Raw genomic sequence first — 72089 nt, 5'->3', positions numbered from 1 at the left:
AAATTTGAATTTAAGAAGCGTATAGATTCAGTATCGACAGTCAGACTGACGTGAAGACAAGGGGTTTTGTGGAGTTGATTGTGCTCGTAGTTTGAGACAAAAATAAAGGTCACTCTGGGGTTTGTTTATCAGTTTGTTTCATCCTTAGATATTGGTTTTAAAGATAGTTGACGAAAACATAGAGTTTACTGATGGAAATTGCAGCAGTTGTTTCAATCCTTTCATAATTTAACTAACTAGAATGCTATTCATAATAAATATAGTTTATAGTGTTAATGTTCAGATAGACTTACCAGGAACACCAACAATAGCGAGGGCGGGATAGTATCCAGCTTGAATCAACCAAAGTGCAGCTCGTATCCGCAATTCTAACCGGAGCCAGTCTTGTGAAAGCCAGTGAAGACCCAAGGATAAACTCCGGCCATTTGTTATTTCTTTCAAGTCCATTTTTCTCAGTTTCCGACGTCTGCTCTCCTTTACTCTGGAGATGTTGATCCCTGCGAGTGTCGAAAGTAATGGCCCCGCTATCAGTATGGAATAACACATTGAAATGACTCCCTTATTAATACAAGAGAGAAACTCTCCAGTGGCACGGTTAGAAAATGAGATTAATTAAAGTCATTGAGTAAGCAGCTCCAGTTAACCCCTCTCAGTCTAACACCTATTCGATTACAGTCAAACACAATATTTACCCAGTTTGAATAGAATGCACTGCGGTCACTGAAGGAAGCATTTATGGATATGCTATCCTTGGTCATTATGGACCATCATCAAATTGATTTAGGAATTTTCAGAGAACAACATCGAGAAAAATATGTTGTTGCTCAGAAAACATAGGGGTTTTTTTGCGGAATGTAAAGCAAAATCGACAGAGAAACAGAAAAGCATATCTTTTGAATTCCAGTCAATCCTTTGACGCAGGGAGCTGAAGTGCCTTTTTTTTGAGTTGGATGTGTTTATAACTGTAGGTACATCAGAAGAAAAAGTGATCGATTGTAATTTAATTGTATTTGTTTACGAAGCAGAATGCCATTGACTAGATGGGAGTGAGAATCTGAACAAGGTATTGACAGAGAAAAAAACAGAAAAGGGTGGAGTAAAGGAACATGGCTGTTCCAATAGCATTCTCCAATCGGAACATTGGCAGGATGTAGATCTGGGCTAAGAAGCGGCAGATGTATTTCAATGTGGAAAGGTGTACAGTACTTAATTTTGCAAGGGCGAATTTGATTTATTATTACAGAGGTAAAGGCAGTATTCTTGGCAGTGTGAAGGAAAAGAGAGATCTTGGAATGCATGTCCATAGTTCTCTCAAAGTTGCTATCTGAGTTGACATGGTTGTTAAGAAGGTGTATGTTGCATTGGCTTGAATTAACAGGGGAATTGATTTTAGAGCTGCGCTTTGATGTTGCAGCTGCACAGAGCCGTGGTTACATCAAGTTTGGAATGTTGTGTTGAGTTCTGTTTGCCTCATTATTGGAAGGATTACAGATGGTTGAGAAGAGATTACTGGGAAGTAGTCTAGACTGGAGGGCATGTCTTGTGAAGAAAAGTTGAGGGAGCTAGGGTGTTTTCTTATTGGAGTGAAGAAGGGTGAGTGGTGACTTGTTGAAGATGTACAAGATGATGAGCGGCACAGATAGAGTGGATAGACCGAGAGGTTTTTCCTATGGTGGAAATGGCTATCATGAGGGGATATAATTTTTAATTGTTTGGTGGAAGACTTAGGGAAGGTGTCAGAGGTGGGTAATTTACACAGAGAATGGTGATTGCGTGGAATGCACTGCGAGTTGTGGAACTAGAATCAGAAACTTTTGGGAAACGTAAGCGAATTTTGGATAGGCACAGGGACAATAGTACAATGAAAGTTATGGAAGTTAGCTTGATCTTTGAGTAGGATAAATTATCGGCACAAAATCGAGGTTCGAATGTACTCTACTGTGTTGTATTTTTCGAAGTTCTTTAAACACAGCAATATTCTACTGCATTGTAGAGGGTACTTGTGAGACTACATCAGATGGACTGTGTGCAGTTTCATCTACTTAAGTGAAACACAAAGAAATAATGGCTTTAGAAGCTGCACAGAGTAAATTATATGCACTCATTCCTGTGATAAAGTGCTTATCTTATCACAGATTAGTTCACTTGGCCTGAAAATGAAACGTGATCTTATTGAACCATACTGACCTTGAGGAGACTGGATAGTCAGAATGATTAGTTTTTTTTCTTGTAAAGGGGCCCAAACACAGAGAAAATAGCATTTTAATGCAGCTATTACAAAACTTCAATCATGTAAAAACTTCTTGACCCACATACAATTAAGTAGCACTTCCATAATGGGGATATATATTGAACTGGGAACTTTTCGAGGCCGTTCATCTGATTTAGGTTGGGGTTGTGGAACAATTCTTACACGTTGGAACGAAGAGAGGGAGAATTATTGCCCTGCCTGAGAAGCAACAGCTCATTTCCCTCTCTCTTTCTTTGCAGCCACATGGATAAGCAGAGAAACCCAAAGTCATCTTTAACACTCTTGACGCATTTCTGCGGACAACGCTTTAACATCAAGCCACCACCTATAGCAGAAGTATTTCAGCCAAGTAGAACTGCTCATTGATGAGCATGCAGCACCTACATCTTGTGTGAGAAGATATGCATCGTACCATCATCTGGTACAATCTGTTGCCTAGTCTTTGTCATGATTGAAACTTTCCCTCGTCGAACTGTTCCCATGTTAACAAGAAAGTGCTTTTGCTGTTCAAAAGCAAAAACGATAGGCATATGGGAACAGCATTTGATGAAGTTGAATTTTTAGATTGTCTATAAATATGAAGGGGTTGGCTTGTCATAAACTGCTAAACACATGAAGCCTACATTCTTGACAGTTCTGCTTAATGGATACCTGGACTGTCAATTTATTGGTAAATTGTTGCCTTCATTCAACATTCCATCTGTAGAGCATTTCGTATATCTTTGGTTATGGAGGCTTGGCTAGGTAATAGTCTTGCTGTTATGAATAAGTATGTAAGCATAGCAGACTTATTAGCGCTGAACCAGATAAGTCTGAGACCTATAATTTTGCCAAAGTCACCAACCTGGGTATGTTTAAAATTGGGGTGACTGACAGTGTAGTGGCACACGAAATGAATCAGTGACCCCTCTTCGAATTGAATACAGAATCATCGAGACAAGGTGGAAACATCCAGAACCTAATCATTTTGAACTTGCTCCACTATTCAATATGATCATTGGTGATGCTTTCTGACAACATCATATTCCTGCTTTCTTTCGATTACCGTTGATCAATGCAAGTACTTCCAAAAAGCCATTTCGTTATTGAAAACATTTAATATCTTGGCCTTTTTTTTCTCAGTGATAAAATCCTTTACCATCTTTCATAATATTAAAAACTGTTTCTGGACCGCACAAACATAGAAAGCATTCCCTTTGCATCCAATTCTGCAAAATGTGATCCATTTCCCACAGCGTTTTCCAACTGTTCTGCAAATCACACCTTCGATAGTAAACCCTCACAGTTTTCTCTGTGTTTATGTAAATTGGTCTGTCCTTCAGTCTTTATTTACCTCTCCTTTTCATGCCAAATAGTGAAATGACATTTACGAGACTCCAATCTGCAGGAAGGGCTTCACAGATGGATTGTTGAATGAAGGCAACAATTTACCTTGTATTTCCAGGTATTCATTCACCTGAACTATCAATAATGTAGGCCTAATAAGTTCAGAAGTTTCTGACAAGCCAACCCTTCATATTAATAGACAGTCCTGTAAATCAACGTAGTCACATGCTGTTCCCACATTCCTATCTGTTTTGTTTTGAACAGCAACAAAGATAACGACCTGCGCTATGCTTTGTGAATCTCATTTTAAATATCGCCAGTCTTTTGGTTTTTGATATGAACGCACTCACATTATTTTACAATTTTTGCTACCTTGCTGAATCGGTGCATTTCTTGTTTCATCAGTCTGATGTTATCAACCTAATTGTTCTCCCGTGTATCAGGTCCTACCCTGTATCATTTCGCCAAATTTTCAAGCATTCAGTTATTTTTCAAAATTATCTCGTTACCAGTACTAACGTATCCTTTGACAAGCTTCCACACAGGAGGCTGTGAAATAAGATAAGATCTCTTGGACACTGGGGCTAGGTACCAGCATGGATGGAGCATTGGCTGACTGGCAGAATACAGACAGCAGGGACAAAGAGGATTTTTTTCAAGGAAGGCAGATGGTGATTAGTGGCTTTCCACTGGAGTCAGTGTTGGGACCACAACTATTCACGGAAAATAATAACAGTATGGATAATTGAACTGATGACATTTTTGCAGATATGGCAATTGACAGAAAGATAGGTGTACAGACAGTTCGTGATGAGGAAGCAGGAAGGCTGCAGAAAGACTGGCATTTTGAGGAGGTGTTACCGATAGAAGATGCAGATTGAATGCAGTGTGGGAAAGTGCGAGGTAGCAACTTTAGTATGAAGAATGTAGATGCAGATGATTTTAAAAATGGGAAAGCTTTGGTAATGTGAAGTGCGAATGGACTTGGCAATTCGAACTGAGATTCGCTTATCGTTATCAACTAGAAGTTCGGAAGATAAAACCAACTTTCGCTTCAACATGGCAAAAATACAAGAGCAGGGATATACTGCTCAGGCCGCATAAGTCCATACTGAGACTGCAGATGGAATACCGTGAAACAATTTGCTCCCCATGCCTGAGAAAAGATGTGCTGGGTTTGCAGGACCGCCAGAGGGGATTTATAAGAATCATGGAAGTCTTGGATTTCAGGAACGATTGAAAAATCTGGGTTTGTACTTTATGGATTTTGGAAGAATGGGAAGATCTGTTTGAAATATACGTAATACTGAGAGACCTTGATACAGCCACTGTAGGGAGGATGTTTTCACCATTGGAAGAGACTAGATGCAAGCAAACTCTCAGAGGGAAGGGACAATCTATTAGAAATGAAAGCTGAGTGAAATTCTGCAGCCTGTGGGTGGAAAGCCTGTGGAACTAATTGTCACAGAAGGCTGTGGAGGCAAAGTACTCTAATTAATTCCTAACTCGAGTATCGAGAAAGGGCACACATACAGACAGGACACTCAATTACAACAGTAAGCATCCCAAAGACGACAAACAAAACTGAGATAACCCGACGTGTAAACGAGCTTTAAGACACTGCGACGCCCAAGACCTCCACAAAACAGAAGAGGAACTACAACGTAGAGCAAATAACATAGCACGTAGAACATTATAGCGATGTACAGGACCTTCGGCCTCCGACTTTGCGCCGATCTGTGACACCAATCTGAACCCCATCTAACATATTCTATTCCATTATCCTCCATATGTGTAACCAATAACCATTTAAATGCCCTTAATTTTGGCGGGTCTACGACTGCTGCAGGCAGAGTGTTCCTCACCCTTAAGATAGTCTGAGTAAAGAAAGCAAATCTGACATCTGTCCTATATCTGACACCCCTCAATATAAAGCTGTGCCCCCTCCTGCTAGCCACCACTACCTGAGGGAAAAGGCTGTCTCCGCCCATAGGATCTAATCCTCCGATCATCTTTTATTTCTCTATTATGTAATCTTTTAACCTTCTCTTTAATGCAAACAGCCTCGATCCCTCAGCCTTTCCTCATAAGCTTTCCATTCATAACAGACAAAATCCTATCCAATCTCCTCTGCCCAATTTCCAATGCTTCCACTTCGTTCCTATAATGCCGTGACCAGAAATGTACACGATACTCCAAGTACGGCAGCACCAGCGTTTTGTACAGTTGCAACATGACCTCCTGACTCCGACACTGAATCCCTCTAACAATAAAAGCTAATCACATCATGCGTTCTTCAGAACACTTCAACCTGGTGGCAACTTTCAGGAATCTATATGCATGCATATCAACACTACTAAGAATCTACTTGCAAACTGAACCACCTCACAGTTTTCTTCTTTAAACGCCATTTGCCACTTCTCAGCCCAGCTCTAAGTCTTAACTATTTCCCTCGGTAACCTCCAACCTCCTAAGTAATGTCCACAACTAAACCGACCTTAGTGTCATCCGCACATTTACCAATGCATCCTGTATGCCCTCATGCAGGTCATAATCAAATTGGCAAGCAGCAGTAGCCCCTAAACACCCCTTGCCGTACATGACTTGTAATTGAATTGAAGGATGAACATTTTCCATCAACCACCAAAATGTGTCTTCTTTCAGTGAGCCACTTTTTGATCCAAGCAGCTAAATCACCCTCAGTGTCATGCCTCTGTGTTTTCTGAAATAATCTACGATAGGGAACCTTATAAAACGCCTTACTAAAGTCCATATACACCACATCCACCGTTTTACCCTCATGCACTGTTTGATCACCTTCTCACAGAACTCAATAAGTTTTGTGAGGCACGACCTACACATCACAAAACCGTGTTAATAACCCCGAATCAAATTATTCATTTCCAAATGTTTATGTATCGTATCCCTAATAACCCTTTCCAACAGTTTACCCATAACCAAAGAAACGCTCACTGGTCTATAATTACCAATGTTATCTCGAGCCACTTATTGAAGAGGGGAATAACATTTGATTTCTACAGTCTTCTGGCACTATTCCGGCAGACTTTCAAACATAAAGATCCAGCCAAAGTTCTGCAATCTCCCCCCTCTCTTCCCTGACAATCCGATGAGAAATCTCGTCCGGTGAGGGGAACTCATCTATTTTTACGCTTTCCAGAATTGGTAACAAATCCTTCTAACGAACCTCAATCCAGTTTCCCGAATAGCCTCTATCTCGGTATTCTCTTCGACAACATTATTATTTTAGATTGTGAATTCCTACAAAGAAAATGCGCCTCTTCTAACTCCTGGGACTGCACACAAAGCTTCCCAATACTGTCCTTGACAGGCCCTAGTCTTAGGAGGATGTGAGGACTGCAGATGCTGGAGTGCCAGAGTGGAAATTGTCGTGCTGAAAAAACACAGCAGGCCAGGCAGCATCCGAGAAGAAAGGAGAATCGACGTTTCGTGCATAAACGTCGATTCTCCTGATCCTCGGATGCTGCCTGGCCTGCTGTGTTATTCAAGCATACCATTTTTCAACTCTGGGACTCCAGCATCTGCAGTCCTCAATTTCTCCTAGTTGATCTTAACCGACAGCGAATCCTCTTGCAAGGATGCCTACCTTGAAGAAGCTCTCCTCCTCCGTCTACAAGGATCTCAGTGAATCCCTATCTCAGTGCACCCCCACATCATCTCCTCTGCCCTGAAGCTCTTCAGCCATGGCTCATTCTCGAAGAAGTGCTTATGCCCGAAGCGTCGATTCTCCTGCTTCTCGGATGCTGCCTGGCCTGCTGTGTTTTTCCAGCACACCATTTTTCAACTCTGGTCCTAATCTTAATATAGTCATTCCTTTATTGCTGACATACCAATAGAAAGCTACAGGGGTTTCCTTCATCCAATCTGCCAAAGACTTCTCGTGTCCCCTCCTTGCTCTGTTTGGCACTCTCTTTACGTCCTTTCTGGCTAATTTTAACTCTCAATCGTCCTAACTGAGCCATCACGTCTCATCTTTACATATGCTTCCTTCTCCTTCTTCACACGAGATTCAAGAACGTTAGTAAACCACAGATCCCTCACTTGACCATCTCCTCCCTACTTTACAGGACTTGCAGTATGTGTTGCTTGAACAAGATCCACATTTCAATTGTGCCCATCCCCTGCAATTTCTCTCCCCATTCTATTCATCCTTAATCTTGCCTAATCGCAGCATAGTTGACTTTTCTTCAGCTCTAACTGTTATCCTGTGGTATATACCTGTCCCGTTCTATCGCGATAGTAAACATAACTGTATTGTGGTCACTATCACCTAAGTGCTCACCTGACTCCAAATATAACACTTGGCCAGATTCATGGTCCAGCACCTAACTCAATGTATCCTCGCCCTTTGTTGGCTGTCCACGTACCGTGTCAGAAACACGTATGGGCATATTGGACGAAGCAAATGACCCATTTGATGTACTCGATCTATCGTGATTCTAGTCAGTATTTGGAAAGTTACAGTCCACAACCACAACTACACTGCTACCTTCACTCTTTTCCAGAATCATCTTCGCTATCCTTCTTTCTACATTGATGGAAATGCTTCCTTTCCTGGTTCTAACGTCAGCCCATACAAACTCAGTGGAAGAGTCCTCAAACGTCCTTTCTGCAGCCGCATTATTGTCCTTGACGAGCAATGTCACAAACTTCTCTCTTTTCCCAACTTCCCTGTTCGGACTGAAACACCTAAACGCTGGAAGGTTCAACAATCTTTCCTGTCCGTGCTCTATGCACCTCTCAAATACTAAAAACTTCGATGTCCCAGGTAAAAGCCCATGCTGCAAGTTCGCAAACCTGATTCTGGAAACACCTATTGTTGAAGAGGACACACTTAAAACCAAATTCCTGCATTCAAATGCACTTTTGCACCCTTGAGGACATACTTATGACAACACGATTCTCAACATTGTGGACGCTGGAGCTCCAATTTAGGTTCCCATAGCCCTGGTGAAATAGTTTAAACCCTCCCGAAGAGCAAAGCTAAATTTCCCAAAATATATTGGCACTCTACTTTTTCAGGTGTACACCACCCTATTTGTTAAGGTCCCACCTCCCACAGAATGAGCCCCTATTAACCAGATATCCAACTCCATGCACCCTGCACTATCCCTGTAGCCATGTCTTCAACTCTTCTCTTTCCGTGTTCCTCTCCTTGCGAGCATGCTGAATTGATAATAAACCAGGAAAAAAAAACTCTGTTTTTAGTGTGTCACGAAGGTTCCACCGAGCTCCTTGAATTTCTGACTTACATCCCATCCCTTTACCTACCTAAGTCGTAGCAATCCATGTGGTCAACGATTTGGGGCTTCATTCCTTTCCTTAAGGAGCCCGAAAAGACGGTCCCAGACATCACAAACCATATGTAAGGCAACATTGCAACCGTGAGTCACTCTCGTTCCCACAGACTCTTCTACCTATCTGGCTAACTATGGAGTCCCCAATTTCTAATGCTCTGCTCCTCTACTCCTTCCCTTCTGATCAACAGGACAGACTCTTTGCCAGAGACCTGTACCCCATGACCTTCCCATGGTAATTACACCGCCTCCCAAAACAATATTCAAAAACGGCAACTTTGTTATTGAGGGAAACATCACCGGATTTCCCCGCACAGACTTCCACATTCTTTCTATCGTCTGACTACAACCCATCGCCCTTTTACTTGGACCTGAGTTGTCAAAACCTCCCAGTAATTGCTCTCAATTATGCGTCAGCGTCCCAATTTTCCGTAGTTCATCCAGTTCCAGTTCCAATTCCTTCACACGCTTTTCAAGGAGATGGAGTTGGGTGCAATTCCCGCAGAAGAATATCGTTGGGACACGAGTTGTGACCCTCATGAATGACAAAGCACAACTGATCGAACCTCCATTCTCACTGTTCTGAATTTCCATTGACAATATTAAAAATAAAACTAACAATCTTACAAATCCAGCTCACAGACCCTTTTTTTGGTTACAGGAGGATGATAGGTGGGAAACACAATACATAGTATTTGCGAATAATGAACACCCGAACAGCTTCATCCAAATCAAGAAGTCACTGTGCACCAGAAACCGACATGAGAAATGTCTCAGGACTGACATCAAGACTCTTACGTGCACTGGGAATAATAACAGCCCACAAATCAACAGCCAAACTTTGCCAAATAATATCTGAGACAAACGACACGACATGTGTTGTACACAATTTCATGCAGCGACAGCGAAAACAAAATGACGTTGAAAAAAACAGGCAGGACATTTACCACCAGAATAGATAAACATCGCCTTCTTGGCAAAACGGCATGACTCGCTATCCCTCATCAATTTACACTGATAATGAAGAACACCAGTTAAACTGGGGCAATGTTAAAAGACTGGGACATGCTAAACATAGGCAAAAGTCGGCGCTCCGTGTGGCCTGGTTTTCCTCCACTGATTCAAAGAACTTAAAACGTCACAACACTGGAATTGTCCATTTAGCACTGCAAGACTGCAGGGATCCATATCCTCTATCTAAGTCTGCCATCTCCGTTTGAAGGATCTGTATTCCTTTGTTCTGTGCCCATTCACGTATCTGTCTTGACAAAGGTTCAATTATGATATCGTTCCTAACCTTACCACCTCCGCTGGCAGCGCATTCCAGGAACAACCTACTCTCTGCATGAAGAAATGTCCATGCATATCTCCCCTAAACATTTCCCCCTTCGTTTGACATTGCGACGCCTGAGGTTTGAGTCCTTCAGGCTGGGAGAAAACGTGTCTTGCTATTCACCCTTACTACACCTGTCATGATTTTGTGGGACTCAATCTGGTCTCCCCTCAACCGCCTAATTTCCAATGAAAATACTCCTAATCTCCTCAACCTCTCCTCATAACTGGCACCCTCCATACCAGGCATAAACGTGGTGCACATCTCTACACCCTCTCCAAAGTATCCACGTCCTTTTGGTAATGTAGCAAGAAGAACTAGGTGCAGTATTCCAAATGTGGTCGAACAAAAGTCTTATACAATGGTAACATGACCTGCTAAATCCTGTACTCAATTCCCCATCCGATGAAGGAGAGCATGCCGTATCCTTCTTGATGTCTCTACAGACATGCACTGAACTCCATCTGCAATTTCACTCCAATCTATCTATATTCTTCTGTATTCTCTAACATTCCCTTTCATTGTCTGCTACTCCAACAATCGTAGTATCATCTGCAAACTTACTAATCAGGCAACTGACACTTTCCTACACTCAGTCCTTTCATGTAATAAACTGCTTTGGGGTTTTTCTTATCCCTGTTCGCAAAGGAAATCTCATGACCTCTTTTAGCCCTCTTAATTCCTCATTTCAGATTGGTCCTACGTTCGCAATATACATCCATACTCGGATCCCTGTGGGACAACTCTAGTCACAGGTCTACAGTTTGAGCAGCTACCTTCCACTCCTACTCTATTCCTTCTGTTGCACAACCAGATCTCTATCAGTCCAGCTAGAATACCCTGGACTCCATGAGACGTAGCCTTCTTCATCAATCTACTAAAGGGAAACTTGTCAAATGCCCGACTAAAGCCCATGTATATGACATCGACATCCCTTCCCTCATCAATCAAATTTGCCACAGCCTCAAAGAATTATATATATATATACATATATATATATATATATATATAGAGAGAGAGAGAGAGAGAGAGAGAGAGAGAGATTATATATGTACATATCACCATTGGTATTATCTCCAGACGCTTCCCTAAACCTGACATCATGCTCATAGTTCTGTACTTATCTGGATTATCCCCGCTACCTGTATTAAACAAAGGAACAACATTAGTAAATTTGCTTTCCTTTGAGACCTCCCCCGTTTTCACTGATGCGCAAAAGATTTCTGTCATAGCATTAGTTATTTACTCTCGCAATTCCCTCATTAACCCGGGATAGATCCCATTCGGTCCTGTTCACTAGTTCACCTTAATGTCTTTCAGAAAACACAATACATCCTCCTTCCTTATGCCGTCTTGACGGAGATAAATCAAAAGTCTATCGCTAACCTCAACATCCAGCATGTTCCTCTCCTTGGTGAATACCAATGAAAAGTACTAAATAAGAACCCCACCCACTTTCTCCGACTGCATGCATATCTTTCTTCCTTTGTACTTGAAAGGACCAACTTTTTCCCTCGTCACCCACTCGGTCCTTATATGTGAATAAACTGTTTTGGGGTTTTTCTTAACGATGTTCGCAACTGAAATCTCATCACTTCTTTTCGCCCTCTTCAGTCCTCACTTCAGATTGGTTCAACCTTCCCAATATACATCCAAAGCATCTTCCGACTTCAGCCGCTTAGACCTTGTGCATTCATCATTTTTCCTCTGGGCCAGTCTGACAATTTCGCCTGTCACAAGTGGCTCCCTAACCTTGCCATTGCTATCTCTCATTTTTGCAAGAACATACCTCACCTGAACTCTAATCAACCCCGCGTCAAAAGCCTCCCACATATTGAATGTGTACTTCTCTTCAAATAGCTGCTCCCACTCTACATTTCCCAGCACCTGCCGAATTTTGCTGTAGTTGTCCTTCCCCCAATTTAGCACTCTTCATTTAGGACCACTCTTTTCTTTGTCCATGAGTATCCTAAAACATATGGAATTTTGATCACTCTCCCAAAGTAATTCCCCATTGAAGTGTCAACCACCTGGCCGGTTCCATTTCCTACACTAGGTCCAGCATGGCCCCTTGACGAGTTGGACCAGTTCCATACTGCCCTAAAATACAATGCTGATTGCTCCTTACAAATTATACACCATCTAATCCTCTAACACAAATTGAATCCCACTCAATGTTTGGAAAATTAAAATCTCTGTTCACCACGACTCTGATGCTCCTACATCTTTCCATAATCCGATTACACCTTTGTACCGTCATCTCATGCTCGCTGTGGGGGAGCCTGTAGTACAGCACCAAGATTGTAGCCGCACCCTTCCTATTTCACAGTTCTGCCAATATTGTCTCATGTTCGAATCCTCCATATTGCCCTTCTTCAGCACATCCTTCTTATCTGCTTTGACCAGAAATGCGACTTCTCCATCCCTTTTGTCTCCCTCTCGAACCTGCCTGTAGCATCGATATCATGGGTCACTTAGTTGCCAATCATGCCCTTTCCTCAACAAAGTCACAGTAATATCATTAATATCTTACTCCCAAGCATTAACCTAAACCCTGAGTTCATCTGCCTTATCTTCTACACTTATATGCATCAAAACAAATGCACAACAGACCATCAGTCACTCTGCGTTCATTGATCGCTTTCTGCATACACTTTCCCTTGGACACGCTGACTTCATTTTCCTGTGCCTTACGGGCTTTAATTACTACCTTCTTACTGTCCAGTAACCTATACATTTAGTCCCCATCCCGCTGCCACATTAATTTAAAACCTTCCCAACAGCATTAGCAAAAGTACCCCAAGGGCATTAGTTCCAGTCCGGCCCAGCTGTCGAACATCCAATTTGCAATAGCCCCACATCCCACAGAACCGTTCATATTGTCCAAAAAATCTGAACGCCACCCTCTTGCGCCACCTCTCAAATCACACATTCATCCTGAATATTCGATTATTCCTACACTGATTCATACGGAGTACTGGTTTTCAAACCTGAGATTACTACCTCTGAGGTCCGACTTCTTATCTTGGCTCCAAATTCCATAAATTCTTCGTGTAGGTTCTCATCCCCCTTATTACCTATATCGTTGGGGTCTACATGCGCCACGACATCTGGATTTTCACACTTCCTTTTGAAACATTTCTGCAGTCGATCCAAAACAATCCTGAGGCTCTCACCTGTGAGTCGACATGCCATTCAGAAGCCTAGATTTTGACGTCAGAAAAATGTATCCTGCTCCCTGACAATTGCATCGCCTCTGACTATAGCCTTTCCATTTTTTTCCCAACCTTCTGTATAGCAGACAGCCAAGATGCCATGAATTTGGCTAATGCTACCTTCCCCTCGTAAGTCATTTCCCCAACAGTGTCCAAACGGTTTCCCTGTTTGAAAGGGAGATGACCGCAGGAGACATCCATACTGACGTTCTATTCTCTCTCTGCCTTTTGATCATCAGTTTCCTTTCTCACTCAGTAATCCTAGTCTGCTATTCCTGACCACGACACCATTGTGTATTCTTCAAAGTCAGTCCATCCACAGCTCCACAGCCATCATGCAGTTCATCAAGAGCTACAACTGAACACAGCTATATCCCTGAGCTCCAACATTGAGCTAGAGGAGCACAATACGGCTCTGACATCTCTTGCCATTTCTCATCTTAAACTTTGTTGAAATTGAGAGAAAGGTAACGAAAAAGGATTTTTTAAATACAATTTACCATAAATTGCCAAAATCCCTGCCTCATCCCAGAGTCTCGTTTTTTGATTGGAGGAGGAGGACGGGTGAGAACACTGCACAGGTGGTGTATCGAGTTCAGCCGCTGACCGAGTGTATCAGCCTTTAAAACACTTTGAATACCTTCCCAACAGCGCCCGGTCTTTGTTCTGTCTTCCCTCACTGAAATTAAAGTGCAGGCCGCAGACTCCGGACAAAGATTTTTAAACACTCTGTTTCCCTGCCATAAACAAAAACATTAGTCTGATCTGCAGACCACAACAGTACAAAACTGGAAATACAACCACTGGCCATGGCAGACAGAACTGTATCAATTCAGGGCATATTACTACAATAATGCTTCATCCAGCAGCGACACCGCAATGCAGGTGCAATTGGGAGATGAAACGTTTGCAAAATAACCAGTCAGATCCGTGAAACGACCAACAATTTCAAACACAAGCCGAGCCTTAGATCTTCGCAGAAACGTTATGGTAGGACCTGCCCGTGTGGTTCCAGATAGTAAGTGTCAGGCTGCAGCATCAGTCTGCCGGGTTCAGGATCATAGGCCTCAGTCAGTAGTTCAGTCTATGTAGTTCCAATTTGTAGGCTTCAGGCAGTAAGACCAGTGTGTGGTGTTCCCGTTATGAGGTCGAAGGCAGAAGCACCAGTCCATTGAGTTTCCAGATTTTAGGGCTCCGGCAACAGCATCAGTCTGTGGACCGCCAGAAAGTAGGCGTCATTCATGAGGACCAGCCCGGTTTCATGTCTAAAGGCCATGGCTCTTTTAATGTATGTGGTGTTTCGACCTGACATATATGACACGTCTGTACAAATTGAACTGCATCTTTGTACAGACCAGGCCAATAGAAGTGCTTTTGTATCATAGGCTATGCTTACCTCACTTCTAGATGACTTCCTAATATTAATTCCTGTGCTCCAATAATACTTTCTATCTGCATGTTACCGGCATGACAATCTCGTGTTCTTCCATCGTTTCCTATTCTGCCCTAAGCTGCCGTTGTCACCACTTTCAATTTCGGATTCTATCTGAGACATTATAACACTTTGTAACACATTCAGTTTCCTTTTCAAAATTGGGTTTATTATACAAATCTTGCAATGGCTCATCTTTACCTTGTAATTCCTGTACTCGTTCAGAGCTAAACACCACTGCATTGCCCTCTCCTTGTTCAGGCTCTTACCTTATCATTTCATTTAACAACATGTCAGCGAACTGCATCTCAACTCCTCCTCCTCGACTGGTGGAGCTTAGATTGGCCTCAGATTAGTTCGTCAGGTCGGCGCAAAATCGAAGACGGTAAGGCCTCTTCTGTGCTGTAATGTTCTATGTTTAAGTTCTGGGTCTCACGTGAGTTTTCCTTATTGCCTGAAGTTCTGGCTCTGGGGTCTTCTGACCACACTGTCCGAAAACAAACCACGCTACCTTTTTTCTAATTCGCCATTTCCCTGATTTTCCTTTGGCTTCTCCACTATACGGAGTTTCTCATAGTTTTTCTTTTCCCAAAAACAAACTGTATTCCTGGAATAGACAATCTTTCAATATTTATCACTGTCTCTTCCTCACCCTGAGTAGAAATTCCAACCTGATCTTGCAAAGTGGGAATGTTAAGTCTCTTTCAATCTATCCCATAGATAACCACTTTCTCTGGTAACCTATTAAAAATAGTTTTAATTCATCCATCACTTACTATTATAGCTTCATGAGATCTTGTGTCTCTCACTATTTTGATTTATTTCACTTCTCCCCCTATTCTTCCTGAGTAAACTTTATGTATCAGGCAAGAACTCAATACCTAACCCATGCCTCGGCTGTCGACTCTCACCCACCTATTTGACTTCCTTTGAGATTTCCTTCATTACCTTTACTAATCTCTTTGGATTATGTTCGTCTTCCACATCATTTTTCACAGGTGCCTTTCTTCAACGACGAACACTGTGACTTTGTTTGTCCCACATTATTTCAGGAAAAAAACACCCGAGTCTTCCACCTCCTTTTTACCTTCTTAGGTTTATATTTTTCACCTTGGGTAAACTATTCCCATTGTGATCTAATCTTTGTTTTTCTCAGAAGCATCTCCGTCTTTCAAAATCTCTATACCCACGGACTGAAATTCCTGTTGGAAGCGAATTATGATTTACTAAGGGTGTAGGTTTGCTCACTGAGCTGTAGATTTGATATCCAGATATTTCATTACCTGGTTAGGTAACATCATCAGTGACGACCTCCAAGTGATTTAATAACTCATGCATATTGACCAGGCATCTTTGCAGCTGTTCTCAATGTTTTAATTTCCCATTCTTTTATGCGAGCTCTTGACATTTCTGGAAGTAAATCTTTAACCCCACCAGCAAAATAATCTCTTTACCAGACTCGTATGTCTTTTCTATCTTTAATGCCTTCAACTATTTATCGAAGTTGTTACATTTAATCATTTCAAACTCAACATGAATCAAACTTAGTTCCTCCTTCCCATTTCTGAACCCTTGTCTATATACTTCTGGTACCGACTCGTAGCGTCTCATCATAATCTGCTTGACATCTTCTGAACTTCTTGACACATCATCTGACAGCGCAGCAAGCCACTCAGTGGCATGCCGACCAACTTGGTGTGAATTAACATGGCCCACACAGTCTCTGGTCTGTCCATCTGCCTCGCGAATTTCTCAAAAGATATGGGGAAAATAAGCCTTTGACATCTTTTTCAACGGATTTTGGGACTGTTTTGAAATATTTGTAACTCTCCCTATCCCACTCTTGGCTATCAGAGATTTGCTTTTTACTACTTTCCTCACTGAAACTTTCTGTTGCCATCATCTCTACTCGTTTCAGTTCGGTTTTGTGTTCAATCTGCAACTTAGGATGTTCAAGCTCTCTACCGTTGTCCCTCTCTTTCCTCCCTTTTGCCTTTTACACGGCATTAAATTAGTATTTCTCTTCCTTTATCTTCCAGCTCCAGTTGCCTCATTTGCAATTTCGCTTTTTTTTAACTCCACCGCCCTTGCGTGTCTTCCTGATGAACAGATGTGCTTGACCAACTCTGTAAAATTTCAATTTTCTTATTATTCTGATTAAATTGCACACAGTGTCCATGCATGTGCAGGTCAGGCCATTACCTATGGAAAATGCAGGATACAGGGGGTTCAGCATGGGATAATCTTCAGAGGGTTGTTGTGGACTCCTTGGATGAATAACATGTTTCTGCACGCAAGGGATTCTATTTTATTGTCATGAAGAAGAATGTACTTGTCTTCATGTGTTGAGCATCTGTGCAATTCACTATTCAAAACGTGGTGAATTCCAGGACAATGGGAGTGCTAAGAAGAGCCAGGAGTGGACATGAGAATTTGTTGGTGGATAGGATCAAGGAAAGTGTAAGGGCCTTCGATAGGTACCTTAGGAATAAACGAATGGCTTGAATAAGGTAAGGGCTCATCAAAGATTGTCGTGGGAAGTTGTGCTTGACATCTGAGGACTTCGAGGAAATGCGAAATGAATATCTTTCATCAGCATTCAAAATGGAAAAGGGCAAATTTAGTGTCAATAAGGAGACAAATGTTACAATATTAGTTGAGATTGAGGTTGACAAAGAAGAGTTTTTTAGCAATTTTGGCGCATCTGAAAATAAATAAGACCCCTGAGCCGAACGGGATTTATCATCAATTTCTCTCGGAGGCAGGGATGTGATCGCAGAGACTTTGGCTTTTTTCTTTATGTCATCATGGTCAACAGGATTGTTATAAAACGTCGTGAGGATAGCAAATGTTGTTGCCATGTTGTAGAAGGGGAGTACGGCGATTATCGTGCAGTGAAACTTACTTCACCTGTGGGTACTGTGTTGGAAATGGTTATAAAAGATCATATTTATAATTATCTGGAAAGGAGTATAATTTGATTAGGGATAGTCAACATGGCCTTGCAAAGTGTAGGTCGTGCCTCATTAAGCTAATTGGGTTCTTCGAGAAGGCGACAATCAGATTGATAAAGGTAAAGTGGTTGATGTGACGGATACGAACTTCAGCAAGGCGTTTGATAAGCTTCCACACGGTAGGCTGTTGCACAAATTACGGAGTTTCGGGATTGAAGGTTATTGATGGGTTCAGATCAGAAATTGGCAAGCTGAAAGCAAGCACAACGTTGGTGGTTGATGGGAAATGTTCATCCTTAATAACCCTTCCAGTGGTGTGTAATAAGGATCTGTTTTGGGGTCACTGCTTTTTTTTTAGAAATGAGCTGAATATGGGCTTAGAATGAGAGTTTAGTAAATATCCGGCTGACACTAACGTAGGCAGTGTTATGGACAGTGCCAAAGGATGTTCAGGGTTATAGAAGGTCAGAGGTAAAATGGGATGAGAGATAGCAAATAAAATTTAATCCAGAAAAGTGTGACGTGGTTCCCTTCAGAAATAGTAATAGGGATGCAAAGTATTCTGTTAATGGTAAAATTCTTGTCAATACAGATGAACATATAGATCAGAGATTGCCTGGTGCATAAATCTCTGAACGTTGGCACCTAGGTTAATTGGGATGCTAAAAGGTCATGTGGTGTGTTGGCGTTGTTAAATTGTCCACTGTGTTCGGTGCATTTGTCAGAGTGGTATGGGTTACTCTTCAGAGGGTCGGTATGTACTTGATGGGCCAAATTACCTGTTTCCAACACTATAGGGAATCTAATCCATTTCAATTACTCGGAAGAGCTAAGAACAACTGCATAATTCCTGGAAAGTAGAGTTTCAGGGAGATCAGGTATTGAAGAAGGCATTTGGCATATTTGCATTTAATGGTCAATGCAGTAAACAAGAAACGGATCTGGGTTATATCTCAGTTATTGCGGAGTTTGCATATCTCCCCTTTGTCTGCGTAGGTTTCGTTTGGGTGCTCTGAATTCCTCCCATATTCAAAAGACGTGCAGGTCGGTTGGATTAGCTGTGGGAAATATAAGGTTACAGAAATTGGATGGGATTCTGTTAAGATTGTTGGTGTGGGGCGAACATGCAGAGTGTGGTAGGTACGTGGACTGCGGTAGTAGTAGAGTCAGAGATATTAGGGACATTTAAGTGACTGATGGACAAGCGCATGGATGGCAGTAAATTTTAGGGCGTGTCTGTTAGGTTGTTCTTAGATGAAGAGAAATACTCGGTGCAACGTCCTGGATTGAAGGCTGTACTGTGCTGTGTTCTATATAGGGGTTGGGAGGTCACGTTGGGGCTGTACAAGACCTTGGTGAGGTCAACTCTCGTCTCACTAATTTAGGAAAGACGTTTCCAAGGTAGGACCCATCCTCATAATGGTAAGTACCTGAGAAGGGTTGCTGAGCAAATAGATTATAAAATGTGGGATCATAGTCCCTCGAAAGTGCTTTTGCAGATGGGCTGTTCAGTGAAAGTGGCGTTTAGCACAGTAGCTGTTACTGGTCAGTGCATTGAGTGTAGGAGTTCGGAGTCCATGTTTCCGTTGTACAGAACATTGGTTTGACCAGGTATGAAAAGCCCATACTGCCTTCAGTTCTGGTCTCTCTGCTATAGGAAAGATACTGGAAAATTTGCAAGTGTTCAGAGAACACTTACAAGGGGAGCATTTGAATCATATTTTGTGGCTTAATAGGCCGAGGCAATTTTCCTGGAGCACTGAAGGCAATGGGGTGACCTTGTAGGAGTTTGTATATTCATGAGGAGTAATGGATAGGGTGAAGAGATAAGGTTTTCTATTCCCCAGGTTTGGGGAATCCAAAACAAAAAGGACATTATTTTAACATGAGAGGGGAAAGACTTGAAGGGGTCTGAAGGGAAACATCCCTTATGCAGATGGTGGTGTGTGTCCAGAATAATCTGGTCACATGATCACATTCGACCGAAGAGTCTGTTTCCGTTCTGTACATCTCTGTGATCGTGTTGCCATACGTGAAAGACTTCAGAAAATATCTAAAGAATTAATGCTCAGTTTGTAGAGCTTAGTTAATGGGAGTGAATGAACAGGCTGGGGATTTTTCCCTGGATTGTCAGAGACTGATGGGGTTTTCTTATAGAGGAGAACAGAAAATTTGGATGATTAGGGCCTTTTATTCCTCACACACCCATCGTGTGGGGAGTTCGAAATTACAGCGCATCTGTTTAAAGGTGAGAGTGGAAAGATTTAAACGTGACCTGAGGGCAACCTTTTCACTCAGAGGCTGATGTGTGTATGGAATGAGCTGACAGATGACTGATGAATGCAAGTAAAATTGCAACATTTAAAAGGCATCTGACTGAGTACTTCAATCGAAAGCGTTCAGAGTCATATATGCTAACTGCTCAGAACGGGCGCTCTGCAGGTTTGGAGGATGCTATAAATGCATGAATGTTTGTAGAGATTATCGAATGTACAGAGGTAGGAAGGGTTATCGAACGTAAAAACATATCATATAGATTGGCAATTTGAAGGCACAGAGGGAAGAATCTGAATATCACCTTTTGGCTGTCAGTTTCAAGAAAAATGCTAAAGAGCTACAAATGCGCAGACACATTGTCTTTCTCCCATGACCTTAATTCATATGTTATGTCGAGGAGAATAATGCAAACACTTATAACAATTAATACATGAAATAGACATTCATTGAAATAGTGAATACTGAGTAACATGCATTGTCTATGCAAACAGCGAGAGAGCGTGTAAACTGGACTTAACCTGCGGAAGAGTTCACCCACAACCTCTGCATTTGTAATCAGACACGTATCCATTTCATCACGAGTACATGAAACAGTCCCGAAGAGTTGTCATGTTAACAAGTGTATGCATGGTATTTTCGTACGTCATAGGATGATGAATCTTTTGAATTTTCCAGCCCAGACATGCGTACATCAGATCCTCACGCAGGGCTCCTGCCAGAAACGTCAATTTTCCTGTTCCTCGGATGTTACCTGATCTGCTGTGCTTTTTCAGCGCCACTCTAATCTTTACTCTAATCTCCAGCATCTGCAGTCCTCACTTTTGCCATGCGTGCATCCTTGCTGAATAAGAAAGTCTGAGACAGAGATATTTCGGATTGTAAATGAATGGAAGTCCAATGTTATTGGGAGGGAAACATTTATTGAGATTTCCATTTCGGTATGACCTAATGATGGCAAATCTGATTCGAGAGGTATGAACTTCTCACCTTCCATACCATTGACGTGGCAATAACTGTCAATTAGAGGGCGCCCCAGTGATACCATGGTCGAGCGGGGGTTTTCGCTTTTGTCTCTTTGAAGGGCAGGTTTTTTTTTGTTTCCGATTCATGTCATTCTGTGTGTCTTGCAGTGAGCAAGTGCAGTTTCATTGAATGTGGGTTTCTGCCTTATTCCATCTGATCAGAATAACAATGAGCACCAATGTCCCTCAATAGAGGTAACGTGTTCATTTTTATTTAACGAAGCTGGCACGTACCTATTTACGCAATGTTTTATGTGCAGCCGAAATGAATATCGTTTGCACATGTTTCTAATTCACTGTGGAGATTTAATGTGTCAGCAATGTACTTAGCACCCAGTGAAATTGTTCGCAGCATGTCCCAATCCTCCTTGTCTCTCCTCCCCTTCTTTGTTCAGGAAGTGCAGTAGAGTCAACTATGGAAGTTATAGACCTGTGAGTCTTACTTCAGTTGCGGGTAAAGTGTTGGACAGCGTTATGAGAATCAGGATTTACAGTAATCTAAAAAAGTAATGCGTTGATTAGGTACAGTCAGCACGATATCGCAAACCTTTCTGTGTTCTTTGAGAAAGTGGCCAAAGAGGTGGATTAGGATAAAGTGGTTGATGTGGTGCAAATGAATTTAAGTCAGACGTTTGATAAGGTTCCCCGCGGTAGTCCACAGCACAAAATGCGGAGGCATGTTATTGAGGATGATTTATTAGTCTGTTTCAGAAATTAACTCTCTGAAAGTAAACAACGGATGGTGTTTTATGGCAATATTCAAATTGGAGTTCAGTTACTACTGGGTGACTGTAGGGATCTGTTTTGGGTCCACTGTCGTTTAGCACTTTTACAAATGACACGGATGGCGGCACAGGAGGATGGTTTAGTAAATTTGGGGATGACACTGAGGTCGGTAGAGGAGTAGTTATTGATGAAGAATGATGTAAGTTACAGCGACATATAGATAAGCTGCAGAGCTGCGCTGAGAGTTGGCAAATGGAGTTTAATGCTGAAAAACGTTCGGTGACTCACTTTGAAATGACGAACAAGAATAGAAAGTATTGGTCTAATGGCAAGATACTTGGTAGGATGGATGAGTAGGGAGATCTCGGTGTCCAGCTTCATAAATTTTTGAAAGTTGCCACATCGGTTGAGAGGGTTATTGAGAAGGTGCGTTAGATTTTATTGATAGCAGGATTGAGCTTCGGAACCATGAGATCATCCTGCAGCTGTACAAACTCTGGTGCGGCCACATTTGGAGAATTGCGTGTAGTTTTTGTCACTGCATTAGAGGAAGAATTCGGAATGTTTGGAAAGGATTTAGAGGAAATTTACTGGGATGTTACCTTGAATGGAGGGAAGGTATTATGAGGAAAGGCTGAGGGACTTGAGGCTGCTTTCACTCGGGTAAAATAGGTTGAGACGTGACTCAGCTGAAACATATAAGTTAAACAGGGGTTTGGATAGATTGGACATTAAAAGTGTCTCTCCTCGGATGGCGATGGATAGCACGAGGGGACATTGCTTGAAATTGTGGTGTTATATATCTACACACATACACACATACATGCATACACAAGAACAGTGAGAAGCCTCGATTATCCAAACGAGCTGGGCGAGCACTATGATGTTTGGATAATTAATAATTGATTTCATTGATTCAATGTGTCTCCCCAGTGGCTCGGAGTTGTCTGTAAAGCCTGTCCACCATTCAGGAGACTGGGCAATAGCAAACCCCGGGCAAAACCCGCACCCCTGACTAGACCAAAAACGCCCCTCCTGCCCACCCCCAAATCCGTTCCAACACCAACCCCGCTCGCTCTGAAACTCCTCCAACACCGCCACTTGCCCACCCCCAACACCACCCCCAAGCCTACCCACAATATCGCCCCCTGTCCGTCCCCCAAACCGATTCAACGCCGCCTTCTGACCGCCTCTAGCACCGCCCACTACCCGTCCATCAAACCCTTTCAACACCGCCCATTGACCGCCCACCAAATCGGTCGAAGATTGCACCCCGTGCCCAACATCGACCCCCATCCTACCCTCAGCCCGTTCTCCAATCCTGTCAAACACCGTTGCATTCGCACCCCTAACACCTCACCTCGCCAGCCCCAAATCACATCCAAAGCCCCCCTCCATCCACCCCAGCACCACCTTACACCCGCCCCACAAACCCGTGTAACACTACCCACTGCTCACCAACAACACCGCCCACGAACGCCCCCAAAGGGCCCCAAAGACACTGCCTAACGCCCGTCCAACACCGCCCAGCACCTGCCCCCAAACCCGTCCAACACCGCCCAGCGCCTGCCCTCGCCCGCCCCCAACACTTACCACACCCGCCCTCAAACCTGTCCAACACCGCCCACTGCCCACTTTTAAAATGTTCCACCTCTGCCCTTTGCAGGACAATGTTCGAGAGAATATCTGGGGCAGGAGGGTTGAACGTTCTGCCCTGGGTTCTCCCCTATGTAGAACTCCAGTAAAATTGTAGGTAGAGGGAGAGATGGTGGAAGGTCATTCATTTTAAAATGGTGCCCGCGCTCAATGTCCAAGACTGTTCTTGGCAGCATTTCGGTTAAGCTGAGACTGTACTTAATTCGTGCAAGCAAAAGACGTGATCAGGTTGAAACAGCTCTTTGATGTAACGTTTCTATCCGGACCTCGATATCTCCTTTGGAGAATCTGATATTTCGACAATCATTGTCTCTGCGGATATGTGTGTGCGTGCGAGCGCGCATTGGATAGTTGTTCGAGTTCGTTTCTGTAGTCAGTGAGTATTGGGGGTGTGGAGCACATTGCCTGTAGTAGTAGTCTACTCGACAACTTCAGGGCACTTAAATGATGATTGGATAAGGAAAGGGACGAGAAAAGATTAGAGTCGTTCAGATGGGCTTCAAATTGGTTCCACCCGTCGGCGCAACATCGAGGGCTGAAGGCCCTGTACTGCGCTGTAATGCTGCATGGTTTATATTATATCGTCCAAGTGGATTTCAATAAGGAATTTTTAAAATGTTCCCGGCGGTCGGTTTTAATATAAAATACGGTGTCATGAGATTGAGGGTGAGTTCGCAGTTTGGATCAGAAATTGGCGAGACAAATGATGGTAGATTGTGGTGGTTGATGGGAAATGTTCATTGTGGAGTTCAGTTACCAGTGGTTTTCTGCAAGTACCTGTTTCGTCATTTTTTCTAAATCACCACAAAGAGGGCGGAAAGAAATAGATTCCCTCCAGGAAACAGGCATTTCGCTCATTAAGCCAACATCGACCCGACAAAGAGTAATCCATCAAGACCTGTTTCCCTCTGAAGAGTCCACGGAGACGATAAGCAATTCAGCATGGCCAATTCACCCGATCCGCACATCTTTGGACTGTGGGAGGAAACCTGGAGCACCCGGGGGAAACCCATGCAGACACCGGGAGGATGTGCAAACTCTACTCAGACAAGCATTCAAGGCTGGAAAGGAACCTGAGTTTGTGGCGCTGTGAGGAAGCAGTTTTAACCAGTGAGCCACAACGACAGCCATTACTGGCTTACAGCAAGGATCTATTTTGGGTCCACTGTTGTTTGTCTCTTTTGCGAAAGACCTGGTTTGAAGGCATCGAAGAATGGTTTAGTAAATTTGCGGATGACACTAAGATCAGTAGAATTGTAGAAATTGCCGAAGGATGTTGTAGATTATGGAGAGGCATAGATAAGCTCCAGAGCTGTGCAGAAAGGTGGTAAATGAAGTTTAATGTGGATAAGCGTGAGGGGATTCAGTTTGTAAGAAACAACAGAAACCAAGAGTACTGGGCTAATGGTAATATTTTTGGTAGTGTAGATGAGCAGAGAGATCTCAGTGTCCACGTACTTAGATCCCAGAAGTTTGCTCGACTTTGATGGGTTTCGTAAAAATGCACAATGTGTGATGGATATCATTTGTAAAAGGCTTGAGTTTCTGAGCAACCGGAATACGTACAAAACTCTAGTGCGGTCGCACTTGGAGTATTCTGTACTCTGGTCACCGCCTTGAAGGAAGGATATGGGAGTTTTGGTAAAGTTTCAGAGTAAATTTAGTAGGATGCTGCCTGGAATGGAGTGAAGGTCTTATGAGAAAAGACTGAGCGACTTTATGCTGTTTTCGTTAGAGAGAAGACCATTGAGAGGTGTCTTAACAGACATGTAAAAGATAATTAGAAGTTTAGATATGGTGGATAATGAGAAAGTTTTTTCTCAGATAGTGATCGCTTGCATGAGGCGACATAGATTTAAATTTAGGGGTAATTAATATGGGACAAGTATCAGATGCAGTTTATTCACTCAGTGTGTAGTCGAGGCATGGAACGTCCTGCCTGCAACAAAAGTCGACTCGTCAACTGAATGTGCATTCAAATAGTAATTGGACAATCATATGGATGAAAATGCAATAGTGTAGACTAGATGGGCGCCAGTCAGGTTACATAGGTTGGCACAACTTCGAGGGCTGCAGAGCATGTACTATGCTGTAATATTCTCTGTCCATTTTATAATACTTGTGTTAAAGTTAATGCATTTTATTCTTCAACAAACACAGAAATTTCTGGAAAAACTCAGCAGGTATGTCTGCCTCCAGAAGACTTTTATATGTTCTAACGGTACCAGAATCCACTACTTCTTCACTCCATACTCAAACCACCCTTTGTGCGAAAACAATTACACCATAGCTCCAAGGTAAATTTTTGAACTCTCACCGTAAACCTATGCACTCCAGTTTAGGGCCTCTAGGGACATTGGCTATTCACCTCATCCATGCGCCTCACGATTTTCAAAACTGTATAATTTGCATATTTGACTCCGGTCAACAGAAATGAATGGTTTCATTTATCGCAAATTCTGAAATCTAATAATGACACGCCTTCCTTCTCGATTAAGTCACAATACCAAAATCAGTGCACACAAATGTACAGACATATTAATGAGTCATCTGTTTGGAAGTCCAATCTCGATATTTGGGCTCAGAGGTAGAGACGGTAATACTACATAGCAATATCCCGTACAGCTGCAAGATTATTCTCCTGTCTGTTTTGTTCATCAGCCTGTTCTGACATGGTGTTGCACACCTCCACGACAGTATAAGACCTAAATCCAGAACGTATGCTCCAGAGATTGTGATATTACTGCAGGTATAATGACGAAAAGCGAAGTCAGAGTCTGGCTCAGAGGCTGGTTCACTTCCCACTATTCAAGATCTGAACCACACCCAAATACTGGCACATACGTTTACTGTCAGCTTTCAGCTGATTGTAGATGTGTTACATTTTAATTAACTTACTGAAAAGTATTAGTTTTCCTTCCAAAACAAACACAAGGTGTTTGCCTCAACGAAAGGACTTTGTGTGTGTGAAATAAACTGTTTGCATCTTTAATTTCTTGGCTATGATTTCCAGCCTAAATGATTAATAGCTGTAATACTAGGGAAGGAAATTTGCAGACTCACTTGGTGGAAGGAAGGATCTCGAGTCAATATTATTACTGTACAGCAGCGAAAATGAAAGGGAATAATTCCTGCCACTAAAATAACGGTCACTATTTCGCACTTCTATCGCGTGATTTCCTTTTTCATAAAATCATTAAATGGAACAAGGCAGCTTCTTGCATTCTCGCCACCCCTCTCCGGTAATATCACATACTGAGACGAGGAGTGGCAGATGAGAGGTTACTTTGGTTAGCTGCAAAGTACTTAGTTTTGGTAAAGTAAACAAGGGCAGGACTTATACAATTAAATTAGGTCTTTTGAATTGTTGGAGAACCCGTGGTCCGATACCCCGTGGTCAGGCATAAATCTTTGATATTTGTTCGTTTTGTTTGTTAGAAAGGCGTTCAGCATGCTGCCTTCATTGCTCAGACCTTTGAGTCGAGAAGTTTGGATGTCATGTTGAGATTGTACAGGAATGTTGGCGAGGTCTCTTCTGGATTCGTGTGCCCAGCTGTACTAACCCATTCATATGAAGGGTATTATTGTGTTGGACAAAATTCAGATGTCATTAACTTGGATGTGTCCAGGAACGGAGGAGGTGAGTTATGAAAATGGAATAGTTAGGCAAGCGCATTTCAATGGAACGAAGGGGAGTGAGGGATGATCTTCTAAGGGATTGTAAAATCACGAAGAGTATGGATCAGTGTCTTTGCCCGAGGGTGGGGGATCTCAATACTCGGAGGATATTTTTATGCTGAGGGGAGAAAGGTGTTAAATAGACACGAGGGGCAACTGGTTCACACAGTGTTATGTCTGAACTTTCAAAGGCAGTCGTGGATGTGTGTAAATTTCTTGTGTTTCAAATACAGTTAGATAAGTACGTGAATAAGTAAGCGTTTGGAGGGACAGGGACCAAGCGCAGGCTGCTGGGACTAGTTGAAATGAAGCGTCTGCTTCAATGCTGAATGAGTCTTTGACTCTATGTGTGCCTGTTTGTGTATCTGCAGGCAGGCAGCTGGACTCGTTGAAATGAAGGTTCTGCTTCCTTGCTGTATGACTGTTTGACTTTATGTGTGTTTGTGTGTCTGTGTATGCATCTGCATGTCCCTGTCTGAGTTTGTGAAAATTTATGTGTGTCCAAATTTGTCTGTGTATGTCTCTGTGTGGATCTATGCCTCTGTCCATCTCCCTCTGCGCATTATGTTTGATTCTGTATTAGTGTGCCTATGTAAGTTTGTATCATAGCATCCTAGTCTTTTTGCAATGGTTTTGAATCAATGAATTGGGGGTCAAAACCGCGCCACCTGCCTCTGTCTCTGGCTGAAGTTCTTTTTTAATGTGGAACAGTGGCACAAACAACAAAGCACAAATACAAGTGCAGCAGAGGTACAGGTCCTTCGGCTCTCTCAGCCAGTGTCGAACAACATGCTCGAAGGAAACTAAAAAAACATGCCATTATTTGGGCAGCATCCCGCTATACCCTCCATATTCATGCAACAATCCAGATGTCTCTTACATATCGCCAAACTGCCTGTTTCCACCACATCCTCTGGCAGTGCATTCCAGGCCCCTACCCACCGGCATGAAAAACGTCCCTGGAACATTTCTCTGAAACATTTCCACTCACACATTGAACCTGTGTCCACTTGTAATTGAAACTTCAAACCTGGGCTAAAATCTTTGGCCATCCACTGAATCTATATCACTCAAAATTTTGTAGACTTCCTTAAGGTCTCGTCTCAGCTGCCGTCTTTCCAATGAACGCAATCCGTGTAATTTTATCCTTTCCTCAGAGTCAGTACTCTTGAGACCATGCAACATCCTGGTGAACTTTGTCCACACTCTGTACAAAGCCTCGACATTCTTCTGATAGTACGCAAACTACTTCAATCCAGCTGAATGAGGGTTTTCTGTAACTAAAAAATGTTTTGCCAACTCCTATATTCAGTCCTCTGGCTTATGAAGACAAACATGTCATACGCCTTCTATTAAGCTTGGCCACCTGCGTTGCCACTTTTCGGGAACTAGCACTTCTCGATCATTTAACATGTTACTGTTCCTCAGGGTTCTGCCATTTATTATATAATGCACGTCTACATTTAATCATCTAAAATTCTCTGGTTTTCCACAGTCTGCTGGTCATTTGTCGGGCTTTCCTATCAATTTGAATATTACAAAGAACGTCTATGAGTAAGTCACACAACACTGCAAGTTACAGAAACTGCGATTAACTACATCTCGTCTACTTGGAAAATGTTCATTCGAAGTTGCCTGGATATAAATGCATTACAAACACATTTTAAGGTGTACGCTATGTGAGCGGAGCACTGTCCAAAGACAAATCACTTTCGCATTGCAGCGGTGCATAAACATTTCTACACATGAGCACAGTCCACTCTATGTGCCACAGCAATCTTCCCCAATCTATTTGTGTCTGTGTGCGAGTGTGTGTGTGTTTTTGTGTGTGTGTTTGCGCCTGCGTGTTGGTGTGTTGCTGTGCGTTTGTGACACTTTACCCACTCCTCTCTCCGACTGAATGTCTACTGATTTTCACCTTCCACCAGCGCCTGTGAAGTGGGGTGGGGAGATCAGCAGAGGGGGGCATTGTATCATTTGAAACACCACGGAGACTGTTGGACCTATATGACACTGCGAGACTCAGATTCACACACTTATACACTCATGCTAATGACGTGAGCCTATCAGAATTTTTCATGCATCATCGTTTGTCTGGTGTGTGTCAAGATTTCCGTTGATCCCCTGAAAGCATGTCATTATTTAACTCTTTCCATCGGATTCAAAATGAGTGGTGTTGGAAAAGCACAGTCGGTCAGGCAGCATTCGAGGAGCAGGAGAGTGGATGGTTCGAACATACTCACTTCATCAGGTATGTGGGCGGCCCAAAGGGGCTGAGAGGTAAACAGGAGGGTATTGGGCTTGGGTAGGTTAGCTGGGAATCTAATAGGTCAATGAACGGCTGGTGATCGGCTGAAGCGGAGGTTGGGCCCGTCAGGTGGGAATGTAGATGGACTGGTAGGTCTGTCAAGACGGCGGTGCTAGTTGGATGTTTGGATCTGGGATAAGTTAGACGGAAGGGAGATGAGGAAACTGGTGAGATCGGCATTGATACCATGTGATTGCATGTTCCCAAGACGGAAGATGAGATGCCCTTTGACCAGGCGTCCGGTGGTTAGGGTTTGGAATTGGAGGAGGACTAGAACATTTCCATCCTTGGCCGAGTTGGACAGCGAGTTAAAATATTCGGCCACAGGAAGGTGGGTTTGTTTAGTGCCTGTGTCCAAGAAATGTTCTCTGAAACGTTCTTCAATGTGAAGTCCAATCTCCCCAATATTGACGCATCCGCACCAAGGAGCAGGACAATCTCTGTTGGATGTGGAACGATCATTTTGGACCTTGCATGGAGTTGAGGGGGAGATGTGGGTGCAGGTTTTGCATCTCTTGATGGGTCAACGAAATCTGCCAGGAGTTGAATGGATGTATGTAACTAAAAAGGTACTCACGGACGGCATGGTGTCTGCAGAACGCAGGTAGGGGTGAGTATGGAAAACATATTTCTAGTGTTGGGGTGGCAGAAATGGTGGAAATATCAAATAATTCTTAGACCTCTCTTCGTCATACTCAATTCCCCTTCTCTCCCACATGACCGTACGGGTGGGGAGTGAGTGGCCTTTTCTTCTTGCTGGGTAACAGGATCCTGGTAGCTCACTAGCTTCCAGATTTCCCAGTATATCAGTATCGAGCAGTTGAATAACTGCCTCCTGTTCCTGTGTATCAAATTCTTGAAAATATATTTCGTCTTCATGGTCCTGAGTCACAAGTTTCAATAGCTGTGTGCTCTCGTGCTGCTGAGGGACTAAATGGCCTCTTCACAATCCTTACAGCTTCTATGGACTTCCTCCAGATTTTGTGAAACAGCATCAAAGTCTGAATGATGGATCACAGTTCTTTTTTTCTCTCTGTAAATAAGCAAGCAAGCTGACTAGCTGTGTTTTCGGATGACAGATTGGAAAAGTTCAATGTCCTCCACCTATCCCTGGGGAACCGCTCTACAGGCTTCATGGACTCCACTGTCCCACTGGAATTGACCCAAGCGTCTGATGGCCTCCTCCTGTCCATGTGTATCAGGCCCTAGAGGCTGAATGGCAAGCTACTGTTCCTCTGTACTAGGCTCAAGAGGCTCGATGGCCTCCTCCTGTACCTATGTAACAGACTTGAGAGGCTGATTGAGCTTCTCCTGTCCCTCTCTAACGTGAATAAGACATTATATGACACATCAATCCGTGCGATATGAACAGCCTGTGAACTGTAGATGATGATTGTCCCTCCCTTTTGAGTTACCGAAAAACCATCAACACAATGTACTCCAGCTGTCCTCCCATTAACATCTGCAGCTGCATAAAATTTCTTTATTTTTTACATGTTTTTTGTTTTCAAACTATGCCATTATTCCAGCTTTCCACCTCTTTAAGTTGGGATTCGGGTACTGGAGTCTGAATCTGCTTCTCCTATGCCTCTGTAACAGTCACGTGCAGATAGAACTGCTTCCACCATTTGGAATCAGTAGTCTCTGTACTCTGAATGATGTCTGAAGTTGATGAAATGATTTCAGTTCAAGGCACTTGAAACTACTAGCAGCATTACAAAACATCAGCGTCCATTAAGTATTGATTTCCTGGTTTGTCGTCCCTGTAAATTTCTCCACCAATACTATATGCACCTCCTCTGTTATTGCACCCCTGTCTCCTTTTATAAACAATGCGGGACACGGACAACCCTGGAATGTAGTGGCATGATTAGCACATCAAAGAAGATAGATGTAATAGATTGGTGGACCACTGATCTTTCTTTCAGCAATCCTCATCCATTCGCTCCAGACCACAAAAATGTTACCTTGTATTATGGAATGAAAAATGATGTAGGAAGGGGGTAACAAAAACTTTTTGATCAGTGACTCTGATTAACGTCATTGTCCACGGAGTCTCATTCTTCCAGAGGAGGGCTTCCATCATTTTAATGATAAATGGGCTCCGTTTAATGCGTCATTCCATAGTATGAGCGGGAGCATCATTAAAAACACTAACAGAGATCAGCAGATAGAGAGAGATCAGATTCTGAGAAAAATAGGGTGGAATATTCCAATAATGGACCAAAATCCGGGAATATTGAACGGGAATGATCCAACGGTAGATTGGAATCTGAGAGCAATAGACTGCATTGTTCCAAAAAATACCTCTGAATCAGAGATCAATCGACTGGAATGTTTCAATAATGTCCTGGAGTTTATCTTGTCGTCTTTGTTTAGATTATGATTGGATTTCATTACCGTTGAGGATCTATCATGCATTTTGCATTAATATGTATTCTTATTGTCCTATTCTGGCTATAATTGGTGTCCCTGGTAAGTCTCAATTTCCAAATATTATTTCCATAAACCAAGGATAACTGCATTACTGTTCTTTTGATTTACTCTACACTCTTTGCTGCTGATCTTGTTTCTGCAAACACTCTGAATCCGTGCATTGACACGGCAAACCACTGCGAAATGCATCAGGGAAGTTGTGCATTTTTCTCTCCGCTTTGTTTCTAGCCGTGTGACTCAAGGTCGACCTGCGAATCAAGATTCATTGTATCACTGCCTCTATCAAGTCAGCATTTGCAACATGGAATTCACTATCTTCTGTCCTGCTGACAAATTCCATTTCGTCCTCCGATTTCATTCTGACAGAACTTGCGGTACGTTTCACCAATCCCTCCTCTCCCCTATCAACGTTCCAGAAAGACCACTCCCTCCGCGATTCCCTCGTCAGGTCCACACCCCCTCCCAACACAACCACCACACCCGGCACCTTCCCTTGCAACCGCAAGAAATGCAAAAGATGCGTCCACGCCTCCCCCCTCACTTCCCTCCAAGGGCCCAAGTGATCCCTCCATATCCATCACAAATTCACCTGCACTTCCACACACATCATTTACTGCATCCGCTGCAACCGATGTGGCCTTCTCTACATTGTGGAGACAGGCCACATAGCTGCAGAACTTTTCAGAGAACACCTCTGTGACACCCGCACCAACCAACGCAACCTCCCCGTGGCTGAACACTTTAACTCCCCCTCCCACTCCGCCAAGGTTATCCAGTTCCTTGGCCTCTCTATTGCCAGACCATGACAATACGACGCCTGGAGGAAGAGCACTTCATCTTACCCCGAGTAACCCTCCAACCACAAGGGATGAATGCAGATTTCTCCAGCTTCCTCATTTCACCTCCCCCCCACCTTATCTCAGTCCCAACCCTCGAACTCAGCACCGCCCTCTTGACCTGCAAATGTCTTCCCAACATCTCCCCCACGCCCTCTCCGGCCTATCACCCTCACCTTCACCTCCTTCCAACTATCGCATTCCCAATGCCCCTCCCCCAAGTCCCTCCTCCCTACATTTTATCTTAGCCTGCTTAGCACATCCTCCATATTCCTGAAGAAGGGTTTATGCCCGAAACGTCAATTCTCCTGCTCCTTGGATGTTGCCTGGCCTGATGCGCTTCTCCAGCAACACACTTTTCAGCTATTCCAAATGGGGCCTAATTAGAGAATTATAAAGTCTCAGGAGAATGTCGCTGCTTGAATATTCCAACCCACTTGAGATAAATGAAAACATTACATTTTCTTTCTCAATCACGGTCTCAACCTGTAAATCAACCTTTACAGAATCCTCGACGAGGACTCTCAGATTCCTTTGTACTTTGGTTTTATGAAATTTCTCACCATTTGAAAAAAAGTCAATGCCTGCATGTTTTTTTCCAAAGTGCAAGACCTCGCAGTGGTTCACACTGACTTTCATCAGCCATTTCCTGGTCCACTCTGCTAAACTGTCTTCATCTTTCTGCAACCTCCCCACCTCCTCAGTACTACCTGTCTGTTCATCTAACTTTGTATCATCGGCGAACATCGCCAGAATGCCGCCAGTCCCGTCATCCAGATCATTAATGTATAATATGAACAGCTGCGGCCCCAACACTGAATCCTGTGGGACCCCACTTATCATCAGCTGCCATTCCGAAAAGGAATCTTTTTTTTCCAAATCTCTGCCTTCTGTCAGACAGCCAATCCGTAATCCATGCCAGTAGCTCACTTCCAACACCATGGCCCCTCACTTTACCCAGCCGCGTTCCGTCAGGCATCTTATCTACTGTCTTTTGGAAGTCTAGATCGGTAACAATCACTCGGTTTCCGCTTGTCTAACCTACTTATTACCTCTTCAACGAATTCTAACGGTTTGTCAGGCACTACCTACCCTTACTAAATCATGTGGACTTAGTCAAACCGACCCTGCACTTTGTAGAATTTAGGAAGATCTTCCTTAATGTGGGATTCTAGAGATTTACCAACGACCGAGGTTCAGCTAATCGGCCTATACTTTTTCATTGTTTGTCTTGATTCATCCTTGATTAAGGCGGTTGCAACAGCGATTTTCCAATCTTCTGGGACTTTCCCTGACTCCAGTGACTTCTGAAAAATCAAAGTCAGCGCTTCCGCAATTTCCTCAGCCAACTACCTCGAGGATGTAGCCCATCAGGACCGGGAGATTCATCACAGTTTTCACCTTATTTAAGTTTTTCTCGCACTTTCTCTTTTGTAATGGCTACCATAGTAAACTCTGCCCCCTGATCCTTCTTAATTGTTGAAATAGTACTTATGTCTCCCATTGTGAAGAATGGCACAAAGTAATTATTAATTCCTCCAGCTGTTTCCTTATCTCCAAGCACGACGCTTTTGCATCAATTTGGACCGGCCCAATTTCTACTTTTGCCTCTCGTTTGTTTCTTATGTATTGAAAGAAACTTTTACTTTCAATTCTAATATTACTGGCTAGCTTACCTTCATATTTCAACCCCTGCTTCCTTATTTTCCTCTTTGTTATCCTCTGTTTGTTTTTGTTGTCTTCCCAATCTTCTGATTTCTCAGTGATCTTGGTCATTTTATAGAATCTCTTATTTTCTTTGATACGTTTCCTGAATTCCATTGTCAGCCATGGCTGTCTAACCACTCCCCAGAAAACTCTGTACTGCTTCCTAAGTTTCACCCTGAAACTCCTGTCATTATTTTTCTACTGACTTCTCCACTAGGCTCTGCTTCCAATAATTTTTTGTCAGTTCCCCTCACATGCACAGTAATTACCTTTATTTAACTGTACCACCATGACAGCCTATTTTGCATTATGTTTTTCAAACTGTAGACTGAACTGTACAACATTATGATCGTTGCCTCTTGAGTGTTCCCTTACTTTAAGACATTTAATAACGTCTGGCTTATTTCATAGGACGCAGTCCAGAATACCATGGTCCCTAGTGTGCCTCATCACAAGCATTTCCAAAAAGCCATCCTGTCGGCATTCCATGAATTCACTTTCTCTGGATCCACCGACAACATTGTTCACCCAGTCCACCTGCATATCGAAGTCACTCATGATCACAGTGACCTTATATTTCTGACATGCCCTATCTATTTCCTGCATCCCTGGTACTGACCCCCTACTGGGAGGTCTGCACATAACTTCCATTAAGCTTTTATTTTGCATTTGTCGTTCTGCAACTCCACACACGCATCTGACACTATGTTGTCCAATGCCACAGATTTAATTTTATTCTTAACTAACAGGGCAAAAACCCCCCCTCTGCTCGTCTTTCTGTCTTTTTGATAAGTTGTAAATCCTTCGCTGTTTACCTGCCAGTCCTCAAAACCCTGCAACCATGTCTCTGTCATTATTAACACATCATAATCATTCACAATAATTTGTGTCATTAATTCATCTGCTTTGTTACAACTACTACGAACATTTAGGTAAAGCGCCTTAAGGCTGATTTTCCTATTCTCATAATTTCCAAACTTTCTAGCCATATGTCGTACGTTATCCTTCCTTTCTGCTTCATTCTAGCTTGTCTTGGACTCCTTGGATGAATAACATGTTTCTGCACGCAAGGGATTCTATTTTATTGTCATGAAGAAGAATGTACTTGTCTTCATGTGTTGAGCATCTGTGCAATTCACTATTCAAAACGTGGTGAATTCCAGGACAATGGGAGTGCTAAGAAGAGCCAGGAGTGGACATGAGAATTTGTTGGTGGATAGGATCAAGGAAAGTGTAAGGGCCTTCGATAGGTACCTTAGGAATAAACGAATGGCTTGACTAAGGTAAGGGCTAATCAAAGATTGTCGTGGGAAGTTGTGCTTGACATCTGAGGACTTCGAGGAAATGCTAAATGAATATCTTTCATCAGCATTCAAAATGGAAAAGGGCAAATTTAGTGTCAATAAGGAGACAAATGCTACAAGATTAGTTGAGATTGAGGTTGACAAAGAAGAGTTTTTAGCAATTTTGGCGCATCTGAAAATAAATAAGACCCCTGAGCCGAACGGGATTTATCATCAATTTCTCTCGGAGGCAGGGATATGATCGCAGAGACTTTGGCTTTTTTCTTTATGTCATCATTGTCGACAGGATTGTTATAAAACATCGTGAGGATAGCAAATGTTGTTGCCATGTTGTAGAAGGGGAGTACGGCGATTATCGTCCAGTGAAACTTACTTCAACTGTGGGTACTGTGTTGGAAATGGTTATAAAAGATCATATTTATAATTAGCTGGAAAGGAGTATAATTTGATTAGGGATAGTCAACATGGCCTTGCAAAGTGTAGGTCGTGCCTTATTGAGCTTATTGGGTTCTTCGAGAAGGCGACAATCAGATTGATGAAGGTAAAGTGGTTGATGTGACGTATATGAACTTCAGTAAGGCGTATGATAAGCTATCACACGGTAGGCTATTGCACAAATTACGGAGTTTCGGGATTGAAGGTTATTTATGGGTTTAGTTCAGAAATTGGCAAGCTGAAAGCAAGCACAACGTTGGTGGTTGATGGGAAATGTTCATCCCGAATAACCCTTTCAGTGGTGTGTAATAAGGATCTGTTTTGGGGCCACTGCTGCTTTTGTTTGTAGAAATGATCTGACTATGGGTTTAGAATGAGGGTTGAGTAAATTTCCGGCTGACATAACGTAGGCAGTGTTATGGACAGTGCCAAAGAATGTTCTGGGTTATCGAAGGTCAGAGGTAAAATGGGATGAGAGATAGCAAATAAAGTTTAATCCAGAAAATTGTGACGTGGTTCACTTCAGAAGTAGTAACAGGGATGCAAAGTATTCTGTTAATGGTAAAATTCTTGTCAATACAGATGAACATGTAGATCAGAGATTGTCTGGTGCATAAACCTCTGAACGTTGACACCTCGGTTAATTGGGATGCTAAAATATCATGTGCTGTGTTGGCGTTGCTAAATTGTCCATTGTGTTCGGGGCATTAGTCAGAGTGGGATGGGTTACTCTTCAGAGGGTCGGTATGCACTTGATGGGCCAAATTACCTGTTTCTACACGATAGGGAATCTAATCCATTTCAATTACTCGGAAGAGCTAAGAACAACTGCATAATTCCTGGAAAGTAGAGTTTCAGGGAGATCAGGTATTGAAGGAGGCATTTGGCATATTGCATTTAATGGTCAGTGCATTAAACAAGAAATGGATCTGGGTTATATCTCAGTTTTTGCGGAGTTTGCATATCTCCCCTTTGTCTGCGTAGGTTTCGTTTGGGTGCTCTGAATTCCTCCCATATTCAAAAGACGTGCAGGTCGTTTGGATTAGCTGTGGGAAATGTCAGGTTACAGAGATTGGATGGGATTCTGTTCAGATTGTTGGTGTGGGGTGAACATGCAGAGTGCGGTGGGTACATGGACTGCGGTAGTAGTAGAGTCAGAGATATTAGGGACATTTAAGTGACTGATGGACAAGCGCATGGATGGCAGTAAATTGAAGGGCGTGTCTGTTAGGTTGTTCTTAAATGAAGATAAATGCTCGGCGCAACGTCGTGAATTGAAGGCTGCACTGTGCTGTGTTCTATATAGGGGTTGTGAGGTCACATTGTGGCTGTACAAGACCTTGGTGAGGTCAACTCTCGTCTCACTAATTTGGGAAAGACGTTACCAAGGTAGGACCCATCCTCATAAAGGTAAGTACCTGAGAAGGGTTGCTGAGCAAATAGATTATAAAATGTGGGATAATAGTCCCTCGAAAGTGCGTTTGCAGATGGGCTGTTCAGTGAAAGTGGCGTTTAGCACAGTAGCTGTTACTGATCAGTGCATTGAGTGGAGGAGTTCGGAGTCCATGTTTCAGTTGTACAGAACATTGGTTTGACCAGGTATGAAACGCCCATACTGCCTTCAGTTCTGGTCTCTCTGCTATAGGAAAGATTCTGGAAAATTTGCAAGTGTTCAGAGAACATTTACAAGGGTGTTGCCAATGTTGGAGCATTTGAATCATAGGTTGTGGCTTAATAGGCCGAGGCAATTTTCCCTGGAGCACTGAAGGCAATGGGGTGACCTTGTAGGAGTTTGTATATTCATGAGGAGTAATGGATAGGGTGAAGAGATAAGGTTTTCTATTCCCCAGGTTTGGGGAATCCAAAACAAAAAGGACATACTTTTATCATGAGAGGGGAAAGACTTAAAGGGGTCCGTAGGGAAACATCCCTTATGCAGATGGTGGTGTGTGTCCAGAATAATCTGGTCACATGATCACATTCGACCGGAGAGTCTGTTGCCATTCTGTACATCTCTGTGATCGTGTTGCCATACGTGAAAGACTTTAGAAAATATCTAAAGAATTAATGGTCAGTTTGTAGAGCTTAGTTAATGGGATAGGATGAACAGGCTGGGGATTTTTCCCTGGAGTGTCAGAGACGGATGGGGTTTTCTTATAGAGGAGAACAGAAAATTTGGATGATTATGGACTTTTATTCCCCGCACACCCATCGTGTGGGGAGTTCAAAAGTAGAGGGCATCTGTTTAAAGGTGAGAGTGGAAAGATTTAAACGTGACCTGAGGGCAACCTTTTCACTCAGAGGCTGATGTGTGTATGGAATGAGCTGACAGATGACTGATGAATGCAAGTAAAGTTGCAACACTTAAAAGGCGTCTGACTGAGTACTTCAATAGCAAGCGTTCAGAGTCATATATGCTAACTGCACAGAAATTGGACTGGTTCAGCAAAGGATATCTCGTTGACAAGGATAAGTTGGACTGAAGGGTCTGTTTCTTTGCTGTACAACTCGATGACTCCAATTGCTTCAGCAAAATGGTAGAAATCTGCAGGTCTGGCAGGTTATGAAATGGTGACAGATGCAGGAAATATTGTAGATTTGAACAATTGTTCAGATGATCACATAAGGCACTCTCATATACGAGATAGTCAGGGCACCACGTGCTCGAGGTCAGAGTCGAAAAGTGTGGTGCTTGAAAATCAAAGCAGATCAGGCAGCATCCGAGGAGCAGTAGCATCGACGTTTTGGACATGAGCGATAAGGTGGGATGGGCGATTGACAGGTGAGAAAGTTCAAAGGATAAGTTGGGGGCAGAGAGATGATGACATTGGTGAAATCAACACCCCTCCTGTTACCCGATCCAACCATCCAACTCGGGTCCCACTTCTCCATCTTCCTTCCCACCTGTTGGCACCACCCTCTGTTCCAACTGCTTATTATCACCCCCGCCTGAATCTATATATCACGCTCTCAGCAACTTTCCCCCATCCTTGCCTCGCTGCCATTTGTCTTCCACTCTCCTAACCACACCACAAATTCCTGATGAATGGCTTATGCCCAAAACGTTGAATCTCCTCCACCTCGGTGCTGCCTGATCAGCTGTGCTTTACCAGGTTCACACTATAATATAGGTTCAACACGAAATATAGGAAAGTGGGACTACAGGTGTTTGATATCCAGCATGGATAAGATGGAGATGTAGTGCCCACCTCTTTTTTTATCCGAGTCTCTGACGCAAAATTATTCTCTGTTTCTCTGTGATTCCCTCTGTTAGGAAGCAGGCAGGAGCAGCAAGCATTGGAGAATGCAGATGATGTGTAGCCTCCATAGCGAGAAGATTCAAATGCAGGAGCAATGATATCTTTCTGGAAGGGCTTTGGTGAGAGGACACTGGGAGTACTGTGTGGATTTTTGTTCTCCTTTCGTAAGGAAGGCTACCCGGGTTATTGAGAGTGTGTAAAAGTGGATCACTGAGTCCTGAGATCTGTAGATAGTTAAGGACGATGGATGTTGAAATTCAGTATCGGCAAAATGTGGAGCTGGACAAGCGCAGCATGTCAGGCATTTCAGGTCAGGAATTTTCATCAGGTCTGGCAATGTGTCCAGACCTGAAACGTTAACTTCTCTGCACTTCCGATAATGTCTGACCTGCTGTTGTTTTCCAACTCCATATTTTACTGACTCTGATTCCTGAGATGTCGGGATTGATGGATGAAAAAAGTCTCAATCCTTGTTTAATCCTCCTTTTTTTTTGGTTTTCTGAGCCGCTGACGAGATCACTAACTAATATTATACGTCCCATTTCATTATCTGACTCTGATCTCATTCCTTATCTTATCTCATTTAAGCCTGTACATTGGTTCCCATTCCCGGTCAGACTAGTTTGACACCTCACAAGCAGAACTGGCAAAAGCCGCTAAAAGATTATCTGTCCCAGCTCTGCCCAGAGGCAACCGGTCAGTGTTGCATAGGTCCCACCTAACCCACAAACGGTTCCAAAGTTTGAGGGATCTAAACCCATCTCCGGCATACCATTTCTCCAGCCACACATCCAGCTGGTCTCTCCTGACATTATTACATTACAGAGCTATGTTTTAATGTATCTCTGATCTCCATATATTCAGCTTTTAGGCGCTTGTCCCTTTGTTTAGCGATGTCGTTGGTACCTACGTTTTCCACGACTACTGGCTGTTTACTCACCAGCTCATGAATGTCGTTCAGCTGCTCCATGATATCTCGGACCCTGGTACCAAGGAGGTAACATAGCATCCAGGATTCATGTCTGCAGCAACAGAAGGGGCTGTCTGTCCCCCTAATTACTGAAACTCCTGTCACTATTGTTTTGCCACTCCAATTCCAGTTATTCTGAGCAGCAGAGCTACCTGTGATGACATGAACTAGGCTGTTGCTGATTTCCCCTGAGAGGCCACCCCACCCATTTCTCCCCAACCAGAATCCTAAGTGAGATATCAGTTTGAGCAGGGGATGATCCTTTCTGAGCCATTTACTTGTTCTGATGGTCACCCATTCCTTTCTGCACGTGTAACCCTCACATCCAGTGTGACCAACTCGTAAAAATACTGTCCATGACATTCTTGGTATTGCGTACACTTCACTGTGTATCCGACGATGCCTCCAGATGTGAAAAGCAGTTACCCAGTAGCTGCAGATGGACACATGAACTTCACACATAGCCTTCAGCGACACATGTGGAAAAGGAGCACATCACAAGTCAGAGGTCTCCTGTCATGTCTTCTCTCTAAATCGAACTAATTAATCCCATTAAGAGAATTTAAATATGCTGGCAATCTTTGTTCATTTCAAACATTTCTATTTTAATCAAACACTCCAATCTTTAAATCAACTGATACGTTAAACTGTAAGAACTGTTAAAAGTACTCCACAGGTATCATTTATAAATTGGCGGTTCCCATTGGGACGGTCTGACTTTTTGAAAATCCCGATCTAAAACTGAGTTTCAGTTTAACCTTCTCCTGTCTCCACTCCCTTTCTGTTTTCAGCCAATGTCCAAAGCACTCTCAGTGAACCAAGCAACACACAGATATCACTTTGTTGCCGGCTCACTCCGGCACTGATGTAAACAGGAAGGAGCTTGGAACAACACAGAAAGCGTGGCAGCATCAGGAGGTGGAGAAGTTGATGTTTCTTTTGGAAGCCTTATTCAGGACTGCTTTCTCCAACTTCCAGATGCTGCCTGGCTTGCTGTGCTCTTCCAGCCTCCTGCCTGTCTCCTTTGTATTCCAGCACCGATACTGACCTCAGCCTCCTGCAACATCCCAATGCATCTCAATGGGAGCTCAGGAAACAGCATCTCGTCTTTCAATGCAGCCGTTTGGAACCCGAGACTCAACATGGACTTCAGAATTCCTGAAAATGTGCTGCAATCGAGGCATTAACAAACTTTAAAAGGATATTTGCAGGTAATTGGGAATGACGCGTTTATTGGTTAAAGTCATTAACAGTGAAATTGCGAGTAAATATGATGATTTGAACAAATAGACGAGGTGTAATTTGGTCGAATGTGCACGCCCTCTCAGACATGTGTCTCCGTCCTCAGCTGCAGCACCCACAACTGAGCATTTAGTCCAAGGGCGATCTAAAAAGGAATTTGAGCATCTTTCTGCTTTTCACATTCCAAAAAATACTGAAGATACTTTCCACACACAGAACATACCAACATTTTTCATCCACAGTTAAATGCCAATGATATTCGGTTTCTGCTGACTCTGCTTATTGTAAAAGCATATGTTTGAGATCCCCGTCTCAATTGTTCACGGAGAAAATCATGGGGAATGAGTTCACAAAAAATGCAGTCACTGCACGATGAATACAAAAGGTAAATATTTCTCTTGATTTCAGTTTGTTGCGTAAATGCTCCTCTTCAAAATGCTCGCCACTACCCAGGTAGTTCACATGCGCATGTGCCTCTTGGTAACTTACCCGAACAAAGATGGCAGACATTACCCGGACCGAGCAGTACCGGAAACTATGGCCATTTTCCCATTTCCTGAAACCATGGGACCGAGACTTTCTAATACCAAACAAGCGAACTACACCAGTTGCATATAAAATCTACCAATCCAAACTGACTCTATTTTCTCCTGGTATCCACTGTCACTCCCCCCTTACCCATCTCCTGCTCCCGCACACATTGTGGTATCCAGTCACATGACACTGTGCAGGTGTTGTGTCACTATCCACGCCTGCCTTTAACTCCCATTCGTTATAGGACTAGCTGGCGCAGCTTGGTTGGCAGCCCCGCCCCCTCCTCCTTATGATCCAAAGCTGCCATCAATGAGCTGGGCCCGATTGTGAGGTCAGTGGCGGGATCCTCCCTCTCTCTGACCTAAATGCGGAAGGTGTGCAGATGGTGACGATCAAGAACAACAAGCTGAAATTTTTGGGAATGCTCAGCTCGTCTGGCACGATCTGGGAACAGAAATCAGATTTAACGTTTCAAGTCCAGTGACCATTCCTCAGAACTGATGGTAGCTGGGGTAATTTGAATCATATAAAATTCCTACAGCGTTTAGCCCTTTGGCTCAACAACTCCACATTGACTCTCTGAATAATATCCCACCACCTCATTCCTCTGCATTTCCCCTGACGAGTTCACCTCAGTTACATGTCCCTAAACATTGTGTACAAATTACCATGGCTAAATCACCTGATCTGCACAGCTCCGAACTACAGGAGGTGGGGGAAAAGAGTAACTAATAGATTGGAACAGAGCACACAGAGATAAATGGAACATTTGGAAGGATATACGAGTGAATAACGATCTTGCTGGGAGGGTGAATAGCTGTAAATGGAGGTGAAAGGAACCTGTATCTGCCAACATCTCAGTGAAGGTGGCGAAAATGGCGGCTAATGATCTCCGTTCGGCCTGCAAAACAACGTGAGCGTTAATTTGCCGGCCACGAGCCTGTTCCCTGGCCAGCATCTGTCTTATGCTTACGGCAGTGTTACAGTGAAACTCGTTGCAAACTTCCAGAACACTCCTGAACATGCCAAATAGCCTCCGATTTCAAGAACGGTATTTCCCCTCCCACCTGGTCAAAAATTCCCTCGAGTGCATCTCCACCATTTTCCGCACTTCCGCCCTTGATCCCCACCCGTCCAACCGCAAAAGTTTTAAACGCAATGGGCGGGACAGTGGCTGAGTGTTTTGCACTACTGCCTCACAGCGCCCGAGACGCAGCTTCAATTCCCACCTCGGGTGACTGCGTGGAGTTTGCAGTCTCCCAGTGTCTGTGTGGGTTTCCTCCGGATGCTTTGGTTTCTTCCCACTGTCTAATGATGTGCAGGTAAGATGAATTGGCCCTGATAAATTGACCATCCTGTTAGGTGCGTTTGTCAGCGGTAATTGTAGGAGAATGGATCTGAGTGGGTTACGCTTCGTCGTGTCAGTGTGGACTTGTTGGGCCGAAGGGCCTGTTCCATGTTGTAGGTAATCTAATTAAGCCTCCGTTCATCACCTTCCACCACGTCAACGTCTAGATGCAACGGAGCGCCCAGCGCAATTTCAACCACCTACAATCAGATCCCAAGACCAAAAATATATTTCCAGCCCACCCCTGTCAGCATTCTGCAGAGAACATTCCCTCCATAATTCGTCGTTCGGCCCACAAACCTTAACAAACTAACATCCACACACAGACCTTCACTTGCTGCCGCAAGTGATGTAAGACCTGTGCCCACACTTCCGCCCACATATCCATCCAAGGACCCAAAGGATCCTTGCACATCTGCTGAACGTTTTCCTACACATCCAACAGTATTATGTCAGTTTCCCTGAATTTGACTTTCTCTACTTTCGGGAGATAGGACATCAACTCGTGGATTATTTCAGAGATCTCGAGGACACATACACCAAACAACCTCAACCCGCTGTGGCTGATCAGTTCAACTGTCCCTCGCACTTCGTCAATGACGTGCAAGTCCTGGGCCTCTTCCACCACCACATCCAAAACACCCTGCGCCTGGAGGAAGATCACCACATTTTCCACATTGGGACTTTACGACCACACGACATCAATGTCAGTTTCATACCTTTGCTTATCTCCCCTCCCCCCCTCTTTTCCCAAATCCAATCAGATACTCGGCACCGCCTTTTTGAACTGCTGTCCCTGTCCTATTACCTTCCCACTTATCAGGTACACCAAGCTGTCCGACTTATCAACATCGTCCCTGCACCTGCATTTACCATCCCCTCCCCAGCTAACGGCCCCCAGATACGCACACTCCTCCTATTTAACTCTCAGCCCTCTTCCCAGTATCCTAAGTTCCTGAGTAACAGCCTATGCCTAAAAGAGCAATTCTCCTGTTACTCGGATGCTGCTGGATCTGTTCTGGTTTTCCAGCGTGAAACTTTGACACAAATTGTAAGAACATCACCTCATTTTCCACTTCGAGACAATGCATCCCTTTGGTTTCAATGCCGATTTTAATAATTTGAGCTCCAGAATTCTCCTCTACGCAGAGGTTGGGGTGGTGGTAAGTGAGGACCATGGGATTCTGTCCTTGTTGCTGTTGGAGGGGTGGGGTTTTGCGGTCGAGGAGCGTGAAATGGATGTGATGCTTTGGAGGGCATCGTCAACGACGTGAGAGGGGAAAAAACGGTCTTGGAAGAAAGAGGCTATCTGGAGTGTTGTATAGTGGAAATGGTTCTTCTATGAGCAGATACGACAGAGTCGGAGGAATTGGGAATACGGGATAGCATTTTTGCAGGAGATAGGGTGGGAGCAGGTGTGTTTGTAACAATTGTCAGTGTTGAGTTGATCGTCGTTGATGGATGTGGAAAGGTCCAGAAAGGGGAGGGAGGTGTCAGAGATGGTTCAACTGAATTTAAGATAGGGTGGAAAGTGTGAGTGAGGTTGATGAACTACTTGGGGTGGTGCCAGTACAGTCAATATAGCGGCGGAAGAGGTGGGTAGTGGTGCCGGTGTAACTATGGAAAGTGGACTGGTTACATAGCTAACAAAAAGACAGGCATAGCGGGAGGCCATGTGGGTGTACATGGCTACCCCTTGTATGTGGAGGAAATCGGAGTATTCAAAGAAGGAATTGTTAACTGTGTGGACCACTTAAGCAAAACGAATAAGAATGTCAATGGAAGGGTACTGGTGGGGACGTCAGGAGAGGATGAAACGGCCAACTTGGAGGCCCTGGTCATGGTGGATGGATGTGAAGAGAGATTGGATGTCAATGGTGAAGATGAGGCGTTGATGGCTGGGTAAACGTAAGTCTTGGTGGAGGTGGAGGGCGTGAGTTGTGTCTCGAAAATATGTGGGAAATTCGCTAATGAGAGTGATTCGACAGTATAGAGTTGGTGGAGATGAAATTGGTGGTGCAGGAGCAGGCTTAGACAATAAGTCGGTCGGGTCGTGTTGGGCTTGTGAGTCTTGGGACGGAGATAGAATCAGGTGGTGCAGAGTTCCTAAATTATGAGGTTACACATGGTCTCGGAAATAATAGTTAGGTAATGGGGATGAGGTCATGATCGTGAAAGCAGAAGGAGAGGCTGTCTTAATGTTGGCGCCTGGCTTCAGCGGTGTAGAGGTCAGTGCGCCGCACTACCACTTTTCTGGTGAGGTTGTGATTGGAGCCAAGGGAGTGGAGGGCTGTGTGTTGTAAGAGTGAGAGGTTGAAATGGAGGAAGGAGGTAGACAGGTTCGAAATAAAGAGATCGAGGGGTGTAATTCTCCAGCGCGTGGTACCCAGAAGGATGGAGTCTGTTGGTGGCGGGAGAAGAGGTCCTTCGAAGGTGGGCGGGAGTCCTCAAATAAAAACTAAGCTTGGAGGCAGTGATTGCTGAAATGTTCGATGTCACGACACGTAATGAATTTGTTGATATGTGGATGGAAGGGGATGAAGGTAAGGCCTTTGCTGAAGACTGTCCATTCGTCCTCAGTGAGGAGGAGATCTGGGGATGAGGAAAACTCGGCAGGGGTGCGAGCTCGGTACTGGTATGGGTGTGTACCTGGCAGTACGCGCGGAGCCTGTAACTGGATCAAGTGTGGTGTGAGGGCAACAAGGGTGGAGTCATTAGCAGAGGTGATCTGCCCCTCAATGTTCTTGAGGGGAGGAAATGGTGACAGTGGGATCTGTCGGAGGGCGTTTCGGCAGTATGCAAGTGAGTGACGTTAATAGGGAGAGATGTGCTGGCGACGGTGACGGGGGTCATGACGCAGGAAGCGTGACGTCATCAATGACGCGAGGGGAGGAATTGATTTCACGCCTGGTGCATGTGAAATCTTTAGTGGCTGTGGAAGCGACCACGACAGGAATGGAAGGGATGTGATTGATCACCGTGAGCATGGTGGCTGTATCGGCCTCTTTGTTAATGGTGGCCGAGCTGTTCCCCAGCCCGAGGGAAGCTTCTGGAATGTTTACGGTCCGCTGGTTATGGAGCTGGCGATATAAAAGTTTGTTGTACTGACAGGTTTTAACGTTTTATTTGGTGGAGAAATATTGTTTGATAAAAGTATGAATTCCTCTTAGGGTACAGTACAGAAAGGGTCATTTGCAGTTCTGAGAGAGTGTAGCTCTCAGTTGAGGCATAGCTTGACTAATTTCTATTCTACATAGTCGAAGATGCCCTCCAACGCATTTCATCCACGTCCCTGACCTCTGCCATCAAACCCCAGACCTCTAACTGCAAAAAGACGGAACCCCCCAGTCCTAATCCGAACCCCCACCAAATTCCACATAAACCGTATCATCCACTGACATTTCCGCCATCTACAAACGGACCACACCACCACGGTTATATTTCGCTCCCCACTCCTATCCACTTTCTGCAAAGACTATTCAGTCCATGACTACGTGGTGAAGGCCACGCCCCCCAACAATGCACCTTCCCCTCCTGGTACCTTCCGCTGCTACCGCAGTCTATGCAAAACATGCGCACACATCTCTCTCCTCACATCCGTCCGAAGCCACAAAGGAGTCTTCCTCATCTATGAAAGTATCACCTCCAATTTGAGAAATGTCATTTCTTGTATCCATTGCTTCCGATGTGGTCTCCTTTACATTGGGGAGACTGGTCGTGTACTCGGAGAGCACTTTAGGGAACATCTTTGGGACATCCGCACTAATCAACCCACAATCGAGTGGCCGAAATTTGAACTCCCTCTCCAACACTCCCAAGAACATGCAGGTCCTGTGTCTCCTCCACTGCCACTCAGTAACCGCCCGATGCCAGGAGGAAGAACGTCTCATTTATAATCTCTGATAACTTCAAACCCAGATATTCAATGTGGGCATCACAAGTTTTCTCATTTCCCCACCACCCGCACCTTCAACTTGTTCCAAACTACCAGCTCAGGACTATTCTCATGTCGTATCCTCCCAATCTTCTTTCCCACCTGTCTGATCGACCTTCCTCTCCGAGCTATCATCTTCATCCCACTTCCATCCACCTATTGCACGCTTAGCTACCTTCTCCCCAGCCCCACCTCACTCCCATTTATTTCTCCATCCCAGAGGCTCCCAACCTCATTCCTGATATAGGGGCTCAACCTGAATTTTCCTACTCCTTAAATGCTGCCAGAATTAGTGTGCTTTTCCAGCACCACTCTAATCTTGACTTCAGCCGTCAATCAGTCGCGTGCCATTGTAAGTTGAGTGATGCGACCCTCCCTCTCTCTGCCCTGGGATGTTCTTCACCATTCACAGTGAATGGGGCACTATCACAGAGCATTGGGGATGGGGCTATTCAGTACATTAGGGCTGTACTCTCTCCCTCAGGAGATGCTGCAAATCTGTTCCAACTCCCCTGCCATTTTCCAAAGCCCTCAAATCGTTCCTTAAAAATTTAACATCCAAATCGTTTGTGTGAATACCTGCTGAATCTGGACCCCGCTGCTGTTCAAACTGGTCAAAATGCTCACTACTTACAGAGTAAAATAATTTTCACGTTATCACACTGCATTATTCATTAATTACCTGAAAGGTATTAATACAAAGTTTATATAGGTGAATAATGTCTCTCTCTCTCGGAAAATTATATATCCTGGAAACAAATTTACACAAAATCGATTTCACTGTTGAACCTTCTCAGCTCCAAGGGCAATTATCTGAGCTTCTGTTTATCAGCCTTCCGTCTGAAAAACAACCCTCAACCATTGCTGTCTGTATGCAATTGAAACGCTCACCCTGAGTCTCATGTGCCTCAAGTTTATTCATTTGTCTACGATGCGGAATGGGGGTCAAACGTTTTAGTACGGTCCAAATAAACAATGCAGTTCACTGTGCCGTCCTCAGGCATCCTGGTTGCCACATCATAAAAACTCAAACAGATTTGTTAGAGACCATCTCACAAAACCATGCTGACTATCCATAATCATTCCGTGCATCTCCAAATACATGCAAATCCTATCCTTCAGATCCATCTCAAAATACCCGCTAACCATCGAATCACAGACTTCTAATATAATTCCCAGGCTTGTAATTTGGATTCCTTCTTAAACAATAAAAAAACGCATGCCACACTACAGTCATCAGGCACTTCACACATAGTTATAAATTACACAAATATCTCTTCAAGTGCCCTGCGATTTCCTCTCTGAAGTCCCACAATGCATTCAAATATACTCCAGCATGTTCTGGAGATTTATCTACCATTGTGTTTTCTTAGACTATATTTAGATTATCCTTGATCTTATTTGCCAAGATTACCTGAAATCTTGACTTTGCCGTAGTGATCTCCCAAGACTAATATAGTGGCATCATATTTGCAGAGGCACAATCTGTTAGAACTGTCCCAGAGTCCGCAAAATTTAATGAATTGTCAAAAGTGCATCTGCTATTTACACTGCTCCAACTTTTATGATCCTGGGATGCATTCCATCCGGGCCAGGAGACCTGTCTTCCTTTAGGCTGGTAGCTTTCCCAACGCTACTTCTTTACCGTCTCCCTAAGTCTGCAAAATTGAGATCAGGAGAGCCTAGAGACAGTGTGCTCCTATCAGAAGACAAAGCTGTTGAACGTAGATTCTTTTTGCGAGCGTGTAGCATCTTAAGACTTATTTTAAGATAAGACGAGAAAGATTTGAAAAATATATGAGGATCATTGTTTATTTTTTACACAGATAGCGGATCGTGTACGGAATGAATCTCCAGTGGAAGTGGTAGATGTGGGAGTTACAATGTTTAAATATATTTGGGCAGGTGCATGAATCAGAAACGTTTGAGGAACTTTGGCCAAGCGCAGGCGGTTGGGACGGGTTTCGTTGAATTTATGGTCATTATGGAGTGGTTAAACCATCCAGTCTCTCAAATCTCCCAATCATAGTTACAAACATTTCTGTCGATGTCAGCACATCTAGCCACACAAACCTCCCTGTCACAGATATCTCATCCAGCCTCTCTAATCTCCCCATCACTGTCATCACGTCCAGCCTCACAGCTCTCCCAGACACCTCATTCAGCGTCACATCCATCCATATCAATGTCAATTTATCCATCCTCAAAACCCTTTATGCCACTGTCACCTCATCAACACAAACCTCAATTTCACTGTAAGTTCATCCAGACTCAGGACCCTCCCCGTCACTCTCATCTCATCCAACCACACAACCATATCTGTCACTCTCATGTCATCCACACACCCTCCCTGTCAGTCTCGTTTCATCCAGCCTCACAAACGTATGTGGTACTGTCACCTCATCCACACTAACGCTCTGTCAAAGTCATCTAATTCAGCCTCACAACCCACCCTGTCACTTTCATCTCATCCAGACTGACTACCCTCCCTGTCGCTCTCATCCCATCCTGCCTCATGCCCCTCACTATCACTGTCATCTCATCGAACCTCAAAAATCACTCTGTTACTGTCATCGCAGCCAACCGTGTAACCCTGACTCTCAATGCCACACCATCCATCCAACCCTCCCAGTGACTGTCTCATGATACAGACTCATGACTGTGCCTGTCATTGTCATCTGATTCAGCCTCATAAAGTTCGTTGTCAGTTATCTCATAGAGCCTCACAACTGTATCTGCCACTGTCATCCCTCCAACCTCACAACACTCCCTGTCACTCCCACTTCATCTGCACAACCCACCCTGTCCTGTCATCTCATCCATCCTCACAAACTTCCTTATCGCAGTTATGTGATCCAGCCTCACATCCGTATCTGTCACTGTCACCTCATCCACACAACCTGCCGGTCATTTTCATCTCAGCCAGACTCTTATCCCTCCCTACCACTGTCATTTCATCCAACATCATATCCCTCCCTATCACTGTCATCGCAGCAGACACACAACCCACCCTATTACTCTAATCTCATTCAACATAACACCCTTCCCAGTCACTGTCGTCTCATCCAGCCTCACACCTCTCCATAGCACAGTCACTTCATTCTGCATCACAGACTGTCCAATACTGTTACCTCATCCAGCCTCATAGTCCTCCTTGTCACTGTCGGCTCATCCAGCCTCTCAAACTTCCCTCTCATTGTCACCTCATCCACACTCACATCCCTCTTTCTCACTGTTACCTTATCCAGCCTGACAAAACTCCCGATCACAGTGACAACCCTTTCTATCGATGTCTGCTCATCTAGTCTCACAACCCCCCTGTCACAGTTATCTCATCCATCCTGATAACGTTCTCTCTCACTGTCTCCACATCCAGCATCACGACTCCTGCTGTCACTATAAGCTCATCCAACCTCATGCAACTCCTTATCACTATCAGTATAAACTCATCCATTCTCAAGAACCTCCCTATCACGATATCACAACAAGCCTCACAAACCTCCCTGTGTGTTTCATCTCATCCAGCCTCACATCCCTCCCTGTCACTGTCACTGTCACAACTCTCCTTGACACTCACCTCATTCTGTCGAAAAACCGACCCTATAATCGTCATCCGTCATCTCATGCAGCCTCACAACAGCATCTGTGACTTTCACCCTGTCCACAATACCTTCCTGTGAAAATCATCTCATTCAACGTCACAACACTTCCTGTCATTGGGTTCTCATTCAGACTCACAACCCTCTTTGTCACTTTCGAGTCATCCTCACAACCCTCCCTGTCACTGCCATCTCATCCAGCCTCTCAATAGTCCCTTTCATTGTCACTTCATCGACAACCCTCGCTCATCCAGCCTCACATACCTGCTGTAATGAACCTGACTGCATGCGGATATTATGCATTTGAATAGTGTCTGCAAATGCAATTCATCCCATCGACTTAAACGTGTGTGTCTGTGGGTGTTTGGTGTGTGTGTGTGTGTGCATATGAGGGAGAGAAAAATTGAGAGAATGTGTGTGGTAGCGTGTGTTTGCATGCCAGATAGCATATATGCGTGACAGCGATCGAGTATAAGTCTGCAAGATTTTGTGTGTGTGTGTGTGTGTGTGTGTGTGTGTGTGTGTGTGTATCTGCTTGTGAGTGTGTGTGAGAGAAAGAAAGTGCGTATGAGAGAGGGTCTGCGTGAGTGTGTGAGTATGTACCAGTTTTTGGGTGAGTCTGTTTTTGTTTGTTTGTGGATTATACTATGTATAAACCCTAATTTACTTGATGAATAATCTCGGTTTCTTTTGTTCAGAGCATAGAAATTTGAGTGAGGGATCTAATCCATTTATGGATCTATAAAGGCCGTGAATCAGATAAATTAAACAAAAGTTGGTCCCCTTAGCTGAAGGATGAAGGCAAGGTTTAGCATTGGAAACGGGCCTTTCAGTCAAACAAATGCACGCACCAATACGTCCCGCTGCCTATATCTGTAACCCCTCATTTTGCAAGGCTAAGTCATTCAATTTACACATCCCTGAAACCGTGGGTAGTTCAGCATGGCCATTCCAGCTACATTCAGGGAGTTTAAACTAATGCAACAGGGAGATGGACACTTCAATTGTACTTCCATCTTACAGGAGGTTGAGAGTAGTGAGGTCAAAGACAGGTTTGCAGGATTTTGTGTAAATATGTGCATATTAATTCCAGCAGATTCCAGAATAGGGTGCATGAACATGGGTTGGGACCTGGCATTTCGAATTTGTGACCAATTCATGGACATGGCTCGAGGAAAGACAGGATTCGCTGTTGCAGATTCCATGATTTAGATGTTACCACAATAACAGAGACGATGATAAACGATAAATTTTGCCATGTTAATCAAGTGTATTATTATAGCAGCTAAGAAAACGGTTGAAGACTCGCCGACTGTGGTAGTTTGGGCTCAGTTTAGAATCAGGAAAGATCAGGTCACCTGTTGCCCTCTGAATTGTTTCAGGGATGGAGAGGAGAGGATAGCAAAGATGATTTAAAAAGGAATGCGTGTAACAGAGTAGTTGTTGTGGGCTCTTTACCTTTACCAATATTGAGAGGGAATAATATAGTTTAATTTTTTTTTACATGTGTCAGTTTTTGTTGAATGTGTGCTGGGGAGTTTTCTGACGCACCATGAGTTTTCGGCATCTAAGAAGGAAATCAGTTAAAACAAATTTATAAGAGGCAAACAGCGCAAGGCCTTTATAAAGGCATGGAAAATCGACCAAGCATTTGACGCTTTTAGGCAAATATTTTGGAGCACTTAAAAAAAAGTCTTTGAAGCAATTAAAACTCTTGTGAAGAGCAGACAATTAAAGCTTTAAGATTTGCAGTTGAACTGGAATATGATAAGGAGCTGTATCATAAATTAATTTGGTGTTCCAGCACCAATTTTGGGGAATACAAATTGGTGAAAAGAGAAATCCTCAGGTGTTAAAGGAAAAGCCGGTCTCATTGAAGACAAGCTGAAAATTGTGTAAACGAAAACCATGAGGCACAATGAGTAGTAAGAAATCTCGAGTGTTTTCACTGTAATAACGTAGCCATATGAAATTGACACACTGATTGTTTCGAAGCAAACACACAAAACAGGTTATAGTCCGACAGGTTTATATGAAAACATTACCTTTCGATATGTTGTGGTTTCTAATTTTGTCCGACAAAACCCAACAAAATATTTTTCTTCCGCAAAATAGAAAAATACACTGAGAAGACAAATGCTGAAAAACAGGATAGATTACAGAGTTTTATTGAATTCGCAAAGAAAAGTACATTAGAAGTTAAGAAGCTGCTAAAAAATATGCAAAATTATAACGAAACTGGTGAGAAGAAAGTGACAGATCTCGTTCAAGATTTCACTTCCATAGGCAAGGCTTACTCACGGGCATCAAATAAATTAGCATTTTTTAAAAAAGTGCTATTACAATCAATCTTTGAAAGTGTGAGATGAGGCGACATGTAATTCGGAGGATATTTTGCTAAAATAATGTTTAACTTTATGGATTTCATGGCGCGAGGAGCAGTATTTATGACATGGAATGGAGTTCATAGATAGGTGTTTTAAAGTAAAAATGCGTCAGCTAGATTTCAGACATTCCAATATTGTCATTTCAGGATTACGCAGTTGTGTGGTGTGGTGTGCATTAACGATCTGGCAATTTTCAGTCTCACGTGTAATAACTAATTGGAGCGTCAATCAGAATTGGTACATTGATTTTGGGAGGTGTGTCTGGTTATACACATGCTGAGGAATGAGTCAGAACAAGTCCAGGTTACCTCGCTGGACGATATACATGGACATGGATATATGACACCACGGGATGTGAGAAGAAGCATAACTGAAGAGTTTCCAGGATCATGCCACGATTTCTGGGAACGACTGATTTAATATCCGAAGTTTGGACTGAGGATTAGCTGTCTGGTTGATCTACCAACCGACGGTTTGAAGAAGTGAGGAATGGGATAATGCATTCAACGCTGTGAAAGCTACAGTTAACACTGATCCAATGTTAGCCTCGCTTAATTGAGCAAAGCCATTCAAAGTTGCTATTAAAATGAGTGATATGGGTGTCATGGCGATACCTTGAATGAAGATGATGAGAAGCAAGACCTACTGGATATTCGTCGGGGAAAACTAAATCATCATTTAGAGAAATTTTACACAATTGAGAGGGACATCTTGAATTTTTTGTAGATGTTTCAAAATTTGCTTCGCCAGTATTGCGTGGGAGACAATTACTGATTTATAATTGCTTCTATTCCTTAACGTTTTGGTGAAAGAAAAGGTAAACATACAAGGATATAAACATGAAGATTACAAATGTAAACACACAATTTGAAAGTTATACAAACGGCAGGTTGAGAGAACAAAATTGCCAACACATTGTCGTAATGTTGATGAACATAGACGATAATATTCAGAGGTGTTAGATAAAATGGATTGACATGGACTGTAGTAGGTAAAACTCGCATGCCTACCGTCAGTATAATGTGCATATATTGTCAGGTTCTAAAAATGGCAGTCCGATTTTGCTTAGACTGTGAAGAAATCTTTGTTTCTTGATTGTTCATTATTTTCAATGAAGGAAGCATGGCTGTACTACGCTTTTAATGTTCCTTAATAAAGAGAAGTTGAAACCATCGAGCGCTCTGCTTCAAGTCAACTAAAACAGCAGCTTGTGAGTATTTGGTTCTTTATCCTTTTCCAAACTGGAACAACTAAAGTAAGCTGAATGCATTAAACCATGCTTCGCCATCTTCAGGATTTTTGGGTTAGCTTCCAGTCACAGCACTGGGCTCTTGACGCTGAAGTGGAAGCTCGGTTTATACCAGCTAAAATCTGGGGTTGTCATAATGCTGCTAGAGATATATTTGATGCGATCTGTTTTACTGACTGTGTAATTGCAGAGGAATGTTACTATACTGGAGCAGATACTTGACAGCTGTTTAGTATTCTGTAAAGTATTTCAGCAGATAATCCAATCCTTTTCCTCTGAGTTTGTCTTTGCATTAAATGGAGGACATGAATAGCGCGTAGTTTCCTTCACGCTTCATTGTTTTGCACAATCAAATTTCATGACAACGCAACGCCTGGTACTTGACATCAAGATTAGAAAACTAACTGCCTATTTGACATATTTTGAGTGGGGCTGTTCTCGTGTATTACATTGTAATCACATTGTTGATTCCAGTTCCTCCTGTAAGGTGTGCCAAGATAGCAATGTCATTTTCTGTTTAATGTCATTTACAGTTTTTATTATTTAGTTTGGTAATGTGCACTGATCCACTGAAACGAGAGAAAGGCGACACCTCTTGTCGTGTCAGTTAAATTCCATCAAATCGAAATACCATCTTCCCTCAGCATCACTGATCAGTCAGCACAAAGAATCTCTTTCAATGTTAGACGGTGTGCTTGGGGAGTACAAAATGACCAGGGAATACATCATGACGGGTCAGACCCTGGTGCGCACGAAGGAGCCAACAGACTCTGAAATGCATGCATATAATTTTCTTAATGTATCAAGTAAGAAGACATATGGAAGTCTATCCTTGAATAGAGAGGTTAGGAGCCAAGAGGCAATTCCGCGAATATAGAAAATGTTAGTTAGGCCATAATTAGAATATTATGTGCAGTCCCAGAATCTATGTTGCAGGATGTATGTGAGTGCACTGGAGACGATGTAGAGGATATTTTGAAAAATTATACCCGGGATGCATAGTTCCAGTTGTTACGTGAAAATGGAAACACTGTTTTTGGTTCACACTGGAGCAGGCAACAATGAAAAGGGGCATTATTGTGGTGAAGAAAATTTGGAGATGTAAAGATAGCGTGGAGATGACGAAATATGTCCACCAGAGGATTAACGACAGAGTTGCATAAATTTAACGAAAGCTATTGCAAGTTTATAGAAGATTTGACGAAATACAATTTCCTTTGAAGGGTGGTTTGCAACTAATTTAATACTTGTATGACTGCTGGGAGCAGAAAACCTCGCAACATTGAAGAAGTAGTTTAGGCATTATTTGTAGTGTCAAGGGCTGAGAATTGCATTCGAGTCGTGTGGCAATTGCATTTCATCAGTGCAGACCCAATTGTCCATATTTTTTTTACTGTGTTTGGCCTCTACATCCAGATAAAGAAAGACATTCGTTCACTATCCGATACTATCTGCAGATTTTTAAGAACTTGAAAGTCCAAGTGATTTGAAGGCTATTCCCTGCTTCATTATTCTCACTCTCCCTCCACCCTGTGGTCAGGATGAGAAGCATTCAAAGTGCTGTTTCTGTGTTTTGTGAATCTGTGATTCGCTGACACTTTTCGGAAGGAACTTCGTAGGTACCTGAGCTCACGTGTCCACCAATTGCGAATATATTAAACATTAAAGGACTCAAAAAATAACGGTGTCAAGATAAGTCAGGCACATTAACACTCTGGCATATTTGAAAGAAATATGATGTTGAAAGGATGAGTTACATCAAAGATAGAAGATGGGTTTCATTGGCGGAGGAGGTTACAAACAGGAGGAAGGTTGGAAAAACTTAGGAGATGATTATATTGAATGGGAACATTGTTAAGTCCATGTAAGGTTTCATAAGGAATGAGGATGGGCAGTGTTTCAGAAGATGAAAAAAAAACGAAGTTTGGTTGATTGCAATGTATGACAAAGAGAGACTCAGGGTTGCAGAGCCGTAAAAGATGACAGTCAGCAAACTGAGTGTAGTGACTGGAGCGTGCAACAAAGAAACAGCGAGTGTTGACGGGACAGCTTTCAGAAATGTAGAGAGATACAGAGAAACCTATCGTGGTTATACAGAAATGGAGGCGCAAGTGAGCTGGAAGAGATGAGATTGATTGGAAAGGGTACAGTTTCTCGAAAAGTAAGATAGATAGTGAAGGATATTGGGAGTCGATGAGACTGCAGAATTTGTGGGCCAGCACAAGTTCTGGAGATTTTAAAGAAGCCTCGAGAATCTGCAGAAAGTGGCAATATTTTCTCTGGTGTTCGAGTTTGTGCGTGTCTTTTCATGTTGCGATGTCCCTGAAAGCCATTTTTTTAGGAATTTCTCATTGTTACTTCGACATATATTGTTAAGAGATGGACACGAGTAAGAAACTGAAAGATATGCATTACTTGAAGGTGTTAAATGAAACAGGAAACTGTCGGGGATATTGGAGGGAAGGTTGTCAGTGCTGGAGGAGATAAATGTGGATTCCATTTTCGAAATGTCAGCTATACAGAGATGAAGAGTTTTGCAAGATTTGAAATGTTGGATGATGACTGGCAATATTTCACTTTTGTAAATATTGCAAGACTTTAAGCGTTGCAAAGATTCGGTGCTGTATCAAAGGCTTTCAAGTTGACGATTCAGAGCACAGGGATGAGAAAGTGTGAGACAGACTGAAGGTAAAATGATTATGTTCATCAGTCCACTGAGGCCGTTGCAAGCTGAGTGCAAAGCAAGGGCAACAAATGCGCGAAACCTCGACGGCGTTGCTGAGTGTTGAGGATAGACATATTGTTCACCCTCAAGTGTAGAAATAAATTAGGATGTAGAAATCCCGTCACTCATGCCTTTCCACCATTCAACCTTCTACGGTATTGCTGCGCCACGAAGCACGTTGTAATTATGAACCACGTTTCCACTAATTTCAGTTGTGTTGTTTAGTGAGAAATTGAATTACTGTTGTATAAGGATACTTCACTGCAATCTTGAACTGTTCCATAAACTTAGCCTGGGTCCCTCCATAAATTACTACATTTGTGCAACAACTTGAATTTCAAGCATCAATCCAATTTCTCCAAAGACATACGATGAACTGTTGTAATTCAAGGGATCAGTTCCTGTAATTCTGTAGCATATGAAATATATAACACGGTTTAGCCATAGAAATATGGAGCTTCCCGATATAATAAACAGTAAAAATGCAGATTTCTTTCGGCTTTCCATTTATATGTCTCTTCCCTTGCCGTGACCCTTCAAACACTTGCGCACTCGACTAGACATTAAAAAGTATCGGACTGTCAGAGCATTAAGCTGGAGAATTAAAGTGAATGGGAGCAATGGCGTTAAAACTGTATCGAGCCAGTCAAATCCCAACCATGCAGGATCAGTGTAATAACTTGGTTTCGTGTGATGATATTATGGTACGTTGTCAATGATCATTCCAGGTTCATATGCACAGTAGAATGGAACGTTTTTGTAACAAAGCAGAAGGCTGGTTGGAGTAAAAACCACGCCTGCAGTTTTGCTGGTGCAATATTTTGTTTTCAGATTCTGGCAACAGATGAGCACAAATCAATCAAACGTTAAAATCACAGTATACCAGACCGAAAATCTGCAGCTGCACGAGCCAAGAAATAGGTCACACTGCACACTGGAGTGATGTCGAGAAAACATAATTGGAAATAATAATACCTGAATTGCCTCAGGTATTCTGCAATGATGACCATTCGATCAGCTGTCTACCAGGTAGCGAGTGGTGCAGGTTGAGAGGTGGCACCTTCCACGGGATAGGATCACAATTGCCACCAGGTTTACTGCAAAAGAGAATTGGAATTGAAATGGTCTGTTTCCAAACTGTATGGATTCATTTCATACATTACATGGAGATGTTGCCAAAAGAGAGAGCGAAAAAATGTGTGGGGATTTCTACAGATAGGCGAGAAGGAGATAGATATGCTGTGCATGCAGGTCTGAATTCATATTCTTAAATTGTCAAACCGAATATTGAATACTGAAGGCTGTAATATCGATGGATGGAAGATGAGGGAGGAGGTTGATAGGCAAGCATTGCAACTTATGTGGGGAAGATCCACGTTTGGGCGCTGGATTGGTCTGTGGGTGTGAAGTCATGCTAGGTTCGGAGGAGGAGCACACACCCTCCTTAGATTAGTTCTGAGTAAGTGTAACTGAATCAGAAACATTAACACTGATTTGTCTGCACAGATTCTGCAAGACCTGCCGTGCTTTTATGACGTTTTCTGTTTTGCGTGGTTTTGTTGCATCTCCTTCATGTTGATTTCCCATGTGCACAACATTATGTCCGCTTTTCTATGGCTTTTTTCTTTTTGCAGCACAGTCGGCTATTTTCAAATGTTTGCATATTTTTGCGTGTGGTCTCTTGGCCAATGGCAAGAAAATGGGATTAGAGGAGTGAGAAAATTGTTGCTGGGTGCACTGATATGATAGGAGAAATAGCCTTTTTCTATGTACTAGGTCTCCATGACTGTACGTCTGATTCTCGGCTCATGAATAAAACATTTTATTCCCGCTCCTCTTATCAGTAATGCTTCTCTTTCTCTCTTTTTTTTCACTTTTTCTATTTAATTCTTTCAATTTCCCAAACCTGCACCAAATAATCAGCATAAATCCAATTTCCACGCTGTGTGCATTGCTGAAACATGATTAACTTCAATACACATGCAGCCAGACTTGTTCAGTGTGTCCATGAGATTATTTTATATTGGTGTTGCTGGTGTCCTTTTGTTTTGACAACAAATTTCCATTGGGCATAGCTCCTCTTTGTCCTCTAGGTTATTGCACATTAACTTATGAAGGAATAAGCTGAGCTGAGCCGAAATATAAAGAGAGTCGACCATTCTGCAATATGATCCACCATTCATAACATGGAACAGAATTATCCAATTGGCGAGATTATAAATACTCGAAATCGGAAAGGGTAGACATTTTTTACGAATTACTCGACGGCATGATCTGCAAATACATGTCGAACTATTGATCACCCAATGGAATGAATACTCAGAATCCAATCAATCTTCTGAATTACAGAAATTACCATTTGAACTTAAACTTTTAGATAATAATTCATAACCGGAGAAACCTGTCTAATACTGTGGTGAAAGAGAGAAATCTGCATGCAGATCCCTCACACGTAAGTCATGAACATCACCAAAATCTGAAAAGACCTTACACCATTACATTCAAAGATCACAAGTGGTTGCTTAAGCCTAGTAGTACCAAACTTTAGTCATGGGGAGAATTTGAGAAGAAAGTCGACAATGGCAAGTTTCATCAAACTGATCATCCGCTGCTGGCATAAATTTGTACTGTAAACCAATTGTCCAACCAATTGGGAGAAAAGAACCCTCAGATATATAACATTGGAAAAGTTTGCAATCATTTACTTGGAACACCAATGATAGCCACTATGGTGTAGTATACTTTTCTTATATTGTCCATTGATCGATGCACTTTCTGAGTGAAGTCGCCTGCACCCTCGTGACAATCTCTCTGTATTGAATTGACGGAAAAATATGCTGAATACCCGCAAATTATTATTATCAAGATGAGGAAGAGGAAGCATATTCAAATCAAAACATTAATTCCCTTTCTCACCCTAATGGAATTTCACAACAGCTCGGTATTTCCAATGCTTTCTGGTTTGAATTCCGTCCTCCAACACTCTGATGAATGACAGTCACGAGCATTTAATTAGCAGACAATCATGACTGCTGGGACACATGGTGTCTCAGAACATTCCAAATGCTATTTTTATAACTCTAATTAGTATACTGAATAATGTAAGCAAACATATGACGAAAGTACAGTGAAATCCCTTTTGCTATAACGTTTGCAAACTCTGAGAAATTCGATTGAGAAGCATATATTTAGATGTACACTTTGAATCCAAATATGTGCAAAGCTGCAGAGTTTGTTTTCGTGTATGTTTTTACCATGCTGACATTGTGGATCATGAGGCCTTTTTGACTGTGGTATGGATTGTTTCGATTTTATAATCTGCATGTTTCCCACCATCTCTATTTTAGCTGTCTGGTGTTGAATGCAAGCAATCTTATTGAACAAGGACACACCCAACTTCATGGTGTACATTTCTGCACACCCACGCAATGCCCATTTTCTACATGGGAATTTCTGAAATAGGCACTTTACTTTTCATTCTTCATTTATTGCATATATATTCACAACCCTGGCTTGTTTGCTTTTTTCTTATAAACAAAATGTTAACTCGGTAAACCTTCAACCTTCACATGAAAATATATGAAGCACTTAGCATTGGCGAATAAAAGGAAATGTCCGGATTGTTTCATTTTAATAATGCATTTTCTAAGATGTCTCCCCTCAACTGTAATGATTCACTGAGCATGCCATCAAGTCAATCTCTAGATGGCACACAGAGTCGCTAATGTCTGTTGTCGAACTTTAAATGGTAGACAATAGAAATGGCCTTGAACCCCACAATGTTGTGGTGAGCTTTAATCCTCGTCTGAGTTTAGATTCAATTAGTATGTTTCATTGTATTATCTTCTCTGAACCTATCCAAGAGTTGCTTAAATGCCCTAAATGTATCTAAACCTACTACTACTGCTGGCAGTGCATTCCACGCAGCCACCACTCTCTGTGAAACAAAATGTTGACCTCCGACATCCCCCATAACTCTTCATCCAATCACCTTAAATTTTTATCCCCTTTCAGTAGGTATTTCCACCATAGACAGGTCTCTGTCTATCCCCTCTGTCAATTTGCCTCATCATTTTGTATACCTCTATGAAGTATTTACATATCCTTCTTCACTCCAATGAAAACAGCCATAGATCCTTTAACTTTCAACATAAGACCTGCCCTCCAGTCCCAGAACAAACCCATAAACCTCCTCTGCACTTTCTTACTTACGTTTCCACATTATTCCTGCATTAAGGCGGACAGAATTGAAAACAATAGCCCAAGCAGGGTTTCAGAGTTAATTTAAATACCGGAAAGGACTCGAGAGGACGAAAACCACACTCCTGTTCACACATTGCTAATGGCTCATTTTATGCTTGTGTGGGCATGATTATCCCTGGCAAAACGCACCTTCTCATTTTTTTCCATAATAATTATTATGGGAACTGAACCGTTAATCTCAATGGCGAATATGAAGTTAGTTGCATCTTCATTTTCAAAAATTAAGCTTGAATCTTTGTATCCCCAATGTGATTTCACAGGATATTAATGAAATATTTCCAACTTTGATGCAGACACATTCAATAAATGAGAGGTCAGAATATAGTAATAGTGAAAATGCATCTTCGAATTCAACATGTTTTGAAGATATATTACATCAATCTTGCTTCTACTAGACTTGCTGCTAAGTGATTGCAACCATTAATTAGATATGGAATTGTTAAGGAACCGCCCTCTTGGTTGAGACTGTGATGTTTCACAAATACTTGTCCAACGTCGAGTTAATCATTTCACTTACTTTTAATATTTTCTGCAGTCACTCGATTGATACAGAACGTCAAAACGCCCCTGAATTATCAAGATTATAGATTTGGAAGACTATTATGTGAACAGGCCACAGAAAAGACGCCACTCACTCACTGAATGGAGTCATGAGAGGTAGCTCGAGGTAATCCACTTTAACAATTTGCAACTTCGCAGCGTCAAATTCTCCCGTTCATCTGTCAGGGAAGTGTGAGGATTCAGAATTTAACTTCTTCGGTCATTGCCTTTTATTAATGGTCTTCCAAAAAACACAACTATCATTACGAATCAAAATGGACATTTTCTGCTCGTCAGCCGAAATTTCCTAACAATCATAACCACCGTTCTATGCTGTTGGTGTACCCCATATTTTGGTTACTCCTACATTTGGCCTGATGAAAACAACAGGAATATTTGGAAGTTGACTTTTTTCTGAGCAGCACCAAATGTTTGTTTTTAAAGAAAATCTGTCTGCAATGAATTCAAGATGTTTTATCTTACCACGTTTAATTTTGTTTCGTTTGATTTTCGGAGCAATAGATTGAAATGCATTTGCTTTCTGAATTGAAAAGTTCAACCGTGACTGTGTGAAGTGAAATGTGTTGGTGTTTCTCTAATTTCGCTCAATAGAAAAAGGCATGCACTAATTCATAGAATCTTTACTTTGTGGAAACAGGCCATTTGGCCCAACATGTTCATACCGACTTTCCATCAAATAATACGCCCAGATCCATTCTCCTACTCTGTGGGAGGAAAGGAGAGAAGCCAAAGGAAACCAACGCAGACATGGGGAGAATCTGCAATCTCCACATAGATAGTCAACTGAGGCGGGAAGCGACCTCGGTATGATCCAGAACCGTTAACTACTGAGCGAACATGCTCAGCACTGACAATGCATAGAGAGCAATAGGCCAGGTGTTGGCAAATAAAATTGGGATAGTTAGGCAGTAGTTGTTGATTCACAAAGTGGGCCAAGGACCGTTAATAGTAGTCAGTTCACTTACTTGACAGGATCGGTTGCTTTGTAATGTAAGACACATTGCCTGATTTCTTCATGAATTTATTTACTTCGTCAAATTTTCCCTTCGTCTGACATGTATTGATTATCTGGATAAAATCAGCTGTTTTTATCTGTTTCTCGCTGTGGAAAGAGCCGTCATCGTTCTGGTGTTAATTTAACAATTTCAATTTAGTGTTAATTACTCAAACTGAGTTCTCTATACGGGATCATCAAGCTCTGTTACATGGCTTATTTCCTTCCTTCGTGGGCAAGTTTCAGTGACAAAGAGAGATTGAATCGACTGGCTGGTTTTCCTCAAAAGCGGTAGATTGAGGGAAATAGTGCATAAGATAGTGCATTTTATCATCCATTATTGGAAGGATCAATGATCCACCAGATTAAACTCAACGTAAGGGGCAGCATGTTTAGAAGAGATGTGAGAAAAACATATTTTCTCCAATAGGATGGCAACAAAATAACGAAATCACCTACAAGGGTGACAAGGCGGGAATTGTCATAACATTTTAAAAGTACTGAACAATTCACTAAGAATAATGAGATACGGGCTATTAGACGAGAAAGCATCGAGGTTAGTAAGTGTGAGGTGTTATCCATTGTAGAAGCTGTGAAAGGAGATAGGTCTTCTGGCCAGATGGGATTTATACAGGGATTCTCTGGCAAACTAGGGAGGAGATGGTGGAAACTTTGGCCTTGAGTTTTGAGTCGTCATTTTCTGAAGGTTTAGTACCAGAGGACTGGAGGATTGCAAAAGCTGTGCCATTGTGTCAGAAGGGCATTCCAGATTATCCAGGTAATTATAGACAAATGAGCTTGACGTCGGTTAGACGAAAAGGTTTGAAAAGGATTATAAGTGGTAGGATTTTTAATCATCGAGCAAGCAACAATTTGATTGGAGATAGTCAACATGATTTCGTCACGGGCAGACATCACTGAATGTTTTGACGAAGTGACCAAGCATGTGGATGAGGGTAGGGAACTTGGCGTGGTGTACATGAACATCAGTAAAGCCTTTTAAAAGTTTCCACAACCTAAGCTTTTGAAGAACACGCAGAGGTATGGTATTGAGAGTGATTTAGCAATTTAGATTGGAAACTCGCTTTCTGTCACAAGGCATGAAGTGCTGGTTGATGAAAAATATTCAACCTGAAGTCCAGTTACTCGTGGTGTGTCACAACCAAGTCTTTTGGGACAACTACCGTTTGTCATTTTCACAAATGACGTGGACGCCGGCGTATGTGAATGGCTTAGTAAGTTTGTAGATACCGCTAAAGTCGAAGGAGTAATGGACAGTGTGGAAGAATTTTGTAGGTTGCAGGGGAATTTGGATAAACAGCAGAATTGGGCGAGAGTTGGCAAGTGGAGTTCAATGCAGATAAATGTGAGGAGGTATACTTTGGGAAGAATAACAGGAAGGCCGAATATTTGATGAATGGAAAGGCTCTTGGTGGTGTGGACGTGCAGGGGGGACTTGGTATCCATGTACATAGATCCCTGAAAGTTGCCACACAGATAGATAGTTCTGTTAGAAGGCATATGGTTTGTTCGGCTGTATTGCAATTGGAATTGAGTACCGGTGCTGTGATGTCATGCTGCAAATGTGCAAAACACTAGTGCGACCTCATACGGAATATTTTGTGTAGTTCTGGTCGCCCCATTAGAGGAAGGATGTGCAAGCATTGGAAATGGTGAAGAGGAGATTTACGAGTATCTTGCCTGGTCTGGAGCGAAGGTCTTAAGAGGAAAAGTTGAGGTACATTGGTCTGTTCTCGTTGGTAATCGCATGGCTAAGAGGAGACATGCAAGAAGATCAGAGGATTAGATAAGGTGGACAATGAGAGTGGTTTCCTGGGATGATGACGTCGTCTTGTAAGAGCGGGCACAGCTGAAATTTGATTGGTGACAGATTTAAGACAGATGTCAGAGGTAGGTTCCTTATTCAGTGAGTGGTAAAGGCGTGGAATTCCCTGCCTGCCAATGTCGTTAACTCAGTCACCATCGAAGTACATAAGCAGTCCTTGGATGAGAATAAACATTGTGATGAGAGAGCATAGGAGAGGGGTTTACATTAGTTCGCAGATCGGCGCAACATCGAGGGCCGAAGGGCCTGTTCTGCACTGCATTGTTCTTTTCCTCTGTTCTATGCACTTGAAATGCAAGACATACAATGCCTGGAATGGATGCTGTTGAAAGAGATTGGGATATTTAAGCGCTAGGTGTTGACTGACAGATACTTTGGGACAAGGACCTTTCTCTATATAAACATCTATGACCATAGGATTGTATTTTTTTCCTGCGTGCAGACATTATGGAAGTAACAAATTCAACCTGCATAGGCTAAAGAAACTGTGAGCCAAGAATTGCTGAAATTATGTACTCATTCGCGTTTTTTCAGTACCTAAAAGTTCCAGAGTTGATTTCATTATCCACTTGTATTACTGAATAAAGTATTTCCGAACATGTTAACGATTGGTGAAACTCTTGCCACATATCTGCATTAACCTGTGTTGTTATCTTAGGACATGTGTACTTCAGACAGAGCTAATTAGGAATGAGAATCTAATATAGAAAATTGATTGAAGGAGGTCTGACTGAAATATATATACATGAAATAAGCTTGGAGCATGATCACAGTGCAAATAAATAATTCACTTCACTCAGTTTTGGAATGATGCTCTCCAGGGTAATCCTCGACTGTATCCCATCTGTTCCCTATTCCACAGACAAAGCTGTTTTTGAAGTTTTATGTGCTTTGAATCAGTTAGTGTTTCCTTCAAAAGAATTCATCATGATTTGATTCCCAGTGATTATCACTTGCAAATCAAATCTTTCACCAATTTGTGTTGTATTGTTGACCCCATTCCTGCTTCTGTGTTGTTGTTGTTACTGTTGTTCTTGTTGCTGTTGTTGTGGACAACCTGCTCCCTGTTTTGCTGCTTAGATCTCCTGGCTGTGATACTCGCTTGCAGTTGATGATGTTTCAATTTATGAAGATCTAGACGAAAGCAAGCACATTTTCTTAGATTACGCAAACCTCATGGACAATTGGAGTGATCCCAGCATAGTTGGACTGTCTTATTAACCAGAGGTAAACACGCTGGTACACGATCCATTCGAAGCACACAAGATATCACTGCTAATATTATGTACTTACTATCTCGTACAGAAGAGATAAAAACATGGCTTAGCAGCTTTCTAGTGTTTACCACTTTCCATCCATTTCAGCGAATTTCCGTGAAATTGGCATCCAGGCTGGCAGAAATTGTGGCCTTTCCACATGCATCACTCATTATTCCGTGGCAACGGGAACGGTACATATCCTTGTCATTGTCACGGAAGTCATACTGAGCCGCATTAAAAAATATTATTTCCAGGGGTTTATCCAGAACTTCACCACTGTATGCAATTTTACTGCTGACCTCCTGCCTGCAGCCACAGGGATTGCTCTGGTTGACTATTGCATGCCCCTTGTGATCATGCTTTAACTATATTGCTACTAATCACATTAATTATATTTTAAAAATTTCTGAAGATGAAGGAATATCTTGCAAGAGAGTAGAGTACACAAGGAACTGAGAGATTAGAGAATGAAAGAAAATCCGCATTACTGAAAGATGGAGATCGGAAGGAAGTCTGTGATTCGACTTGTCACCATATCTCGGTGTTTTATCCTCCTGTGGTAATTATATGAAACTGAAATCCTCTACTACAACATACTAGCAATGGATCCGTGGGATGACACAGTGACTGAAATTACCTTTGAATAATTCGAAGGTATGCATCAGAATTTCAACTGTTCTATCTGTAAAAATAAGTTTATTTATGTGGTGACGCAGTCCAAGTTCAGAGAAGAGCTCGGGAGTATGTAGAAATTTCCTGTTACATCTATTATTCAAATAACAAAGAATCGGAAGAACTGAGACCACCTGAGAGCAAACTAACAGTGAATTCATTGAGGTGACTTGAATTGCCCTTATTCAATGAAGATTCTCGTGCTACTGACATACAGACAACACGAACATTTATGTGCAATAGTCGAATGGCAATCGCTAAACAAAGATAGATATTTTTGGAGGGACTCAGCAGATCTCGCAACATCTACTAACAGAAAGCAGAGTCGACATTTACTGATACCGGTCCTTTAACTGTGATATGCCCATGAATCAAATCAGTCAACTGTAAACAGATGTGGGCCAACGAATATGAAGTTCTGGAATTGCAACATAATAGTCCATATTCAGTTGGTAGATTTGGATGGCGATTGGGGACGGGTGGATCCGTACTGTACCGTTTCTAACTGACAGTTATCTATTCTATCTGAGACAGCGCAAAAAATTTCGAATTCTAATCCAAAGTGAGCGTTTATTGAAACTCAATGACGTTTATCCACGCCTGTCGTACAACTGAGAGTCGATTCAGCGAATTTGAGAACACTTTTGTTTAATCGATTTCTTGCTCTTCGATTTGTAGGGAACTGCACTACCATTCGCTTTTGTATTGTAATTGTGCTAAAGTATGCGCTTGTACTTTTATTTGTCTGCATGTGGATGAATGTTTGTGCGAAGCTGTGACTATGTGTGTGCTTTTCTCTCTGTTTGCCTCTGGTATTCTGAAGTATGTGTACTTGTATTTGTGCGTATGTGTCTGCATGGGTGTGAAATGTCGACATTGCTTTCTGTAAGTAGATGTTTCGAGATCTGCTTAGTCCCTCAAAAATATCAGTCTCCAATATGAATGTTGTGCACTTTCTGTGGAACAATTATTCCCAATCTTTACTTCCCAATTCCTGTCTGATAGCGTCATATTTTCCTTTTCCCCAATTAAATATATTCCCTTGATAAGTGCTCTGTTCCCTCTTCAAGTAAATGGTAAGTGTGATTTTTGTAGTCACTGTTACAAAAGTGTTCTCGCACGGCGAGATCTGACACCTGTCCTGGCTCATTGCCGAGCACCCAATCCAAAATGGCCTATCCTCTTCTCGGCCTGCATCCATATTGTGTAAGGAAACCCTCCAGAAAACACCTGACAAAAAGGCTCCATTCAAACCATCGGCATGAGGAGTCAATATTGGGAAATTTGAAGTCATACATAACAACTGCCCTCTTACATCTGCATTTTTGGAAAATCTAACAACCACATCTGCGAAAATGCACCCAATTCCAGCTCCTGAAAAACCGACATAGGGAAATGGAGCTGGAGCTGGATGACCTGCGAATCATCCGGGAGGCTGAGAGAAAAATTGAGACGATACACAGGGAGGTGTCAGTCCTCAGACACAGGACAAAGTCATGATGATAGACATGGAGGTTGTTGACTGGGAAGTAAAGACGTTAGGAATGAAGGGATAGGATTTACGTGGATGCATAAACATTGGAAAGGCAGCAATGTGGTTTACTGGGAGATAAACATGTTAGAAAAGGCGAGGTGGAGTTAATTGGATGGTGGAAAATGTGAATAGATCACGTAGGTTGAAAATCAATAAGATTGAGGCGTGTCCTCATGGAGGTTTACCAGATGATGTGAGTTTGGTGACAGCAAATTGGAGGTAAATGCCCTCATTCAGATGGATCAATAAATAGAGTTTAGTACTTCAAATCCAGCGGTGAGTGATAAAGACAAGTTTGGAGACGGTGTTTATTTTTCCATTCTGAAACATATTGAAATCGGGAATGATGTTTTTCAGAAAAGATAACTTTTCAGAAACTGATTCCAGAATACATGAAAAGACGCGTGCAGAAGCAGAAGTAGTTAATTTAATGGAACGGGGCTCTGGGCTGTCGGGATTGGGAGGCGTAAATTGCACACTCCCTCACTGGTTAACGTGAATTGGGAGGAAATTCCATAACACCTGCAATTGAATAATACATGTACAAAAAGAGCTAGGTTGTTTTGACAGGTTAAGCAGCATGTTCGACATGAACGATTAGAAGTTGTAAAATAACTGAGCTGTTGTTTTAGCTCTACATTGAGCCGAAGTCGGTAAGCTGAGTCCGCTGCATGACTGGTGTACGATAAAGTGATACCAACAGTGCAGGATTAATTCTCGCACCGTCTTAGGTTACCATAAGGATCCCAATCTCGCTGCTCACCAAATCTGTATGGTTGTGGCGACATTGACTTCCCTTTCAAAAGATAATATACCACAGTGAATAGGAATGCACCTGCTGATGTAGCACACCATTATTATTGCCAATTGTTGCTTGAACATTTCTCCGCCATCAGCAGAGAAGGCCGTGATACCATTTAATATGCATTGATTTCCATCAAAGGAATCCAGCGAAACGTCTTGAAGGTTATTCCTGTTTCAATCCTTTATTCTTCACAGCAATACTGTAAAAAATCTTCACCGTTTCGATGCCAGTTATTCTGGCAATATTCAAACAACCCAATGAGATAAACCTAATTCCTTTCATGTTGATTTAAGGACCAGTGCGCATTTATAGCAAATGCAATAATATGAAACATGCTAAACAGCGTTCCCCAGAATGTTAGCTAATGCAGTGTTCGCAACATGAGAAAGGTCATCCAGTTCAAACGTCAAGTCGGTATCTCTGTCCAGAGATGGATATTCCTTTTGTGAGTATTTATAACTGTTCGTTAATGATTGAGCTATTCCTGAATGGCAGAACACCCGACAATGTCAGAAATGGAACTTTTAGAATAAAAATGCAGTTTCACTTAGTATTGTTTTGCACCTTTTAATAGAAATACGTAGTCTGTCCGGGAATTCAGAACAGTGGGAAAGAAAGGATGGTAGGACAGTTCAATGTTCTCTTTGTCGAATATGGGAGGTTAGGGTCACAACTAATGTCCCTGCTGACCACATCTGTGGGAAGTGCACCCACATTCAGCTCCTTGGAAAATGTTTTAGGGAACTGGGGCTGGGCCTCGATAAACTCCGGATCATTCGGGAGGCTGAGGGAGTTATTCATAGTATTTTCGGAAATGCCATAACAGGTCAGGTACAGGAAAATGGTACATGGTTTACTGTTGGCAGATGAAAACGTATCGGGCAGACAGTGCAAGGATCACATGTGACCGTTCCCCAGAAGAATAAGTATACCAAGTTGGATACTGTTGGGGTAATGACGAAGCAGTGGAAAGCAATGCGGGACAAGTCTCTGGCACAGAGGCTGTGCCTGTTGCTGAGAAGGGAAGGGGAGAGAGCAGATCATTAGTCATTGGGGACTACACATTTAGGGCCCAAATAAGAGAATCTGTGGTAATACGACAGATTCACGGTTTCTGTGTTGCATCCCAGTTGCATGGGTTCATGGTGACTCAAATAGTGTTTTCGGGATGCTTAATGGGGAGGGGTAGCAGCCCCAATTCGAGGTCCATGTATGGACTAACGACATAGGTAGCAAATACGATGGGTGTACAAAACAGAAATTCAGGCAGGTTTGGTGGAATCTTAGAGCCAGAACAAACAGAGTTTGTATTTCTGGTTTGTTACAAAAGTCACTTGCGAGCGAGTTGAGATATAGGGAAAGAGCAGTTGAACACCTGGCTACAGGGATGATGAGGAAGGAGGGGTCGCATACCTTTATAATTGAGGCTTTTTTCTGGTTTGGGTGGGAACTCTAAAAACGGGATGCAGTACACCTGAAAAAGAGGGGTAGAATTTCCTGCGTTGTGGGGTGGGAATGTGCTCATGCTCTTCTGGACAATTTAAATGAATTCAGGAGGATGAGTAGGAACCTGAATTGTAGCTCCACTGGACGGATGTTGTGAGTAATGAGGTGTTAAGCAAGGTTTCAAGATTTCAAGATTGTACCAGCAAGCAAGAAGGTGGTTTGAAGTGTCGCAAAAGTGAGGACTGCAGATACTGGACACCAGAGTTAAGATCAGAGTGGTGCTGGAAAACCACAGCAGGTCAGGCAGTATCGGAGGAGCAGGAAATTCGACATTTCGGGTGGAAGCCCTTCAATCGGAATAGGTAGAGGAGATGACCTGGGGGTTGCAGTGAGAGGGAGACTCACTCAGATAGTTTTGCAGATAGGACGAGAACATTATGAAGGTAGGCATCCATGCAAGAGGATTTGCAGCAAGGTTAAATCAACTACGCAGAATTGAGGACTGAAGATGCTGGAAACCAGAGTTTGGTCAGAGTGATGCTGGAAAAGCACAGCAGGTCAGTCAGAGTCAGAGAAGCAGGAACATCGACGTTTCGGGCAAAAGCCCTTCATCAGATGGTTTGAAGTGTGTCGACTTGAACTCCAGGGGTATTCTGAATCAGGTGGGAAACTTGCAGTATGGGTTGTTACCTACGACTTTGATATTGCGGCTGTTTCTGAGAAATGAATAGAGCGGGGAAAGAATTGATTGCTGCAGGTTCTAGGGTTCAGATGTTTCATAACGAGCAAGAAAGATGGCAAATGAGGGTGAGAGAAGGAATTGTTATTCAAGGATAGTATGCGGTGTCAGAAAAGACGTTTTGTGAGGACTGGTGTACTGAGGTAATAAGATCTTAAGATAGAAACAGTAAAGGAAACGTCACCCAGTTGGGAGTTTTCTGTCGAACACTGAAGTTTTCCCGAGATATGGAGGAAGAATTTGCAAAGACGGTTCTGGACAGAAGCGAAAATAACAGGCCAGCTCTTATGGGAAACTTTAACTTGCATAATATTGACTGGAAGCGTGATAGGGCGAGTACCTCAGATGGGTCAGATTTTGTCCAATGTATGCGAGAGGGTTCCCTGACACAGGATGTATTAAGGCCAGCAAGATGGGAGGCCACATTGGATTTGTTCCTGGGAAAATAACCGAGCCAGGTGTTAGACTTGGAGGCAGGTGTGCACTTTGG

Source organism: Chiloscyllium punctatum, chromosome 35 (assembly GCF_047496795.1).
Source record: "Chiloscyllium punctatum isolate Juve2018m chromosome 35, sChiPun1.3, whole genome shotgun sequence".
NCBI lineage: Eukaryota > Metazoa > Chordata > Chondrichthyes > Orectolobiformes > Hemiscylliidae > Chiloscyllium > Chiloscyllium punctatum.
Note: the sequence above shows the minus strand (reverse complement) of the source record.